The 69,309-nt window shown below is 36.3% G+C and overlaps 1 protein-coding gene and 1 long non-coding RNA gene across 3 annotated transcripts in view; both read left to right on the top strand.

Annotated features, from left to right (window-relative positions):
* The first annotated feature begins 27,271 nt into the window (after positions 1-27,271).
* LOC118484775 lies at positions 27,272-43,684 on the top strand. Its single transcript, XR_004874418.1, has 3 exons — positions 27,272-27,349; positions 27,447-27,502; positions 43,636-43,684. It is a non-coding gene; the product is annotated as an uncharacterized LOC118484775 (long non-coding RNA).
* A 20,358-nt stretch (positions 43,685-64,042) lies between these two features.
* LOC110894002 (NADPH--cytochrome P450 reductase) overlaps positions 64,043-69,309 on the top strand; it is a 12,930-nt gene continuing 7,663 nt past the window's right edge. The window contains exons 1-2 of one of the 2 annotated variants that reach the window (XM_022141165.2): positions 64,043-64,373; positions 67,190-67,389. In XM_022141165.2, coding sequence (XP_021996857.1) covers positions 64,226-64,373; positions 67,190-67,389 — 348 coding nt within the window. In that variant the 5' untranslated portion in view covers positions 64,043-64,225. Of the gene's footprint in view, positions 64,508-67,189; positions 67,390-69,309 lie in introns of both variants that reach the window. The other variant, XM_022141164.2, reaches the window with a different exon arrangement.

The following is a 69,309-nucleotide window of genomic DNA, read 5'->3' as shown; positions in this document are numbered from 1 at the left end:
GCATTTTTAGTTTTAGATATGTGATTAAATTAAAGAAAAAATGAAAACTATTTTAGTTTAATTATTCTTATTGATTCTTCCTATTTAAGGATTCCTTTTATTTGGATAATTATACGAGTTTTGCTTTGGTGATAAAATTGAAAAGGAAAGATAATTGACAGGGGTATGATTTTTTTTTTTTTTGATTACTCATAACATTGTTTTGTTTATTTAAAACATAGAATGATGTGTTCGAATTCATCATAGCGGTTTATTAAAAATATGTATACCCCTAATCGTTATTATAATAAATAAGAAAAAAACTTATATTAAATGTGATTAAAACATTATGCACTATGATGGAGATATTCGTTTATGTTTTCAATTAAGTGATAAATATTTGTATGTATCACATTTATAATTGGATATACCGTAATATGTTGATATATGAATTATATATATATTAGCTCATAGTGAAGAAAATTTCTTATTTCATAAAGTTTTATAATTAACTAACTTGTATCGTATGATAATATGCATAAGGTCATATATTGTATTATTTGACCTTAGTATACCTTATATTCTATATATTACTATTTGTTATATATAGTGTTGAATAGAATAGTTAAACCAGAGTTGTGATTTATAATCTCTCATGATGAGAGAGCATATATATTTGGTATATATAGTGTTCAATAGAATAATTAAATCAAAGTTGTGGTTTATTGTCACTCTCAAGAAAGAGTATACATATGGTTAGATATGCCACTCAAATTGTCAAACTCCCTAAATCTCATTATCTGTTTGTAGAATGTTATATGATTTTAGACCAGGAAATCGCATATGGCTCGGTCATGTAAATATATATATCTCAGTTTATATTATATGGAAAGAGGGTTGTTTATAATGAAAAACTAGACAAAAGATTTCCGTTTGTCATACCTAAGATATGCTACTAAAGTAGGAATATTATTAAGAGAGTATGATAGTTTGAAATGATTTCATACTCATGGGACTGAGTAAAGGATGAAAATTCATGAAAGTTTTTATATTCTATCTCATTTCCTGAAGTGAATGTGATTACATATTAATCATTGTAAAGGTAGTGATCATGGACATAATTGAGAAAGTTGTAATAACGAGATGACCATTTAGAATTGTAAATGGTCATGTTAATGATGAGATGGACCACTAAAAGTGGCAAACTAAGGAGTGACAATATAACATGATAGTTGAATTATAAAGTTACAAGACACTCTCTCGTATCTAAAGTTTTGTATTACATACGTGTAAGTAATACATATATGTTCATAAACCAGAAGTTTATAGATCATGATTATTTACTTTATTGGCATGACCGGTTAGACCACACCGAGTCAATGATGATGTGAAACATAATGAAGAACTTGAAGATTCTTCTAGCTGATAGCATATTATGTTTGCTCTTAAGGGAAATTGTTTATTTGCCAATTAAGGGTGTGTATCCCTAAATATTCTGGAAATGATTAAGAGATATGCATATTTCAACATGATACCATTTAGTGTTTTAAATCGATGCATCGTCTAAATGGTTATCAACTTCACAACTTGATGTTTGTGTAATTTATGGCTTAGCTAATAAGATAGCAAGCATAATATTCCAGATTGCATGTATTTATTAATAGTGGCGATAAGTTTATTTCCCTAGCTATTAATGATCGACGGAATAAGTGTTGAACTTCGTGTAGATTATGTTCATACACGAATTACTTTTGTTAAGACGATCACTGAACATCTACGATTGATAGCAAAGCTAATAATTATGAGAGCAAGTTCATGTTTATATATGAGTACATGTAATTTTACATGAAATAAAATTAATTCACATCAAGCCAATATGTTGTTATAGTTTCTCTCCAATTATAGTTGGTTTTTGGTCAGGAACCAAAGATGTCCTTTCTAAGATTTTGGTTGTGCGGTATATATTGAAATTGATCCACCACTACGCACAAAAAAAGGGACCTTAAAAGGTGGTTGGGAATGTATGATAACGAATAGAGCCTTTCACGAGATATTTATTTATGGCTCAATTTATTGATATCCATCTAAATGGATTAACACTCCCAACATCAGGGGGAGATAAAAAGCAGTTGGAAAAGAAATGAGTTGGTATGAATTATCATTGATCCTCAAAAAAAATGAAAGTGTGAACCAGAAGTTCAAAGAATAACTCATTTACAAATATTAGCGAATATATTACCAGGCGCATTCACTGACCTTAAAAAGGTGACTATGTCACATATATCAACTGCTAATGCTCCAATTAAGATGAGTGTCCCAGAAGGACAATCACCACATTTTTGTAATGAATCTATTGCATGTCTGAAGCGTGGTAGACCAGTCGATTCCAATAGTAAAATTCCTCAAAAGTTGGAGCAACTAATTAAGATGGTCAAGTTGAGGTTATATTAAAAAGGTCTCCGAAAGAGACAATATACATGATGGTTCAAGAAGAACCTCAGGTACCTGAAAATAAAGAGATCTCGATAAGCTGTATCATGTCTAAGATATGTATGGAATCGAAACAAAATCGACATCGTTATACTTTGTATATAATATAGCGCTTGAAATGATGTAATGACGAGGATCAAGATTTAAGATCTGCCTATGAATGAAAATACATAAATGATTGGCCAAAATGGAAATACGCAAAGTATGGCAGATTTAAATTCTCTAATGAAATGGAAAGTTTTCGGACCAACAGTCCATACAACTGAATTTGTAAAGTATGTTGGAAATTAATGGGGCTTTTATGCGAATCATGTGAAAATCAAATCAAACGAGATAAGGCAAATATGGTACACAAGGATTTTCGCAAAAACCCATGATTGATTATAATGAGACACATTCTCTAGTGGTGGATGTAATGACTTTCCAATATTTTATTAGTCTGGTAATATAAAGAGAGAATTGATATGCGTCTTATGAATGTTATGATCACTTGATACTAAAAGTTTACATGAAAGTCCCTCAAGGATTTGAATTATCAAAATCATTTAAAATGAGTTCTCGAGAAGAATATGATCGTTGTATACAATTTCATATTTGAATACGTTGAATATAATTGGAACTCCTGATGAGTATCGTAAAGCATTTAAGTGCTTATAAGGTTAGTTGAAACATCTTAATGATGTATTTCTTGTGCACCAATAACTATACATAGAAAACTTATGCCTGGTTATTATGGAATCTTAATGTACAATGTATAAGCATGGTACAATATGGATTAAATATTCAAGACATCCTTGCATATGATATAGAAATCAATGAGGAGGTATATGTAATAGAACTCCTAAAGAGTGATTTCAAAGTTGAAAGACGTATGTATATAATTGCAAATGCTTGAAGCATTGATTTCAAGCCCTCAAGAATGTATCTTTATAAAGTTAAAGATAGTATGAACTAAAATAGTCAAGTTGAGTGTTGTACAACTTATGATATATTCTGATAAAGAGCAATATAAGTTTTGATAATATTATCCATCTTTATCAAATGTTCTTTCTTAAAAGTTCACTATAATCGCAATTTACAGTGATGATGTCTGAGCATCATAAAGAGAAACTGGCGAGCTTTTAGAAGGAGAATTTTTTTAATGACCCTAGCACAGTCTAATTATTACTCGACTTGCAGTTCGAGTATATTTGTAATCATACTTTTATTCATCTATCAAACTACATCTAGAAGATATTGGTCTGACATTTTAGTATGTAGAGAGCTCAACCTTATAGTATGTTAAAGGTTGTTCAGACACTTTTTATAAGAAATGATTATTATCATCTCCTACCAAAGTTGAGATTCTCATTTCAAAAGTACCATGGCTAAAGTGCAATTGTGCAATAACTTAACTTTCTAGCTATGCATGATAATATATATTTTTTATTTGAATTTATCAACATGATATAGGACATGTCCATTGAGGAGACATTTGAATGGTAAAGCAGATATGTCGATACTCTAAAGATAAGAATGATATGTGTCTATATTTTACTAACCCATGAAAGCTAGTTTTGTTAGTCTTGTAGATATAAAGAATGTGTGACAACCCGAACATTTGAGGTCAGTGCCTTTAGTCACGTAACCCCTGTTTTCTCATTGTTTCTCTTTTACGCCCTTACGACAATAATAATTGTTACAAAACGTGTGACTTTAATAATCTTGCTAAACGAAAAAAATCCGGTTTAATAGGTTAATGTGATAGTGAGTTAGTTTAGTAAACTACATCAAATGTGAGCCGAGATCGTGGTTATCTGACAATTCAAGAAACTGAGCCTACACCATCTACAACATCGGCCCACTCCATTCCTTGTGCATATCATGACCGACCCACTTCATTAATTGATTGGCAGCCCACTTCATTAATTGATTGGCAATATAATAAGGAGGTTACGTTATCATATTATCACAACAATTAAGATACAACAAACCCTACACCCCTCTTTCCTGATCGCACGACTACGGCAACAGTAGATACCCCCCCCCCCTCGTGAAGATAGCATCCTGTTAGTCAAAAAGCTTGGTTAGTAAATTCCTCCTATGATAATTATTAATTGGATTGTTCTTTATGTTGTAGCGATTAGCAAAAGTGTGTTCATATGTGGAATTTGTTATGAGTATGTACTTGAAGAAGAACAATTGTATATTATGTGTTAATAAATAGGAGGTGATGCAAGTCCAACGTATATGTATGAACGAGTTGTGATGATGGTTACTTAATAATATATATTGCATGTTTGGGCCGATTAACATAATGATGAATCAATAAATTATACTCTATGTCATAGTCTTGTTAGCCTAGGGTTGTGGTTATTTAAATTGTTAGAATCATGATTATATACTTAAACACAAAAGCATGGTTGGAAAATTAATAATTTCGTATGATAGTATGGTTGTTAATTGTGTCGTTATGTGTATTTTCATTTTGTATGTGCTCATTTAACAGTAACCAATGCTCTTTGGGTTAAGGATGCTTGGGTAAATGGAATGTGAAAAATTATGATCCTAAATTGAGTATGATAAATGGTGTAAACCAAATTGAAGTTTTAGGATAAATCATAATAGATCTGTTGCACGTGACTTAGGTTATGAAATTGTTAGACATATATTAAGTTACTGTTAATGGTAAAAAGATACATGGGCTCGCATGATTAATCAGATTTACACTTAATTGGTTGGGTTAAACAAAAGGGCATTGGGCCTCTTGGGTATACGTATAACTTGGGTCGCGAATGGGGATTTATAACTCAATCCAAACAAACTGTTTTAGAACATACATTGGGCCCAGCCGCATACTAACTGGGCCGGTAACGCATGGATCATGAGCTGAGTAGGAGGGTCAGGCTAGAAGCATAGGACGTGCCGGATTGGGCCGCACTCCCTCAGGATTGGTTAAACATCTTGTTGGGTCGCACGGGTTAAGTAGGCTAGTGATGTTGGATCACACACTCACCATTTGTTGTGCACTCGGATGTGGGTCTCGAACTAACATAGATATATGATGCCTGATAGGTGTGAAGGATTGTCAATTGTACTTAAAACAATATAGTGTGTTGATGTAAGTTATAGTTATTGGGTTGAATGATTTCATGTTATAATCTGAATGTTATCATATGGAACTACTTATGCAAAATGTGTGTGAGAAATGTATGATTAAGTGCTATAAAACTGACTGTTACTGGAACTGATGTTAGGATTGAGTGACCAAGTGTGAATACATAACTAATCCTATCGAGCAAATCTAAGGTGAGTTCATCTCTTGAGCATGCGTCCCGGTGGTTGGGACAGTCAGTGGGTATCCCGGGGCGGGATAAGTCTTTTGGGTAAAAACAGGAATGTTGGATAATATACTCTTCCTATCACCTTTAAAGTCCCTCCGTGTTGTTTGGTTACCGGAAAGGTAACATGGTATTAGTTAGTAGCGCTACTTAGGTTTGGCAACCTCACCCCGTACCTGGGAGGACGGGTGTTGAACTAATGACCTAGTCATGACCAATGCTTTGATAGGAGCATTGGAGAAAGGGCAAAATAATCAGAAGCCGTCTTGTATTGGGGTATTATCAACATTGTTTTCAACATTACTTTCGGAATTAAATTCAATGGATTAACTAAACACTTGGTAACCAATGTTTTTGTAAAACTATGAACTCACCAGCGTTGTCTGATACACTTGTTGCATGCTCGCAGGTCGTTAGATTATATGGATTTGGAACTTGCTGTCTGAAGTAGCTGGAGTGGTCATGGGTTGTGCTGATTGGATACGAATGATGGGTTTATTGATTACATACATTTAATTGAAATAGTTAAACTATAATTTCTTTTATTTGCTTTCGCTGAACATGTTGGTTTTCATTTGAACTTATTGACGATACTTTTCAGTAATAATTGATGATTTTATTTAACAACTTGTGATTGGTTCAATATGATTAGTGGCTCGTTATTGGTTTGTCACATGCCTAGTGGGGTTTCCCATGGGTGGTATTTTGGGGGTGTGACAGTTTGGTATCAGAGCCACTGGTTATAGTGAACTTGGTTTTAAAACGTTTTTATAAAACCAGACTATAACCGAACAGATCCTAAATCGACCATGACACTCAGCTCCAGGCTGCAAGGTTTGTTTCTCGTTTACTATTGCATAGTATGTCTAGTGTACACCTATGTATAACATCACACATGAATACACACTTGGCACTACAGTATGAGTTTCTATGTTACCAACCCACGTTATGTGTGACGTTTCTTGAACTTTCATGATCTATGTGTGGTGTCTATTGTCCTAATACTCGAATTTGAGGAACCATTTGACATAAGTTAAGAGGAACTGAGATGAGCCTGCAAATCGCAGTATTATTATGGGTGCACACATAATAATAATGTGGAGTGCATGTCAGTCCCAGTGAGGCTTAACAAGTAAAAAAGGGGTTCCGTCCTGTTAATTGATCAATGTGAAACACAACCATCTATAGGAGTCATAGCAGTGATTGTCTCCTACTTGAACGTGATCTTTTCACTCCTTTCTGAATCCTTACGAATCTCAATGCTATCGAGTATTACCTGAACACACATTTGAACGCCTAGCGAACCGTGTAAAATGTTAGGTGCTTGCACGAACGTCCTCGAGTCGGATGTCGCAGCGTCAAATGATTGGTCTATACTTTTCTTGCTTTTCTTTGAACTTAACATATTGACGCTTAGATCCCGAAGTGCGATCACTTCTGTAACACTCTAGCAACATACCATGTCTTACTCCATCAACCTGCAAGATCGATGGACAAGAGGATGAGCGTAGTACCTTACCGACCTCAGTACTGGGACGACCCTGATTACCGGCAGCGAACACTAGCAAATTGACTTCGATCGAATCCTTAACCCTAGTCCGCAATTTATGGGAGTCAGCTCCTACGGATCAATTGGGACATAAACAACGACAATTGACCATGGTGTAGAATGTGTAACTGTCAGCACAATGAGTAGTGCCTTAGGACGTGGCGCGGAATGTGAAAAGATGTACCCTGCTGGTGAAATGTCACAGGACCCCGTTACAAGCAGCGACATTAAGGGCAACAATCACGGCGACATTGAGGCGCTCGTAATCGTAGATTACAGTATGAGAACGAAAGTGCCTACGACATGGATTGGCCGTTGTTAAATCAAGACGACACACAACCAAGGGAACGACGACAGTACTGGAAATTCTCGTAACGAAAACAACAAACACTGGGAACGATGCTAGTGGAAGGGCATTTAGGATTGGCGTGGGCAACATCAGGATAATAGCAACATGGAAACTAGGATGGGTAGCAAATCGTTTCGTCTCTGTTCTGTTTGACCCTGACGCTTCTTGAAGCCGAACCTGTTATGGAATTGACTGAGGGCAAGACAATCGAAACCTCACATAGGTTTGTTGGGATGCAAACTCAACCTTGTGGGACAAGTGTTCAACATCGGCCTTCCTTCTACTACCCATGATGGTTACAATGCAGTAGTTAGTGTGGATTGATTATTCAGAAATCGCGCAGACATACTTTGTGAGGAGAAAATTTTGTGTGGGGAATCGTTATTTGTTCTAAAGCATCAGAGTAGTGCAAAAGTTAGCGCCATTTCAGCTGTGAAGGCCAGAAGTGTCTACGGAGGGACTACTCCGCGGTGTTAGCAACCATTACTGGTGATAGGGCTGAAGGAAAATAGGATCGAGGATCCACAAATTGTTTGTGATCCCTCTCGGTTTGTTACCCGAGGAACTTTCGGGCTTACTTCCACAACTGTTAGGCAGAATCTCAGTTTAATCTCACGCCAGAAGCAGCCTTGATCACTTGTACATCATACCGCCTTGCACCAGGAGGGTTGCAAGAACTGTCTAGTCAACTTCAGGAACTACCGGGTGGGAGTTTTAGCGATCTAGCTCCTTGTTCTGGTGAGCCCGAGCTCTATTGTGGAAACAAAGGACAAGTCCTTTCATACGCATACAGACTACCCCAAGGTGGCCATCATAGACCGTCGCCCTCTATCACGCGTCGACAACCTGCTTGACCCGCTGCAATGATCAAGCTTCTGTTTGGAAGCCGACTTAAGATCAAACTGTCACTTGATGGAAGACCCAGAGGAGGATGACTTCTAACACGGCGTTACAGGCACAGTACGGCCACTACGATTTTCTGTGCTCGTTGTTTAAAGTTACCCAACACCCCAGCAGCCTTAGGGATCATATGTGTAGTATGTGCCAACCCCATCTTGCCAGATTCGCCAACCGTGTTAACCTATGACGTTTTGAATCACTTCCAAGAGAAAGGAGCACCATGAACTAGGGGTGAGCAAGTTTAGGTCCGGACCGAAAATAACCGAGAATCGAACCGAAAAATACCCAACCCGACCCGAACCTAAGTACCTAGGTATTTAAATCGGTTCCAATTTTTCATATAAAATAGGGTCGGGTTGGGTCGGTTCTCGATTCTTTTCATGGTGAAACCCGATTTGGACCTATGACCGGAACCGACCCTATATTTAGGGTAGTGAATCGGTTCTGTATTTTATGTTTGATCGGTTCTCGGGTCGGGTCGGGTAATGGTCGGGTCGGGTCGGGTTTTCCCTTTTGCTCACCCCTACCATGAACGACGCTTGTATTTCATCGTATAGCTTCTAGGGGAGGAGCATCTACGTGCGAAGTCTACCTAAGCGTGACTTCAGGACTCGAGAAGTACACATTTTTAGTCATATAAACGACGAAGTGGGAACATACGTGGATCTTGCTAAGATCCATTTTGTTAGAAACTGATCAACATCAAAGATCCCTTCGAGGATACAGGAATTTCTTGGTCTCACTAGATACTTTCGCAGCTTAACCACAGGATTTTCGAAGGTTGCGCAGCTTAAATCTCTTTAGCACAGCATGGTGCTGTGTTCGTGAAAGACAAAACAGGAGGACGTCTTTTCAGCTTTCGAAACCCAACCCTGCAACGCATTGAGCATCACTTCTATCCGAGGGTACTGATGATCTGGCGGTATACCATGATGGTTCGAATCAGAGTCCCAGTTACACATCAATGCAGCACGAGAAGGAGATGGCCCATGTGGTGGACTTACAGGAAGAACTGCACGAGTCACGACCTGCGGTGGAAGCCATGGTCTTTGGATTTAAGTTGGAGGCATTACTTGGACGGTACCAAATGCACTACCTAGACCGATCGCAAGGGCCTCCCGTATACCCTTGTTTCGAAGGAGCTAAACATGTAACGACATCGCTGGATGGAGCTATGGGATGAATACGACCATGAAACCTGGACGTGCACGAACTTTGCAGCCTCTATCGACTCTAACATACCTGATCCGACCCGCCTTGCCCAAACTGAAGAACTGAAGGAAGAGAGCTCTCGAGATTAACTCATGCGGGGCATGGGGAAACAACCTTTGGCAGATCGAACGATATTTGCTACTTCATGGGACGAATATGAACCTCACTATACAGCAACCCTACGGAACTGGTGCAGGCGAAGCACACGGGCCTCGATATCCTATCCATCTGAGTTTTGATGCGCAGCTTAAATCTCTTTAGCACAGCATGGTGCTGTGTTCGTGAAAGACAAAACAGGAGGACGTCTTTTCAGCTTTCGAAACCCAACCCTGCAACGCATTGAGCATCACTTCTATCCGAGGGTACTGATGATCTGGCGGTATACCATGATGGTTCGAATCAGAGTCCCAGTTATACATCAATGCAGCACGAGAAGGAGATGGCCCATGTGGTGGACTTACAGGAAGAACTGCACGAGTCACGACCTGCGGTGGAAGCCATGGTCTTTGGATTTAAGTTGGAGGCATTACTTGGACGGTACCAAATGCACTACCTAGACCGATCGCAAGGGCCTCCCATATACCCTTGTTTCGAAGGAGCTAAACATGTAACGACATCGCTGGATGGAGCTATGGGATGAATACGACCATGAAACCTGGACGTGCACGAACTTTGCAGCCTCTATAGACTCTAACATACCTGATCCGACCCGCCTTGCCCAAACTGAAGAACTGAAGGAAGAGAGCTCTCGAGATTAACTCATGCGGGGCATGGGGAAACAACCTTTGGCAGATCGAACGATATTTGCTACTTCATGGGACGAATATGAACCTCACTATACAGCAACCCTACGGAACTGGTGCAGGCGAAGCACACGGGCCTCGATATCCTATCCATCTGAGTTTTGATAGGATGTATTAAAACTTGAAGACGATGTTCGGGTGACCGGGTCTGAAGGTCCACATAACCACGCATGGGGATGAAGTTTGACATGTGAGAAAGTCAAGGTGGGATATGAGCAACCAGAAACACACGTATGGAAATGAGAACAGACCGCCATGGGTTTTTACAACTCGAAACGAAAACATTATCACCTGGGTGATCATTGATGGACTCAAGATTACCAGCACACTTTCTGGCAATCAAGAAAACTGACGAGTCTTCACAGTTGTGAATGTTCCTCTGAGAGAGACGGCTTTTAGGCACGAGGTGCCAACTACTGATGTCTCTGAATTTGATCTATGCATAATCTATGCCAGACAGTGCACAACACCCTTGGCTCACGTCAGGACCAGAGCATTGCTTATCGTCGTTGGGCAAACGATCAGACAAAACGAACTCTCCTGGCACTTGAAGACATGTTGCGTCCATGTGTGATTGATTTCGGGAAAGGCTGGGAGAAACATCTGCCGTTGATCGAGTCCTCATACAATAACAGTTACCACACTAGCATTCAGGCAGCTCCGTTTGAAGCGTTGTCCGGACGGAAATGCCATTCTCCTCTTTGTTGGGCTGAGGTGGGTGACAGCCAGATCACAGGTCCTGAGCTTGTTCTAGAAACTTCAGAAAAGATTGTTGTGATCGTCAGAAAAGCTACGCTGGCAAGCGTAGAAAACCTTTGGAATTCGAAGTTAATGATCGTGTCATGTTGAAGGTCTCACCCTGGAAGGGTGTGGTGCGTTTTGGGAAACACGACAAGCTTAATCCACGTTACGTGGGGCCATTCAAAATCTTGGAGCGGATCAATAAGGTGGCTTACAAGCTTGAGTTACCTGCTGAGTTGGGTAATGTTCATGATGTCTTTCACGTTTCGCAGTTGAAGAAGTGTTTGTCTGATGAAACACTGGTTGTGCCGTTTCAAGAACTCAAGATTGACGACAAGTTACAGTTTGTTGAAGAACCTATCGCGGTTATGGATCGGGAGGTCAAGGTGCGTAAACATAGTCGTATTCCGATTGTTAGAGTTCGTTGGAACTCAAGACGTGGAACGGAGTTCACGTGTGAGCGTGAAGATCAGATGAAGCTTAAGTATCCTCAACTTTTTCCTGAAGACAAATCAAAAATTGATAAAGCAGGTGAATTTCGGGACGAAATTCCTCTTCAAGTTGGGGATGATGTGGCACTTGAGGAAAATCCGCAACAACCTTGATTTCTCATTACACTCTTTCATGCTTACTTGTCAAATTTCGGGACGAAATTTCTTTCAAGTTGGGGATGATGTGACAACCCGAACATTTGAGGTCAGTGCCTTTAGTCACGTAACCCCTGTTTTCTCATTGTTTCTCTTTTACGCCCTTACGACAATAATAATTGTTACAAAACGTGTGACTTTAATAATCTTGCTAAACGAAAAAAATCCGGTTTAATAGGTTAATGTGATAGTGAGTTAGTTTAGTAAACTACATCAAATGTGAGCCGAGATCGTGGTTATCTGACAATTCAAGAAACTGAGCCTACACCATCTACAACATCGGCCCACTCCATTCCTTGTGCATATCATGACCGACCCACTTCATTAATTGATTGGCAACCCACTTCATTAATTGATTGGCAATATAATAAGGAGGTTACGTTATCATATTATCACAACAATTAAGATACAACAAACCCTACACCCCTCTTTCCTGATCGCACGACTACGGCAACAGTAGATACCCCCCCCCTCGTGAAGATAGCATCCTGTTAGTCAAAAAGCTTGGTTAGTAAATTCCTCCTATGATAATTATTAATTGGATTGTTCTTTATGTTGTAGCGATTAGCAAAAGTGTGTTCATATGTGGAATTTGTTATGAGTATGTACTTGAAGAAGAACAATTGTATATTATGTGTTAATAAATAGGAGGTGATGCAAGTCCAACTGATGCGTGTCAGTGTATTATATTTTTAGATATATATTTAAGCCCTTTTTACACTTTTAGCCAAGTTTTAAATTTATAAAACACGATATTTACTAACACTAAACACACATATGGGCAAGTGCACCCATCGTGGACGTAGTATAGTGTTGGTAAGATACCGAGGTCGTCCAAGGACACAAGAGCTTTTAATACCGGTTTATCCTCAACGTCTAATCAAATCAAAAAGTTAGAAAAATGTTTTAAACTAAGAAAAATAAAAACTAACTAAATGCTGAAAAATAAAATAAAATAAAAACAGATAGACAAGATGAATCACTTGGATCCGACACGTGTATTAGTATAACCTTTGATTATTTTCGCACTTTTGCACTTGTTTAAGAGATTATCTTAGTTATTGTAGTAGGCCCCTTTTTCGGAGGTGACGTTACCCTCAACCCAGTAGTTTGAGTCAGCAAGGATACAATCCTAAAGGGTTGGATTATTGAAAGATAATGAATTAAGTTATTAATGCAAATTATGGTAGGCCCCGCTTTTGGCGGTGACGTTACCCTCGGCTAAGTAGTCTGAGTCAGCAGGGATACAGTCCTAAATAGCCGGGTTATAGTATTAATAGTAGTTAGCTTATGAGGGGGTCAAAGAGTTTGGATCCCCGCCATCCAATACCTATGGGCATTGAAGGAGATCCTACTAAATTTGACCCAGGTCCCAAGCAGGACCTCTAAACGCTGAACAAGGGCAAGACCTTTACCAAACCGTTCCCTTAACCCCCGACCAGGTAGCCAACATACCTCCATATAGACCGTGGAGATATGAATGGTGAAAATCTTTTATTTTACATAGACAGTAAAATAACGCCAAGACACCACGGACAAACGATAAGGAAAGATCACCTTCAACATAAGTAACTAGTTATTAAAGTCATTAATACAAAACCAAATAAAAAGTGCAAAAGATTAAAAATAAAAAGTATTATACTAAACACTTGTCTTCACCAAGTGATGTAAGAGACTTAGGCAAACATGGCCTTGATTGTCAAGAACTCTTACGATCAATCTTGGATCCCGAGACGACTCACACACTCTATGATGGACAATGGATGATGGTGGTGGATGATGGTGTTATGGTGGTGGTGGGTGGTGGATGAAGTGTGAGAGAGATGGTGTGCCAAGGGATGAGAGAGAATGAAACCAAGCTCCTCTATTTATAGGCTGAACAGAACGCTGGACACGGCCCCGTGTTCGCTGAACACGGCCCCGTGCCCGTCTGACATTCTCTCTCTTCATTAATTGTAATTGCGAATTACAATTAATGCGCCTGCTGTACTTTCAACACGCCCCCGTGTCCGCTGGGCACGGCCCCGTGGTGAGCAATGGAAGCTTCTACTGGTTTGTCTTTTCTGCTGCTTCCTGGGCACGCCCCCGTGTTCACTGGACACGGGGCGTGTTCAGGCTCTGTTTCTCTTCTCTTTGTCTTGGGAGGTGCCGTTGAGGGTCCGGGCAGTTCACTTTTGTTCCTTTTCTTGTATTTATGGTAGATTTAGTAGTCTTTTTGCTTCTTTTGTGATTTTGAGCTCATTTCATCCTGAAAATACAAAAGGAAGACAAAAACACTCTTTTTCCAACATTAGTACTTAAAAAGGGTTAGTTTTATGCCTTAATTGATGTGTTTTATATGTTGCATTTTACACACATCAAATACCCCCACACTTGAACTTTTGCTTGTCCTCAAGCAAAACTCTTTTAATGTGGCTTACACTCCCAAATGGAATAGGTAGAAGAGAAGTTTTTTTTTAACTTGTCCTAGAGTGTCGGGAATCCAAGGTTTGTATAGGTTCTATTTTTATTTTATTTACAATCTTATTCGTCATGGTTTATTTTGAACTTTACATAAGATAAATTACTAAATTTGGCATAGCATGCCTTATTAAAATTCCATTTATATACAAGTTCACATACCTCACGGGAGATCACTCAATCACTCGGCCGAAGGTGTATATTTAAGTGAATCGCTCGAGAGCGGCACGGATTTACATTTTCCATATGCTTGCCAAGCGATCAATCCTCCTCCTTTTTAACTTTTTACCTTTGTAAATATCAAGAGGTCTTTTGGGGTGAAGGCTTGGGTTTAAAGGTGGGTGGTTGGTTAGTGGTTAGTAAAAAGGGCGAAAATCGTAACAAGTGTCGGTTTTCGTAAAATACCTTATTTTTGGTGACATTTATTTTTGAAGTATTTCTCCAAACAAGCTTTTTGTAGCTTATGTTTGTTTTTGACTTCATCATTTTTTTTTTTTTTTTTTGATCGTCACGTAAAGGGTATGTTTATGAAAAACCGAGTTTGTCACTAAAATAAAGGTGAAAAAATGAAAAAGGTTTTTTTTTGTGGGTAGAAAATTGTTTTGGGGGTAATGAAATGAAAGGTTTAGGCTCAAAGGGGTTTTCTAGGGGGATTTTGGGTAGGTAAAAAAAAATGAAAAATAATGGTTTTGAAAGAAAAATAGTTAGTCCTAATGCCTCCATCATTTACTTACTTGGGTTTAAGTTGGTAAGGACCGGGAATGTATCGTCGTGGCAAGTTCTAGATTTGTAAAGACCGAGCGGCTATTCACACAAGAAACGAAAAATGAGCATTTAATCTAAGTATGTGTATTTTTATGCTCAATAAAGGCTCAAAACTCACTTTTTGTGGGAATGGGTTTTTAATGTGACCAAGCATATATAATCGAATTTTAGCTTAGACTTGTTATACCGTTTCATAATTTTCTTATGTTAGTTCTTTTTATCACGACGCTATCGGTTGTAAGTTTGTAAAAATATAACCCTTTTATGACTTGTTATTCCCAACTTAAACTAAGACAAGTAAATAAATAAAAAAAATTGAAAAAGTTTTTGAAAAAATTTGGGGTGTTTAGCGGTTCCAATAGAGTTTTGTGTAAGGCTTGTTTTAGGATTTTGCAAAATTCCAAGGTTTTAGCATCCCCCCCACACTTAAATTACACATTGTCCTCAATGTGTCCAAAAATAGAGTTTTTGACTGATTAGAATATGTAAAAGTGTGTTTAAAAACAAAGATTTGTGTTACTGGCACTCTGGACACGGCCCCGTGTTGACCGGGCACGGCCCCGTGGTCAAGTGCCAGTAACAAAAATTATAGAATTGAAACAGAAGCATGGACACGGGGGCGTGTTCGCTGAACACGGCCCGTGTCCAGTTACCTGAACTGGGTGATTTCCTGCAGGGGGCTCAGCACGGGGCCGTGTTGGTTGGGCACGGCCCGTGTGGAGCCTTCTGTTATGGAGATTTTTTTATCGGTTTGTTCTGTTCTTCTGCATGGTTCCATTTTTTCTCGTTCCCTTTTTCATCCATTACCACCATGAGTGTGTTTTATTCTGCAAAAACTAAAAGATTAAACTTAAACTAAGGATAGGTCCGCGGAATGCCTCCGTGGTGCGCCACGTTTATAAGGGTCCTTGGCTAGACCCAATTCCCGGTCACACGTCATTTGATCGGGGTGCCTTGCCTCCCAAGTTACACCGTCGGAGAGCGGCATCCAAGCTTGAGTCGATAACCTTCATGTAGTGGACCGGGTCGTCATCCTCTATTCTTTTCCCAACTCCGAACTTTACCTCATCGTCCCCATACCTCAACGTTAGTGTCCCTTCATTCATGTCCACTACTGCTTGTGCGGTGGCAAGGAAAGGCCTCCCTAGAATAAGGGGGACCTCGTTGTCTTCCTCCATGTCGAGTATGACAAAGTCAACAGGATAAACAAACCTGCTTACCCTTACCAAGACATTCTCGATGACACCTTGCGGGAACTTGACCGATCGATCCGCGAGTTGTATGCTTATTTTTGTGGGGCTTGTGGTTCCCAAGCCAAGCCTTTTAAACATTGAAGAGGGCATGAGGTTAATGCTTGCCCCTAAGTCGGCCAAGGCATTGCGAACGGGAGATTCCCCTATTGAGCATGGAATCGTGAAGCTTCCGGGATCGATCTTCTTTTTGGGTAGTTTATTGAGTACGAGGGCAGAGCATTCTTCGCCTAAATTAACTAATTGCAAATTCTCAATTTTCTTTTTATGTGTAAGGAAGTCCCTCATAAATTTAGAGTATTTGGGCATTTGGGTTAGGACTTCGATAAAAGGAATATTGACATGCAATTGTTTTAGCAAACTTTCGAACTTTGCGAATTGCTCGTTGGTTTTTTGACGAATTAACCTACCGGGGTACGGAACTCGAGGAGCCCTGGTAGGCTCTGTTGATGGTGGAGGGTCCTTCTCCTGCAGATGTGTTGATTCTTCCGCGGTTGGAGGTACTTCTGCAGGCCCTACGGTTCGGTTTCGTAGCGTGATGAGGTGAACTTGTGCCTTCGGGTTGGTTTCGGTATTGCTAGGTAACGCGCCTTGTGGTCTTTCGGAAAAATTTTGAGCTAGTTGATTTATTTGTTTTTCTATATTTTGAATGCTAGCTTGTTGATTCCTAAAGTTTGATTCTAATTGTAGGAATCTTTCCGAATTTTTCTTGTCAGTGTCAGAGACGAGGCGAGATATAGTATCTTCGAGCCTTTCTCTCCCACTTTGTTGTTGAGTGAAATTTTGTGACTCATTTCTTGATTGCTGAAAGTTTGTTCGTTGTGGTTGTTGGTTACTACTATTGCCGGGCTCCCTCCAACCAAGGTTTGGGTGGTTTCGCCATCCTTGGTTGTAGGTCCCCGTTGGAGGACCCGACGGCCTAGGTCTATTATCAATGTAGTTTACCATTTCTTGTTGATCGTCCGTTTCTTTCATGCAACTCCAATTTTCATGTGACCCACCACACCCCTCACAAGCCATGACCGAGACTGTTTTTGTCATTTCTAATTTTTTTATTTTTGAAGAAAGGGCCTCGATTTGGGCTTGTAAAGAGGTGTTTTCGTCTACCTTATGGGCGCCCGGGGCAATAGTTTTATTTCCCCGGGGAGTGTGCCATTGAAAATTGGTTTGAGCAATTTCCTCAATTTGATTATATATTTCGTGTGGGCGTCGATTACCTAAAAGTCCCCCGGAGCTAGAATCAAGTGTCTGCCTAGTATGTGGCAACAACCCATTGTAGAAAGTGGATACTTGTTGCCATATTGCGAGGCCGTGATGGGGACACTTGCGTAATAGCTCCTTGAACCTTTCCCAAGTTTCATATAAGGATTCCCCGTCCTCTTGTGAGTATGTGTTAATTTCAGCCATTAATTTAGTAGTTTTAGAAGGAGGGAAATACTTATATAGAAATTTTTGGGCTAGTTCATCCCAGGTGTTTACTGATCCAGCTGGGAGGGTGTTGAGCCAAGCTTTCGCCCGGTCTTTTAGTGAGAATGGAAACATACGAAGGCGGATGGCGTCGTTTGATGCTCCATTGATCCGAAATGTATCACATATTTCTAAGAAATTAGTTATATGTAGATGGGGATCCTCGTCCGCGAGCCCGTGAAAGGTTGCGGAGTTTTGGAGCATTTGTATCAAGTGCGGTCGAAGTTCGAAGTTATTGGCTTCGACATTCGGGGCATTGATAGCGGCGCCGAGATTACCTACGGTGGGCCGTAAGTAATCCATGAGGGTACGTTGGTCCGCCATTGGGGTTGGGTCACCCGAAACTTTCTCTTGGTTTTTGGCTTTTAACCTTTTTCTGAGAAAGCGTTCGGGTTCTTCTAATGGTTCCTTTATGTCTTTATTGGAACTGGAGCTCATACACTACGCGAGGTTGGCGTCGGGTTCCAAGTCCTGCAATAAAAACAGAAAAGAATGTTGGTCAGAAGGTTCACCACGGCCCCGTGTCGAGCGAACACGGCCCCGTGGTCGGAGATACAGTGGTTGTTTTTCAGATCCCAGTTACTGGAAGTTGGACACGACCCCGTGTTGCACCGACACAGCCCCGTGGTCAGCCTCCTGTTAACTTGAAAAACAAAAACTGCCAGTGACGTTGCTGAGCACGGCCCGTGTCCGACCAGGCACGGCCCCGTGCTGAGCTCTGCAGAAGCTGAAAAATCTAAAAAAAATCCTAAAAATTAAAGAAAAATAAAAAGATGATTAGGCCGTTGATTCCTAACTTTCTTAAAATCCTTGTGTCCCCGGCAACGGCGCCAAAAACTTGATGCGTGTCAGTGTATTATATTTTTAGATATATATTTAAGCCCTTTTTACACTTTTAGCCAAGTTTTAAATTTATAAAACACGATATTTACTAACACTAAACACACATATGGGCAAGTGCACCCATCGTGGACGTAGTATAGTGTTGGTAAGATACCGAGGTCGTCCAAGGACACAAGAGCTTTTAATACCGGTTTATCCTCAACGTCTAATCAAATCAAAAAGTTAGAAAAATGTTTTAAACTAAGAAAAATAAAAACTAACTAAATGCTGAAAAATAAAATAAAATAAAAACAGATAGACAAGATGAATCACTTGGATCCGACACGTGTATTAGTATAACCTTTGATTATTTTCGCACTTTTGCACTTGTTTAAGAGATTATCTTAGTTATTGTAGTAGGCCCCTTTTTCGGAGGTGACGTTACCCTCAACCCAGTAGTTTGAGTCAGCAAGGATACAATCCTAAAGGGTTGGATTATTGAAAGATAATGAATTAAGTTATTAATGCAAATTATGGTAGGCCCCGCTTTTGGCGGTGACGTTACCCTCGGCTAAGTAGTCTGAGTCAGCAGGGATACAGTCCTAAATAGCCGGGTTATAGTATTAATAGTAGTTAGCTTATGAGGGGGTCAAAGAGTTTGGATCCCCGCCATCCAATACCTATGGGCATTGAAGGAGATCCTACTAAATTTGACCCAGGTCCCAAGCAGGACCTCTAAACGCTGAACAAGGGCAAGACCTTTACCAAACCGTTCCCTTAACCCCCGACCAGGTAGCCAACATACCTCCATATAGACCGTGGAGATATGAATGGTGAAAATCTTTTATTTTATATAGACAGTAAAATAACGCCAAGACACCACGGACAAACGATAAGGAAAGATCACCTTCAACATAAGTAACTAGTTATTAAAGTCATTAATACAAAACCAAATAAAAAGTGCAAAAGATTAAAAATAAAAAGTATTATACTAAACACTTGTCTTCACCAAGTGATGTAAGAGACTTAGGCAAACATGGCCTTGATTGTCAAGAACTCTTACGATCAATCTTGGATCCCGAGACGACTCACACACTCTATGATGGACAATGGATGATGGTGGTGGATGATGGTGTTATGGTGGTGGTGGGTGGTGGATGAAGTGTGAGAGAGGTGGTGTGCCAAGGGATGAGAGAGAATGAAACCAAGCTCCTCTATTTATAGGCTGAACAGAACGCTGGACACGGCCCCGTGTTCGCTGAACACGGCCCCGTGCCCGTCTGACATTCTCTCTCTTCATTAATTGTAATTGCGAATTACAATTAATGCGCCTGCTGTACTTTCAACACGCCCCCGTGTCCGCTGGGCACGGCCCCGTGGTGAGCAATGGAAGCTTCTACTGGTTTGTCTTTTCTGCTGCTTCCTGGGCACGCCCCCGTGTTCACTGGACACGGGGCGTGTTCAGGCTCTGTTTCTCTTCTCTTTGTCTTGGGAGGTGCCGTTGAGGGTCCGGGCAGTTCACTTTTGTTCCTTTTCTTGTATTTATGGTAGATTTAGTAGTCTTTTTGCTTCTTTTGTGATTTTGAGCTCATTTCATCCTGAAAATACAAAAGGAAGACAAAAACACTCTTTTTCCAACATTAGTACTTAAAAAGGGTTAGTTTTATGCCTTAATTGATGTGTTTTATATGTTGCATTTTACACACATCACCAACGTATATGTATGAACGAGTTGTGATGATGGTTACTTAATAATATATATTGCATGTTTGGGCCGATTAACATAATGATGAATCAATAAATTATACTCTATGTCATAGTCTTGTTAGCCTAGGGTTGTGGTTATTTAAATTGTTAGAATCATGATTATATACTTAAACACTAAAGCATGGTTGGAAAATTAATAATTTCGTATGATAGTATGGTTGTTAATTATGTCGTTATGTGTATTTTCATTTTGTATGTGCTCATTTAACAGTAACCAATGCTCTTTGGGTTAAGGATGCTTGGGTAAATGGAATGTGAAAAATTATGATCCTAAATTGAGTATGATAAATGGTGTAAACCAAATTGAAGTTTTAGGATAAATCATAATAGATCTGTTGCACGTGACTTAGGTTATGAAATTGTTAGACATATATTAAGTTACTGTTAATGGTAAAAAGATACATGGGCTCGCATGATTAATCAGATTTACACTTAATTGGTTGGGTTAAACAAAAGGGCATTGGGCCTCTTGGGTATACGTATAACTTGGGCCGCAAATGGGGATTTATAACTCAATCCAAACAAACTGTTTTAGAACATACATTGGGCCCAGCCGCATACTAACTGGGCCGGTAACGCATGGATCATGAGCTGAGTAGGAGGGTCAGGCTAGAAGCATAGGACGTGCCAGATTGGGCCGCACTCCCTCAGGATTGGTTAAACATCTTGTTGGGTCGCACGGGTTAAGTAGGCTAGTAATGTTGGATCACACACTCACCATTTGTTGTGCACTCGGATGTGGGTCTCGAACTAACATAGATATATGATGCCTGATAGGTGTGAAGGATTGTTAATTGTACTTAAAACAATATAGTGTGTTGATGTAAGTTATAGTTATTGGGTTGAATGATTTCATGTTATAATCTGAATGTTATCATACGGAACTACTTGTGCAAAATGTGTGTGAGAAATGTATGATTAAGTGCTATAAAACTGACTGTTACTGGAACTGATGTTAGGATTGAGTGACCAAGTGTGAATACATAACTAATCCTACCGAGCAAATCTAAGGTGAGTTCATCTCTTGAGCATGCGTCCCGGTGGTTGGGACAGTCAGTGGGTATCCCGGGGCGGGATAAGTCTTTTGGGTAAAAACAGGAATGTTGGATAATATACTCTTCCTATCACCTTTAAAGTCCCTCCGTGTTGTTTGGTTACCGGAAAGGTAACATGGTATTAGTTAGTAGCGCTACTTAGGTTTGGCAACCTCACCCCGTACCTGGGAGGACGGGTGTTGAACTAATGACCTAGTCATGACCAATGCTTTGATAGGAGCATTGGAGAAAGGGCAAAATAATCAGAAGCCGTCTTGTATTGGGGTATTATCAACATTGTTTTCAACATTACTTTCGGAATTAAATTCAATGGATTAACTAAACACTTGGTAACCAATGTTTTTGTAAAACTATGAACTCACCAGCGTTGTCTGATACACTTGTTGCATGCTCGCAGGTCGTTAGATTATATGGATTTGGAACTTGCTGTCTGAAGTAGCTGGAGTGGTCATGGGTTGTGCTGATTGGATACGAATGATGGGTTTATTGATTACATACATTTAATTGAAATAGTTAAACTATGATTTCTTTTATTTGCTTCCGCTGAACATGTTGGTTTTCATTTGAACTTATTGACGATACTTTTCAGTAATAATTGATGATTTTATTTAACAACTTGTGATTGGTTCAATATGATTAGTGGCTCGTTATTGGTTTGTCACATGCCTAGTGGGGTTTCCCATGGGTGGTATTTTGGGGGTGTGACAGAATGTAACACAAATAGTCTTGGATCTTGTGGTATTTGTTCGTAAGAGGAAGCACTAGAAGTCTCACAAGAAGATTTTACAACATTACTCAATATAAAGGATTGCACTTCAAGACATCAAACGACAAATCATTCTACAAAAGTTTTGAGCAACTTTAGAGGATGATAGACACACTTTACTTAAAGGATACATATTATAATGAGGGGGAGATTTATTTAAGTTGCACTCTTTTTCCCTTAGCTAAGGTTTTGTCCCACTGGGTTTTCCTGGCAAGGTTTTTAACGAGGCAGCATCTCCAAGCGTATCAAGTTGATAACCAATGGGGAGTGTTATAAATATATTATTAATATTATGGTAATCAATCCCAAAAATAGATTAACTTCTTCTCCAAGTTTTCTTCTCCTATATATATTTCCCATTGTATCTCTTGTATGATATCTCTATCAATGAAATATCTCTTTCTCTCTACATCTCTTTCTTCTATTGTTTGCTATTAGGCTAGTTTCACAAAACGAACTAAAATATATATTGAGTAAAATAAGTTAATAGGATGGGACTCACTGAACCCTAAACTAATAAAATATGCATATCGTTCTCCTCCTCCCCATATTCTTCTCATTACAAGAACTTAGGGTCTTTACCTACACATAATATGTGTGGGAAAAAGCCTATAATGTGTTGGAAGTTGTCTTTACCTACAGATTATTTAAGTGTCACGATGTGAAGACTTATGAATGAGAATATAGATCATTACCCACACATCAATCATGTGTAGGGAATATAGCAACTATAGCTACATATATATGTGAGGCTAAGACTAATTTATATGTGTGGTTAGAAGTATATTGATTTGTTTAGATGGCATCTGAGGCGACATCTGATGTGGCTGCTGACATGGACTATAGTGATGACATGTGTCATAAATATATGTGTGGTTAAAAGTAATATTAAGTGTAACTAAAAGTAGAAGATGTGTAGGTCTTGATTGTAATATGTGTAGAAAGAAATATTGATGTGCTGGTAAAAAAAATATTTTAATGTGTGGACATTAACCACGATTTATGCAGATAATAATATTAAAATACATACAAACAAATACAAATAGAGTATAACATTCTTAATCAAATATGTTGAAACATTATTGTTCAAATGACCAAAGAAAAATACTAGTTATAGAAATTGAAATACTTAAACAAACCAAACAAAAACTATTCATAAGTCACCAATGATGGAACCTTGAGATTATTCTGATGTGCTTGATGGAGGAGGCATAATATTATTCTCAATGAGCGTTTGTTCCGTAATTGAAAATTTAACTTTCACTATTTCTAGTGCATCCACTAGCTCGTCATAAGTAGAAAGCGTAAATTTCTGAGTAGCATTCATTGTGTTACTAGCAATAACTGGATCATGTCCTCAGCCATGCAAACGAACAAAGCTTCATCCAAGTACATTCTCAATAATCAACTTGTTGCTCATTGATTCTACAGGATGCCGGCTTCTCAGCTTCATCATTTTATCCTTTTAGCGAAAATATATGACAACATCAAAAAATTAACTATTTACCAAATAATGAATATTTAGCGGTATAAATGAAAATGTAAACTTACATATATTACAGCTACACCAATAGATAACCAACCTTTTTTGCATCCCAATGTGTAAGACGCCAAGTCGCAAGACCAAATGAAGAATCTAAATCCAGTCCACACTCAATGTGATAATGTATGGTACTCTTCGAACCAATTCCACTATCTAGTTTTATCTTGGCACGTGCTATAACTTTCTTTTTTTGCGGTTTCCTTCAAGGGGAGATACAACCAAATAAAACATAAAATATTAGGCTGAATGAGTAATGATTAATTATATAATAGTCAAAATATTGTTACGTTACCAAGTATTTTTTTCTCACACCACTTATTACAAGGATATTCGGAGTCCTCTTTGCAAATATTAGAAGTGGGTATGGTCTTTGCTTTTGTTGAATTTTGCATTCCTCCAATCTCTTTGAAGTAATCTTGAAACTTTGCTCGGTGACCTCTCCATGCCCTTCCATGTTGCCATCAACAACTTTGCAAACATTCAAGTTCTCCACATCAATATCAAAAAGTGTCTTCAAACAACAATATGACAAATATAATTAACTAGTTAGTAAATGTAAATATATACAGTCATACTAAATTTTAAAAGAAACTTACAGTACTAACTTGTCTCGTTTGAAAATTGAACTCTAGTTACTATCTCTTCTTAGATGTTTCCATTACCTTTCAAGCTCTTTTGCCACACTTAATGCCACGTTTTGTCCTTGTTATACCATCACCAATTTATTCCTCGGCCTCATGAGTTGTGTCTACTAACAAGTTATAGAACATTTACATTTACAACATTACTAACAAAAAGTACTAACATGTTTTTTTTGCTTGTCATACCCTTAACAATATCTTTCTCTAGCCCATGAGATTAATGTGCGCTAATAACGAAGTTTGTTAGAGATGGGACTGTTTACAACGAGTGAAACAGTAACTAAATAGTGTGTAATATATAGTTTGGAAGTAGGGAAGAGTAGATAACCAAAGCTATTGAAGACAAAAAAGATCAAATGAAAGCTAGTGAACTAAAAACCTGAGTTTGGATAGATTAGATCAGGGTCATGGCTTGTGAGTGAAGGGATTAGATCTGTTGCATATAACACATTGTCACACCTTACGGTGGGATACAAACGAGGTGTGACGAATCAGATAACATAATTATTATTTACGATAAACTTAAACAAACATTCAAATTCCATGCATGCCCAAAAATTATTTGTCTAGTTACTATTGCATATATTTGTTTAAATCAAGCTCGACAAAACAAAAACATGTAACAGCACATCCAAAAGTTGCATCCTAAGGCCCTGCTGTCAGATCCTTTGCACGATTACTTACTTGCAAAACGTGCTTAAAAGTGTCAACCAAAAGGGTTGGTGAGTTCGCAGGTTTATATATACAAGAAAACACATGTGAGTAAACATACATATTTGTTTATAGCCTACCAGGAGTTGTATAACCAAACCGCGCCATTTTGCTCTCAAACCAATGCTTACCACAAACACTGAACGTTATGGATATCATGCATTCACTTATCATATTAGACAGGTTAGCGCAACTAACCATGAAGGGATTGTCATCCCGAATAGATCTATTTCACAATATCCACAACTATACTTGTTAATTGTTATACTATGAATATGACTTGTGGTAACCTACGTCTCAGTGTAACTATGTATGTGTGTACAAGTATGAAAAATCATTCGTGATACAAAGCATGCCTTTCCCCCCAAATAAGTAATTTTACATAGACTTAACTTTAGTAACTTAACTCACATCAAGTCAGGGACCACTTACGTTATAAAAAGCAAAGGGCACCGTCGTTGCAATTTTTAGAAAGCAGAGGACCAAACATGCAATTTTTGCAAACCATAAGGACCATCTATGCAGTTAACTCTATACAGAGTTCGGGGGTGTTTAGTGTTGCGTTTTTAAAATAGATTATGCGTTTTCAAAATAGATTTTGCGTTTTCAAAACTGCGTTTTGAAAAACCATGTAGGTACATGCTTCTCCAAAACTGCGTTTTGGAGGCAGATAATCACTTTTTCATCCAAAAACCTTTTTAGATTATTTATGTTTTACAAACGCAATAATCAAATAATCATTTCAAAACGTAATCTCAAACACCCTCTTAACGTGTCAATACATACATAAAATAAGAATAAAAAAATCAAAAAATGATTTTAGCTTAGTGACAACTTCCATAAAACCGTAGGTAAAATTCATTATTCAATTAAACAAAGAATAAACAAAGTCACATTGTTTTCAAGCTTTGTATTTGAAACTCAAGAGTGAATTCATTTATTTTATGAGCTTAAATCCAGGATCAGGCTTGTATAAGCTCGGTCCGCCTTGATAATTTAGAGTGATGATCTCTGATTGATCACCAGCAACTCGACTTGTTTGGACCTGTTACTTGACTTATATAACATTCAATTTTAGTATAAAAATTTTGTTTAGTACGATGCATAATTGCATAAATACGACTTCCCATAGTAATTTTGGGCCTAGTTTAGAACCAATCTCAAATAGCTTGGTTCAGTAGGGCCTGGTTCTAAGCCCATATGATATAAATTGGTCCGGTTCTGCACCTAAGCCTATCAAAGCCAAGGTATAGACTGTTTTCAAAATCTGAAGTACATTTAGTTTGTATTGTTTGTGATATTCATGAACATTTATTGTATACAACTATCTGAGATTTTGTTAAATACTTCTTTTAACTAAAAGTTCTATTGGGATGTTGTTGAATCATATTGATGGTATAACATTGTAGAACTTAAAAGGAAAAAAAACTCATAATACAATTTATAGAAGTTATATTGTAACTTTTAGCAAAACCATTATGACTAAACATAGATTAAAAAATATTACAATCAAATTATGAAAACATGCTTAGTTAATAACATATATGTCGATGGTCTTTTGGCCTAAAAGCATAACATGTTTATCCTTATTAAAGTGGTGCGAGTGTACAAATTAGAAAATAACTGGATTAGGAGTGTCATGTATCTAACACTTTGAGCAACATATCTCACTTCAATGTGTGGTTTGTCAATCGATAAAGAATGTGTCACGTATTTAACACTTTGAGCAACATATTCATTTCATTATCCGCGTCATCATCATCTTTTGACATTTATTTATAATAAAGTTTGCTAAGTTTTTTTTTTAATTATAGAAATAATTAATAACTAAATATTAAGAGGGGGCACAAACTTGTCCAGTAGCTTTAGCTTGTAATCAAAAGCCACACCAATTTTTTGGGGGCAAACACCATACCATTAGACCACTAAGTTATGGATGAATCTGATATACATATGACTTCATGGAATATTATGTGGCATACCATATATAACCCTAAAACTAATTAAGCGAGGCGAGATAGTTCCCCATTGGAACCCGGATAATTGAAGTCTCGGCTGCATCATCAAGCTTCAACATTGTTGATTCATCATATAAATTGTAGATTTTTCAAGGTAATTCAATGATCGAGACTTAATTACCGTGCATTTACTCAATATTATAGAATGTGCGTGTCTATTTCTATTAAATTTTGAACATATGTGTGTGTAGATTGGCTCATTAAGTCACACGGTTTCATGCCTTGACGCATAGTATGAATCATTATGGTAAGTTTTGATCACATTCACATTCACATACATGGGCCCAAATGGCAAGGTTACTTCGTTGCCATTCACATACATGGGCCTATCATTAAGGACCAACATGAACCTCTCAAGAAATTGGAAGATGATAATTGAAAACTTTCAATCAAAACTTTCACTTAATAAGGGTGTTGCTAAACTATCTTTCCCCCTCCTTAAAACCTCCTTGGATGTTATTGAAGCACTTAAAAAGGAATTAGAAAAAATATTCCTATGAGGTAATAACATCATTGTCCCCTTCGCCTTCGACACCTTTGGCTCCCTAGCTCTAGAAGCTATCCGTTTGTTGACTAGGGTCCAAAAGGTTGTTCACAATAGTTGCTCATCAACCGGGGGCAGGGGTTTGTCTTTAATAGGCTAGGGTTTGCTATTTAGAAAGAGGTAGCGGCGCAACTTGTTGCTCGCTTACCTGCGATATTGATGTAAAGTGCACTTAGTTTAAATCAATGGGTTCATACTAAAAAAAATACCATACCAAATCAATACAGGCCGTACTAAATCATTAACGGTAAAAAAAAAAAAATTAACATCACAAATCAGAAAAATATGTTGGATTGTGTGGGACACAACTTTAGCACCAAAAAGCAAAATATAACAGGAGCTAAATAAATATATGAAAAATTGAATCTGAATTAGCAGGATTAAAATACCATGTATCGAGCCTCGTGTAGAGCAACATTGGTAGATGTGATAAAAACATATATTTAGCTAGGTCACTAGAGAAGTATGTTGATCAAAGATGGGGAACTATTTGAGCTTTAATATTGGGGTAAATTACACTTTTCGTCCTTTATGTTTATATCGGATTGCAATGGATGACCTTTAACTTCAATAATTACAGTCACAATCCTTTATTTGTAAAACTCGTTACATCTTAGGTCCTTTAACCCTAACCTGGTTAAATTTTCTGGTTAAATATGACATGTACCTCACACACGAGGGTATATTAGTAATTTTAACAATATATTTAAATTAAAAAGATAAACAAAACACCTCTATGTTTTTGTTTCAGATCTCTCTCCCCTCTCAATCTCTCCCCAGCCATTCCCCATCCCCACCATCACTATGAGAGCTATCCCCACCACCATTTCCGGCAAGGTTCACCACCACAACCACTACTGTGCACCACTGCCACCGAACCCCATCTAGCGGCGGAGCTAGATCGGCGACCTCACCACCTACAAGATCTTCAACGCCGTCGCCGTACCTCCACCGGAAAACCTCTCACTTACATTCCGAACAACAACACAGACTCGTCGTCGCAAAGATCTTCACAGTCGTCGCAGAAATCCATAACTTCCGCCGCTGCTCGAAGATGAAGAAGGCGTTAGGTCTCCGATCTAGCTCCGCCGCTAGTCCTAGCTCCGGCACAAGTTCTAATGGCGGATCTGGTGGGAAAGTGAAGAAGAAAGGGAGATGGGTTCGTTTTGGTGGTGGAACTTTATAAAAGACCAAAGTCTTTCTCATCCCAACCATATTCTACTTAGAGTGAGTTGCCTTCCAACCTTCCAAAATCCAGGTACACTGGTATAGTAGCTCTATTTGTGCGAGAACCCGTTGGATACTTCTTATCTTTGTGACTAAAGAAATACCAATCATTTTGCTCTTTGGTGCCTAGCCTGCAAAGCTCTGTTTAAGTTCACAAATTAGCATCATCGTTCACTAAAAACCGTTTGTGATATGGGTTTTAATTAATATATTAATTAAGTGGTTAACAAAATTTATTGTGTAGTTAGTATACCTTGAAGATCCCATGGCTCAATTTTGTAAAATCCACAACTCTGATGACATCTAGTTCAATTGCTATCCAGTTAATCTTTTTCCTAAGATGAAGAAGAAAGGGAGATGGGGTTTGGTGACGGTGGTGGTGCACGGTAGTGGTTGTGGTGGTGAACCTTGCCGGAAACGGTGGTGGCGGTAGCTCTCACAGCGATGGTGGGGATGGATACTGGTTGGGAAGAGATAGAAAGGGGAGAGATAGATCTTAACAAAGAGATATGTTTTTTTTATTTGTTAAATTAAAATATATTAGTAAAATTACTAGTCTACCCTCAGGTGCAAGACACATGTCATATTTAACTAAAAAAATTAACCAGGTTAGGGTCAAAGGACCTAAGGTGTAACAAGTTTTACAAATAAAGGATTGTGACTGTAATTATTGAAGTTAAAGGTTATCCATTGTAATCCGATACAAACATAAAGGACGAAAAGTGTAATTTACCCTTAATATTGTCTAAACCTTTATAAATGGTTATAAACTTACTGATGGGAAAGAAAGCATCGACGAAGTCGATTTGTAGGATTAGGTTATGCTTGATACCATGTAAACTTGGAAAATCTCAACACAATTTTGGTAGATGTGTATATCAATATATAAATTGTTACATCACAAAGATAACGATTAAATATAAAGTTTATTTTGCCTAGTAAGGATAGAAAACAATAGGATTATTATATGTGGCAAAATTTAAAATAAAGAGGAATCATATTTTAGTCAATTTTACCAAATCTTCTCTCTGTAACTTCAAAACCCACCATCTTAACCTTTCTTCACTTTCTATCTCAATAACCATCACATTATAGTGCAATTTTCGTTAAGGCTGACAAATCGTGTCTTAACAGGTTTCTGACGGCGCGCACAACATAAGTTTCAAACATGATTATGACTCGTTTAATTACTTTCTACCTCATGTTTATAAACCAGTTTTATGTTTTAAGTATAAAGAGAATAAATGATAGATCCTAACATTGTAATTTTAATTATTTCAAAATTTAAAAAAGTCAAAGGGTGTATTTTTCAGTCAAACAGGTCTAATCGTGTCTTAACAAGTACCCAATTGTCAGCCCTAATTTTCATCACCAATCAATGATTCAAACACTCAATCAACGTGTTCTTCAACTTTTCTGAAGAAACACAGTTTAATTTCATACAATATCTCATTTTTTCCCTGTGATTTTGAAGCGAATAATAACTCGATTCGACCGCTGATAAGTGTTTCTAACAATCAAATTTCGTCAATTGGTGAAGAAATCGGCTTCGATCTATGTAAGAAATTTTTTAATTTCATTTTTACGATCTGGGTTTTTGAATTGAGTTATTAGGTTTTACGATCTTTGCGTGGGTCAGGGGGCAGCGCCCCTAGGAGCAGGGTCCAAGGGGCGGCAGCCCCTAGCGGGGTCCAAGGGGCAGAGCCCCTGGCTGGGGTCGAGCTGGTTCAGAGAGAACACTTTCTTTTGTGTTTTTAGGCCATTGCATTTTATAAATATGATATTTTTATGTGTTTTCTGGCCATTGCGTTTTAGAAAAACACATTTTTGAAGTGTTTTTAGTCATTGCGTTTTAGGTAAAACACATTTTTATGTGTTTTCAGTCCATTGCGTTTTAGAGAAAACATTTTCTTTTCTATTTTTAGGCCATTGCATTTTACAAATAAGGCATTTTTATGTGTTTTCTGCCCATTGCGTTTTAGAAAAACACATTTTTAAAGTGTTTTTAGTCCATTGCGTTTTAGGTAACACACATTTTTATGTGTTTTCAGTCTATTGCGTTTTAGAAAAAAGACATTTTTAAGTGTTTTCTGGCCATTACGTTTTAGAAATAACACATTTCTTTGTATTTTTGGTGCATTGCGTTTTAGGTAAAACACATTTTTATGTGTTTTCAGTCCGCTGCGTTTTAGAAAGTATACTTTCTTTTGTGTTTTCTGGCCATTGCGTTTTAGAAATAAGACATTTATTTGTGTTTTTGGTGCATTGCGTTTTAGGTAAAACACATTTTAATGTGTTTTCAGTCTATTGCATTTTAGAAGGTACACTTTCTTTTGTGTTTTAGGCTATGGCGTTTTAGAAATAAGATATTTCTTTGTGTTTTCTGGTCATTGCGTTTTAGAAAATAAGACATTTCTTTGTGTTTTTTGGTGCATTGCGTTTTACAAAAAAAAGTCATTCTTTACGTTTTTTCCATTGCGTTTTACGCAACTGAGTTTTTTTTCCATTGCGTTTTACGTAACTGGGTTTTCGAATTTTTTTCGAAAATATAGCAATAGTATACTTGTTTTAAAGATAAAAAACGTTCGCTTTTTTGTGCAATTTTTATAAAAAAATAATGTCGTATGAAAAAATTAATAACATTTAAAAAATGTGGGGAATTGGAGGAAATGGAAACTATTGTCTTGGATTGACTATAATGTCCTTACACAAACTCACACGCCTCTTTTTTTTCTCTTCAATTTAACTCATTTAATCTTACCCTTTATTAAATTAATTGATGATCAAGATTACTTTCTAGGCTTCCTAGCTAAAAAAACTTCCTATTATATCCTAACCCTACATAACAATACATTAAATATATTATTATTAGATAACCATAACATAATTTTTGTATATATATTACTATTTTTTTGGTTACTAATTTTAGGAAAATGCAACAAATATATTCTATCAACTAGGTTAATATCTTAAACCCGATTATAGTTATGTTAAATTAAGTCACAACAATATTAAAATTTCGCATTTATATTTAATACAGTTTGGATCCGATTTCAAAACGGGTCAATTTTCTAAGATCCGTTTTTGGCGGATGTTATAACCGAGTCAACAAATTAAAACAAAACACTACTATAGTTTTGTCAAGAACAAATCTAAAATCATCGCATGACTGTAATTTTTATACTGGGGGCGAAATCGTAATTTAATCGGAAAAAGAAAACAAAAACGATGCAAAACCTTAAATTTGAACTGAGGGCAAAATGGTAATTTGGCTGTGAGAAAAAAATAAAACCCATGGCAAAGCTGTAAATTTAGCCCCGGTAAAATCGTAATTTTGTTGGACCAAAAATGAAGTGTCAAGGCAACAGTCTCACACTATTCCCCTCCATATAGTTTGTAGTATATATAAATAAAGTCGTCGTCCAAATTGACTAATTATTAATTACTAGTTTTTGGGACCCGCACGATGCAGCGGGACCGTTATACCAAACAAAAAGTAACATAAGAACGTTAATCCATGCACACGCGTTGCGACACGTTAAATCACAAAAAATAGACTGAAACGTAAAATATTGAAAACAATAACTAACTCGACTTAGGGCACGCGCGTTATGATTGAGCTTTTAAACCAGAAAAAAAGAAAGATATAAAATGTTTAACCTTATTTAGCCGCTATTTTTTCATTTTGTTTGATATATAAAACACATTTAAAAGTGTAATCATAAATTCATAACCGGCTTATAAAAATAGTAATTTTTTTTTCTTTTTTGGAGTCAGTTCTTACTTCACCAAAAAAGTAGAAACAAAAAAGAAATTTTTTTAAAAATAAGAGATAGAAGTGGGAGACAACATGGACCAATTAGCTAAGGATATAAGGAAGTGATGACCGATAAAAACAAACAAAAATTGAATAGTAGAGCTCGCGCGTTGCGATGGTATAAGTTCGTGTCAGTCAATTCAATTCGCCAACTTGAGATTCGTCATCTCTCTAATCAGACAACATTGACATCTTTGCATGACTTTGAAGAGTAATGAATTAATATCCACTTTTTATGACATCCGAACATAAGTTGTGTGTAAAAATCTCGAACATTAAATTGCCCCATACATTAGAATAGTATAAATATGATGAAGAAAGAATATAATATATAATAATAAGAATAAAACTAATAATATGATTATTAGTGATAGTAATTTAGTCTTAAAAGAAATTACTATGAAAGAATATATTATTTGAAATTTACGGGTGAAGTTTGAAAATTTGGGGTATACAATTTCAAGGCAGCATTGCTTTATAAATTCCTTTTCACATCATTGACTTTATGTAAGATACATTACCCATGCTTAGTCACTTGTATAAAGAGCAATAAACACTTGCACATAATTAAACAGTGTAAACAACTCACAAAAGAATTTTGCAAATTAATAGTGGGGAAATTATTATTATTATATATATTAAACTACATCTCCTTAGCTACAAGAGAGTTTTGTTTTTTCTATTTTTTTACCACAAAGTGTGTATATTTTCTTTTTTACAACAACTTTTTTAGTACCTTAGCTCTAAGGTAGTTATAATTTTTCTATTTTTCACCACAAAGTTTTTATATTTTCTTTTTTTACCATAGCTGTTTTAGGTTTTGATATTGACAAGAGTCCCTTATTTAGTTTTTATTCTTTTTCAAATTTAAAACTAAAACTTAACATATAATACTATATTATATTATAATATATATTTTTTACCACAAAGCTTTTATATTTTCATTTTTTTTATCATAACTCTTTTAGGTTTTGATCTTGGCAAGAGTCCCTTATTTAGTTTTTATTCTTTTTAAATTCAAAACTAAAATTTAAGATATAATACTATATTATATATAATATATATTAAATACATCATGTTAGCTACAATAAAGTTTTTTCTTTTATATTTTGGTCATCAAAATTTTTTGTTCTTGAACTTTAGCCACATGAAACCTAGGTGTGTTTTATCTTACTTACTTTTATAAACCAAATAGAAAATAAAAATAATTCAAATTTATACTCAAATACTTTTAAATCAATGTATTAAATGTTTTAAACAAATTGTATGTTATATTTTTCATGTAGATATTTTTTATGATTTTTAGAGTAATTATAGTTTTATCTTTTTTTATTAAATTTATTTATTAATTGTAATAAATCTGTATATGTCGTGGTTTTACTCAAGTTTAAATTAGGACTTAACTTTTCATTATTTGCAAATATACCATCATATTTGTTTTTAACTACATGTTGACACAAGGGTTTTTTATATACATTCGTATGGTTTTCTTCTATTTCTTATATTTATTTAGTGTTTGGTTGTTTTACAAATTTACATTTTATAGCTTTATACTGGTCTTTACCTATTTGGTTTGTACGTGGATTTCCTGCCGCAACACGCGATGTGAATTTTCTAGTTATTATTAAAGAACATCATAAAAACACTGTAGCTAGCATCATATCAGTGCTACAATGTTTTTTTTTCATTTTCTTTACTTCTTTGAGACGGTGTGTAGTGGGCCGGTATGCCCAAACATGGCGCCCGAAAGCGCCCCGTAACACCGCCACGAGGGGCGGTATGAATGTAGTTTGGAGGTGGGGCGCGAGATATATAGCGACGTTATTTTTTGGTTTTTTGAAAATTTGACCGTTAACAACGGTCATAATCTTAAAAAAAATTCAATTTTTTTATTTCACTCTATAAATAACTCCTAACTCTTCCATTTGTTTTTACAATTCATACTCAACTAGTCTCTCCTTCTCTATATATTTTTTAAAAAGTGTTGAAGCTACTCCCACCCTATTCAAAAAAAATGGGCTCCCTGTCGGAAGACTCCTTCACCGATATTTACCAAAGATTTTTTTCACCCGAAGAAGACGCGGAGGAGGAAGAAGCGGTTACGAGTGCATGTACTTTTGTGATACAAGCATTTGAGCACGTTCGGCCTACTCCCCCTCCACGACCCATCTTGCGGCACACCTATATCTTGCGAGATCGTGAAGCCGCGAACGAGCGTTTGATGAAAGACTATTTTGATGCGACGCCGGTTCACGGACCCAGTGTTTTTAGACGGCGTTTTCGGATGAGCCAAAGGTTATTTTTGCACATTAATAATGATTTGGAAAATAAGTATGATTTCTTTAAGCAAAGAATGGACGCGCGAGGATATTTAGGCTTCACCTCAATTCAAAAGGTCACATCCGCCTTACGCATATTAGCATACGGAAACACGTACGACATCAACGACGAGTACTTGAAGATGGCGGAGAAAACAACCCGAGATTGCTGGGAACATTTTTGCTATGGTATTTTTATTGACTTTTATTTATTTACTTTTATATATTTATTTTTTTAGTAGCTTACTAGTAAAACTTTTATATATTAAATTATATTTTAGGTATATGCCAGTTATATGGAAAACGTTATTTGAGAAATCCCATTTGGAACGACCTTCAGCAAATATATGAGGTGCATCTAGAAAAGCATAGAATACCCGGCATGATTGGTAGCTTGGATTGTCGTCAATGGCGTTGGTATAATTGTCCAACCGCATGGCGAGATCAACAAACACGGGGTGATCAAAAAGGGCCAACTTTGGTATTACAAGCTGTTGCGTCATACGACCTTTGGGTTTGGTCGGCCTTCTTTGGTGTAGCCGGGTGTTTTATCGATATTAATACGTTAGAGGCTTCACCGTTATTAGAGAGCTACATTTCTGGAACTATACCAAAGGCCGGTTTTCATGCGAACGGGAAGGACTACGGGCCAGTCGATCGGACGGGCCAGCCGATCGGCTGGGCCGCCCGATCGAACGGGCCAGCCGATCGGACAGGACAGCTAACCAGCTGGGCCACCCAATCGAACGGACCAGCCGATCGGTTGGGCCGCCTGATCGGACAGGCCAGCCGATCGGTTGGGCCGGCCGACCGAACGGGCCAACCGATCCGGCCCACCTTTCCTCCTTTTCCCTCCTTCCTTGCCTATAAATACCCCCCTTTCACCCCAAACACTTGTTGTTGCTGCTGCTACTCGACCAAGACGTCCCAGCCCCTTAATCTCCCGATTTCTCGCGATTCTCGTAAGTTTTTTAACTCAAATCTTGTACTTCCTTAATCTATATGCATTCCTTCATCATTCTACCTTTCAAATCTCAACTTTTAACCGTGAAATCAACGGATTTGGAGTGTTCTAGGGTGATGTCACCATGGAGTTCTTCAAAGGTGATGTCATCCCATGAAGCAACTCAAATCCGAATGGTTTCCATGCGATTTTACACAAATCTCGTCTAAATCTATGTTTTCCAATCAAGAAGTTATGGATTTGAGATGTTCTAGAGTGATGTCATCATGAAGTTCCTATGAACTTCAAGTGTTGGCCTCATTCCACCAAGAACAACTCAGATCTAAGAAATTCCGCAAGAATAATCAAGGTTTTCACATCAGATCTATACTTAAAAATGGTAGAACCAGAGCTTATACCGACCTTCTACTCATTCTTAGTGTCGTGTTGGTCAAAGATCTGAATCTTAACGATGAGACGACCAATTTCGGGTTAAACACGGAAAAACCTCCAAGAACGGCCGATTCTGATGGAACGGGGTGATTCTCGGCCGTTAGAACAAGTCGGAATTGATGGGATTTCAGTTGTTCAACACGTTACAGCAAAACGTCTCGACCAAAACCACCGAAAAACACGCAAAAATCGTTGAAAAACAGCTGGACAGGCTGGCCGATCGAGCGGCCCAGCCGACCGAGCGGTCCAGCCGATCGGCCAGGCTAGCCGATTGGACGGACTGGCCGATCGGGCAGCCCACTCGATCGAGCTGACCATTCAATCGAACATCCTATCCGAATGGTCCAACTTTCGATCTAACTTCGTCCAATTTCGTGTATTCCGATACCATTTAACGCCTACCTGATGCTTCTGATTGAAATTGCAAAAACTATGACTTTGTGTGAACCCCGCATACTACAACTTCACACGAAGAAGCCTTTCCTAAGGCTGGAATACCACTTAGCCTTTCTTAAGGCGGACATAATACACATGTTTTCGAAAATACTCGCATCTCACAACCGAGCGATCCAGTCGAGACCAGGTGTGAAAACCAGTAACTCTCGATAGGATTGCTCACTCAGCGCATTTTTCTTGCACGAGAATCTTTCGTTGAGTCAGGAGTGACATCCATACCTCGATGAAAGCCTCCCTTTCGAAATTCTAGTGGAGCTCTCGGATTCATTCGATGAGCGTAACCACAAATTGGGAACGAAACTGTTAAGTCAGGGGTGAAACCCGTACCTTAATGAACCGTTCCACTCCCTAAAATATTTTTCAAAAAGCTCTCACCAGGGACTCGACCATCACAATGTCTCGAGCCACGCGATAACGAGGAGGTCGAATGCCATGAGCTGCATCCCAGTGGAAGCATAAACCTCCAAAGACAACGCGCGTGCACGAACTTGTTGGGTGTGATTGGGTTACCTTGGGTAGTCGACGCCTAAACACCCGAGGCACTCCGAGTATTTTACTAAGCCTACAACTCGCCAGATTTTACGACTTGATGAACTCAGTTACGTTTTATGTGTTTAATTGCGATTATCAATTTTCGCTCCCTGTCTTACAAAACGTACAACTCGCACAGCCATCGCAATCCAAAACAAAGACCGAATGTTCGCAACAAAACTAATGTCTAATTGCCCGCTTTTCTCTCGCATTGTCTCTCTCAACGCGTCCTCGCGCATTCTAAACCATAATATATGTGTGTAAGTACGAACTACAACTATCTATGTCTAAGTACAATCAAAACATTGTGTGAGAATCTAGGAAGTTTTGTGTCTCCTATGTGGTTCCTATGTGAAGTCTATATATATATTGCACATTACAAGTTTCGATCGCGCTCAATCGCATCGTAAACCCAAAATCATTATGATCGAATCTCATTCCAAATCTCTCTCTCTGTCTAGATGCCTTCCAACAACTCTATCTCGAAACGAATAGCTAGGAGAAGAGCCAAACGAAGCGGCGATAAGAGGATTCCCTCGCTTGTGACCAAGGAAGTGGTCAAGCTCATTCCTCAAATTGTCGCTCAAGTGCACTCTCTCAGCAACGCTCGAGCCGCGAAGGACTCTACGACGGAAGCGCCGCAATCTACTTTTCTCTACAAACACTTCAAAGCCTGTGACCCGATGGAATTCACAGGTGAAGGAGGTGTTCCCCAACTACTCCAGTGGTTCGATTCTATCGAAGTCACCCTTTGACAAAATGGGTGTCCCGATAGTTTCCGTACTACTTGTGCTACCGGGGTATTTCAATCACGAGCACTCGACTGGTGGACCGCCGAATGCAACAAACGTGGGATCTCCGCAGCTTACGCCCTCTCTTGGGACGAGCTGAAGGAACTCATGAAGGAAGAATATTGTCCTCCTCGTGAAGTCCAGAAGCTAGAAAACGAATTTTGGGAAATCAAGCAAACCGAAGGTGACAATGCTGGCTATACAGCAAGGTTCAAGCAGCTTAGTGCAATCTGCCCAAGTCAAGTTGACACTCCAAGGAAAGCCATCGCGAAGTACCTCCGCGGCTTACCTGAGAGTGTGGGTGATTTCGTCGAAGCTGCAAGACCTGCTACCATCGAAGAAGCCTACTGTTTAGCCGCAGAGATCAACAGCAAATGAGTCTTGGACGGGTTCTTCTCCAAGAAGCCTGTCAAACAAGCTCATCAAGCAATCATCATCAACTCATCCGACGATTCCTCTGGAGAATCGGTCGATGGTTCATCTGACAGCTCCTCTGAAGGTTCTTCTAAGGATTGCTCCGACAATGTCTCCGTCAAATCATCAGGCGAATCCGACAACGACACTGCATCATCTTAGGAAGCCCAACCTAGCCGCAAACGAGAAACCGTGAGCCCAGACTCCTCAACAACTGGGCTGCCGCAACCCGAACCTCTCCGATCAGTTCCAGTTCAACCAAAACGTGCTTACAATGGGCCTCATCCCCTGTGTTTCACGTGCACGTATCATCACCCACCAGAAGCAAATTGTCGCTATTGGACAAATTGCAACTGGTATGGTCATTATACACAGCACTGCCGCGCAGGACCGCAACTCTGAAGGAAGTCAGCAACAACCGCAGTCTCCGCATGTGTCCTCCACAGCAATATTATTTTGCTTCTAATGTGTTTGTAATAATACGACTTATCGCTATCGTTTTTTTATGCGTGGAGCTTATTTCACCTATCGTCGCATGTGGATTCTATTTCTCTTATACTCGAGCACCATCTAAACGCTAGCACTATGTACTATATAACGTATTTTACCCTTACAACACTCTTAGAATGAGGTACGATAGACGTGCAAGGAACAACTAATCGCGGGTGCACACGGGATTACCTTGGTCAGTGCACGGAGATCGTAGTGAAATTCTAATGGTGCCATAACGTTAAAAGCCTGATCAAGCGTGGTGGTCGTGTCTTGATCATGTCAACAAAGCATGACACCGAATCACGGGACATAAGTAGTAGGGGTAACGCAAGGTGTGCTTTACCATACTACCGAAGCTTCGTGAAGAAGGTGCCATGTGGAGTTGGACGTTGTTAGACCTATTATATTATAATGATTATTTTCGACACAATGCAAATCGATCGCAAGGCGTAACAAAAACTAAATCGCATCACTGCGAGACTTCTCGTGAGTCTGCGTACGCAACACAATTGCCACATCGATGGACTTAGGTAAGTTCACCCCGAAGAGCAATTGGAGCAACGCAAGACTGGTCGTAAGTCTACATCGTAACTCAATCGCAGTTTTGCTAGATCTATCTCGCAAACAAAATCACTCGATATGTGGCTCGAAATCGCAATCGCATCATGTGTTTATCTCGCAATCTCTAACGCTGGTTATTGAACTATTGTGTGAACTTCTACCGCCTGGTGTGGATCGCTTATTGTGGATCGCTAGACGAGTATCGAAAATCACTCGCCGCTTTTCGCTTTAACGCCTTTCGCGCCTATTTCATCAACTCGATACTCTCATCGTGTGTTGCTACCACTCATCGATACTCGTGTTATCTGTGTTACGTTAGCACGCACGACCTCGCTTCACGAGACAAAACTAATAGGGTCGAAACATGATGGTGTTTTGGCCATATTAGCAGACTTTCGTGGAAAAAGGCCATGTGGGCTAGCATTAGTTACTGTTTGTGGTATAATCAACTCAATCGAATCGCATATCACTCGCAACGAACAATCGTCACATATCATTTATTTGGGGTCGAATTGCTTATCGCTATACAAATCATCGTTCGTCACTTGGGAGTCGTCGCAGTTGTGTAGTATTTGGGTACATGACATCGCTTCACGAGACAAAACTAATGTGGGAAACGTGGTGTTTGCCATATTAGCAACTCTTGTGGAAACATGCCATGTGGGGTTTCATGTGGAATCGAATAAAAAAAAATCGCGTCATTCAGCATCGCTTATCAATCGTCGTCTAACCCAGTGTGCCATATCAATGTTTCGTATGATCGAACTACTCGCACTCGCTATTTATGCTTTGTTTGCATCCGACTCGCTCCCATTCACGACTCGGTCTGGCATCCTATCGCTTGAACCGACGGAACGAAATTCTACATGTGTCTTGTCGACGCACGTGACACCGCCTCACGAAATAGAGGTAATATGGGCAAAACATGGTGGATACGCCGCTGGTACTTCCTATAAATAAGTGTTTTAATCATATTAACAAACTTTCGTGGGAAAGTGCCACGTGGGGCTCGATGTAAATTATTTTTCCGTACTGTTAAAGAAAACCAATTTTCATAAAATTTTGTTAAAACCATTGGACAAGTGAAATTTCCTTACAACATGGAGAAAACATCGAATCAGTTTAGCTCCGTGCCCAATGGAAGTTTCATAAGTCCAGTTTTTTTTTTCCTAAAACTTTTGCAATGACAAAAAGAAATCTTCCCGAAAACGATGGTTCGACAATCGAGTTTCAGCTCGAACTCACGTTGTAGGAAAATTTTCTTAAAACTTATTTTGCCACCAAATTCTTTTAAAATGTATAACTCAAAATCCGTTACCAAAATAACAAAAACCCTCCCCATAGCGCTGGTGTGGACATCGATGCAGTAGCGCCGCGCCATGAGGGGATTTTCCTAAATATCTTCGAAGATTAGTCGATTATCGGTAAGTTTAAAATGTTATGGAATCGCTTTTGTGTGTGTGTCATCGCTTTTGGTTATTCGAATCGCATCTTCTCGTCGAATCTTAATAAATCGCTCGCTTATCTAGACGCTTTTAATCGCTACTCTCATTCGCATCAACTCTTACGACCCTACTAATGAATTAGTTTCGGGACAAAATTTCCTAAAGCAGGGGAGACTGTAACAACCCGCACTTTTGTGCGTCGTTACTACTCGCTATACTCGTTACGCCTAGCACCAGAGATTCGGATCATAATGTAACTATATCAGATATATCGCTAAATCGAAGTATAATCGAATAATTACGCATATTCAATCGCTATTACAAAACTATTTTCATAAATTATAACACTCACGATGATGTTGAGTGAGGGCTTAATCTACCCTCCTCGATAACCATGAGGTGTCAAAACGTAAACAAGCAACGCTAACAAAGACTATCGGGTGAGTACCATGTCTCCAGCCATCGTGACGATGACGGCAACACGAGCAAGTAGTGCCCCGATAATCATTGTGGCACATCACATCGAAGAACGCACTCGAAGGCACGCGTAACTCGATCATCGCACCGAATACTGGTTATATAGATACGTATATACGACCCTTTTGTGAGTATTTATGATAAGTAATTAAATGGTAATATGAATATATGAAAATATGGCCCAAACAGTCGAAAACGCACCAAAAACGAGGACTAAAGGCTTCCGTACGGACGGGCCAGCCAAACGGCTGGGCCAGTCCATCGGACGGGCCAGCCGATCGGCTGGGCCGCCCGATCGAACGGGCCAGCCGATCGGCTGGGCCGCCCGATCGGACAGGACAGCCAACCGGCTGGGCCACCCAATCGAACGGACCAGCGATCGGCTGGGCCGCCCGATCGGACAGGCCAGCCGATCGGTTGGGCCGGCCGACCAAACGGGCCAACCGATCCGGCCCACCTTTCCTCCTTTTCCCTCCTTCCTTGCCTATAAATACCCCCTTTCACCCCAAACACTTGTTGTTGCTGCTGCTACTCGACCAAGACGTTCCAGCCCCTTAATCTCCCGATTTCTCGCGATTCTCGTAAGTTTTTTAACTCAAATCTTGTACTTCCTTAATCTATATGCATTCCTTCGTCATTCTACCTTTCAAATCTCAACTTTTAACCGTGAAATCAAAGGATTTGGAGTGTTCTAGGGTGATGTCACCATGGAGTTCTTCAAAGGTGATGTCATCCCATGAAGAACAACTCAGATCCGAATGGTTTCCATGCGATTTTACACAAATCTCGTCTAAATCTATGTTTTCCAATCAAGAAGTTATGGATTTGAGATGTTCTAGAGTGATGTCATCATGAAGTTCCTATGAACTTCAAGTGTTGGCCTCATTCCACCAAGAACAACTCAGATCTAAGAAATTCCGCAAGAATAATCAAGGTTTTCACATCAGATCTATACTTAAAAACGGTAGAACCAGAGCTTATATCGACCTTCTACTCATTCTTAGTGTCGTGTTGGTCAAAGATCTGAATCTTAATGATGAGACGACCAATTTCGGGTTAAACACGGAAAAACCGCCAAGAACGGCCGATTCTAATGGAACGGGGTGATTCCCGGCCGTTAGAACAAGTCGGAATTGATGGGATTTCAGTTGTTCAACACGTTACTGCAAAACGTCTCGACCAAAACCACCAAAAAACACGCGAAAATCATCGAAAAACAGCTGGACAGGCTTGCCAATCGAGCGGCCCAGTCGATCGAGCGGCCCAGCCGACCGAGCGGTCCAGCCGATCGGCCAGGCTAGCCGATCGGACGGACTGGCCGATCGGGCAGCCCACTCGATCGAGCTGACCATTCGATCGAACAGCCTATCCGAATGGGCCAACTTTCGATCTAACTTCGTCCAATTTCGTGTATTCCGATACCATTTAACGCGTAATCCAATACTCATGTAATCAGTCTGAAATCAGGGCATTCTCAGGCATCATCCCGTCAATCCAACCAAATACGCACTGTGAGTATACTTGAACCCTTTTTAACGAATTTTGGGTGTAACATACGTTCCTTATAAATCGAACTCATCAAACCAATGAATCAATTAGTCAAATTATCACTTGCGAATGACTGTTTGCATAGATATACGTGATGCTAGTTGCATGTATGCTAGGACTTATACTCGTGACGTCCCACCACGACTAGTATAGTACTATTGCACCCGACGGGGTCTAGTTATGCCATCGAAGAATCGAGCATCGAGGACTTAGCTGGTAGTATCAGTTTTGTGAGTATATATGTCATGTATTACGTTTATGCATGTGGAAATTTGCAGCACTTTAATCTATTATACTATTACATATCAATCCTGTATACTCGCCAATACTTTTGTACTGACAATATTTTAACGTATGTTGCAGGTTTAGTCGAAGTCTACATCAAATCAAGCTAGGAAGTCTAGAAACTCACCTAAAATCTAGGTTGTCGGATTTGAATTGTTCGAGAGGACAAGAAATCTGTGATAACTTATGTGATTGTATTGTTTGTTAGTATGGGATAACAAATGTAATGAATATTATCGCAATATAGTCGTTATGGATTCTCTTGAGCAATCTGATTCACCTAGTGCCGCGCCCCGATGATTCCGCCATCGGTTGGGGTGTGACACTACGCTTTTGATCATGTTTCCCACTAGAACTAGGCTTTTCTTTATGTTTGTATCGTAATTGCAAATCTACTAGTCTAGCTGAGCCTATCGTCACATCTTTAGTGAGACCATTTATCACTTTTAGACTTTAGATATCTTTAGCATGCTGTGATAGTCCACTGATTTTCTATCATTTCCTCTTGTCTCAACAGAACTCATTTTTTATTTTTCAATGTTTTTGATATTTTCAAATTTTCTAATTTTTTTAAAATTTTTCTCCTCCTAAAATCAAAATATGTTTCAATTTTGATTTTCTAGGAAAATTTGAAAACAAACTGTACAAGGAAAGTGACAAACTGATATCAAATCGCTTCAATTCGCCATTCACTTGGCGTAAACAATCAGAACTCCCCATGACAACAAACTATTTTCCCATTATGATTTCAAAACACTTAAGTTTGTTTTAATCAAAATGGTTTTTCCGGAAAATTAGTTTGTTTACCAAACATTTGTAGGTTCGGGGTCACTTCATCACATTGTTTTCTACACACACATGACAGATTTTACAATTTCAGTTTTACGTCTCAAATACCATTTGTAGAAAATCAAGTACAACTTAATGTCCCTGATTTACCACATGTAAAACGAAAAATCACCAGAGTGAAATTTCTCAAGAAATGTGCCGATTCATGTTCCACGCTTACCAACCTGGGAACTCCGGCAAGTCAGGTTTTCTATTTAAACAGATTCACCCAAGCCTGACGGTCCTTGGGTGATTTCGAATTCTTGTTCAACAATGGTGGAAAATGTGCATCATCCATTGTTAGACCAGAATTCTCATTTTTTTACCTCAACAACTGGCTCCTCTGGCTTTGATGAACCAGAATCATTGCCTACATGTGGCTCCTTTGTTTCCAAAGAAACAAATTCATCGCCTGAAGATGGCTTGTCTGACTTCGACATGTCAGATTCATCGCCAGTAACTTTCTTCTTCTTCTTTCTCTCTTCTGTCCTTAGATTTGTATCTAATGAATTCGTCTTGCTTGACTTTGCCATCGAGGGAGTCGATTCATCAGAACTCTTATTCTTACCAACGGATGAACCCGAGGACAAGATCTTCTCGAGATACTCTCTCGCCTTCTTCCTCTTCTTCCTCAGTCTGTCTTTCTGCCCCTGTGAAAGTTTAACTTTCTTTTCTTGAATTGTCTGTTCTTGAACTTTAGGTTTTAGAACCTTCTGTTCATGGGACTTGACATTGACTGGAATCTTTGCCAATTTTTGAGAATTAGCCCTGAATCTGTCATTCGATCTCCTTGGGCAATCTCTGGCAATGTGACCTCTGATGTTGCAGTTAAAGCATCTTCTCGTCTCAAAATTCCAACTCTGGCAGTTAACAGTAATGTGTCCTTGATAACCACAGTTGTAACACACCTTGTTATCGTACCAATCTCCACCATCAATCCAAACACTCAAATCATAACACTGATTTGATTTGTAGTACTCATGACTTCTCCTATAAGCTTGATTTGACGCTTGAGCACTGTGGTCAAACCTGCACCACTTATTACCAACAATTTTTGAATTATCATTTTTTACTTTTTGTAATTTTTGATTTTGATTGGATGATCGATCTGATGAGCTGTTATTTTCTTTTTGTACATTTTTCAAATTTTTATCTTTTTGTTTCTGTTCCACTTTCTTCTTCAAAGATTTTTGCTTAGAGCATTCTCCATTTTCAGTCGATTGTAGAATAGTTTTCTGAAATTTTTCTTTTAATTTCAAAAACAATTTATTTTTCTCATTTTTTTCATTTTCATCATCAGATTTCTCATCACAATCTTCAATTTTGACTTTGTCAAAATTTGTGACCTTGTCACTTATTGGAACTGAATTGATCGGTTGTGGACACACATATGGTGCAGAAGTCACAAAACCTTTCAACTTATTTTCTAACTCTGCAATTTTATTCCGATCACTTTCAGCTTCTTTTTCAAGCTGAATGATTTTAGCAAGATGAGAATTTATTGCAATTTGTTTTTCAAGATTATTTTTACCAAAAATATCTTTCTCATCTTCTAAAATCTTTATTTGACTTTGAAAATCTTTTTCAATTTTTACTTTTTCATTTTCTAAAATTTTTATTTGATTTTGAAATTCTGTTTCTTTTTCTTTCAAAACTTTGTTTTCCAGCTTTATCCAAGAAACATCTTTATTTTCACTTTTAATTTTTTCAAAATCTTTGTTTTCTAATGACAAACTCTCTATTCTTCAAAAGTTTGTCATTTTCAGATTTCAGTTTTTCACAGTTCAAGCGCAACTCCAGAATCTGTTCATCATCAGCTTTCTTCTCAATCTTCAAAGTTTTGTTTTCCAATGTCAAATTCTCCATATCCTTCAAGAGTTTGGCATTGTCTGATTCAGATTTATCACATTTTGAGCACACTGGTTCAGGACTTGAAGCTTCATTTTTCTCGAATTCTTCATTTTTCGACACTATCTCTGTCTCTGTCTTGTATGTGCCTGCACAAAAAATTTTAACAAAATCAAGAGGATTCATACTTTCATCTAGATAACAACCCCTCTTAATATCATATTTCATAACATTTTTTTGCTACAAGACAAATATTGACTCTTCCTCTCATTTCAATAATCACATCCAAACTTATTTTTTCCAATTCTTTTTCGATTCCATTCATCAACTCTTTCTTTTTCTTTTCATTTTCATACTTGTGTGTTTTGAGCTTATTGATAAATTCATTTGGATAAAAATTTGAGAACCTAGAATCCTTTTTCAATTCAATCAAAAATTCATCCCACTCTGAAGGTAAAGCGTCTGCAAATTTTGATATTTTTTCAGCATTTGACATTCTTATCTCGTACTTTCCTAAATTGTCAAGTAAACTTTCATATCGCTTTTCCAACTCATTAACTGTTTCATCTTTCTTACACAAAAAACATTCACGTCTTTTAACCCAAATATTTTTATTCTCATCTTCTCTTCTTTTAACCCAAAACCCATCAAACCAATCATTTAAACTTTCAAGTGTACAGTTTTCCTTTTCATCAAACATTTTAACCACACTTATATCAAACAACCCACTTTATCAAACACAAACCAATTTGAAACTCAAAATCCAACCAAACACTTATGATTGGGCCAAAATATCAACAAACAGTTATGATTGGGCCAAAATATCAACTAAATGTTATTGAATTCCGCTCAAATCTTTTTTTAATCTTGTTGACAACTTTGATAGGGCTGACAAAATGCAACTGATTGGGCCGTATACTATTTGTTATTAATGATCACATAAACTGACACTTTAATTAGGCCTCACATAAGTCCGACAAATCTTTCTTTTCACAATTCTATTCATTGGACCTAAATGTCAAACTTGTTTTAAACTATGAATCACATGATTGGGCCGTTTGAATTAATGTCCAAATGTCCAAATGTGGTTAGGCCAAAGACCCCACTAAACCAACACTTTGACTTAATCTTGTGAATCAATCAAGTGGCCGACAATGTATTAAATGCACTTCAATGATTGGGCCGTTCTGTTATAATGGGCTGTATACATTCATGTAGGCCGACAACTTTGATATTTGATTTATTCTCATTGGGCCTCCCAATTCACTTAAGTCAACAACAATAAGTGCCAAAAGACTATGATTGGACCGCTTGAATGTGGCTGACAAACAATTCTCACATGGGTTGATATACTCACTAAGCCGACAACAAATACAATGTGATTGGGCCGCTGTAATTACTCACATGTATTTAACCTTTTACTCAATTAACCGTCAAAAGAGTGGGCCTATTCAACCACTAAACCGACAACTAAAACACCAAACTGTTTCCGATTGGACCGTTAATTTGTTATTCAGTCGAAACAACCTAGAATCTACAATTTTAATTAATGTGTTCACGTGTATTCAACCAAATCAAATAGTCACTTGAGCGGAATCACTGATTGGTTCACATGAGCGGAATCAGACGTGATGTCTTATGAGCGGAATCACATTAAGTACATAAGAGCGAAACCACAGTGTTACACCTATGAGCGGAATCAACTATTGCACAATGAGCGAAACCCCTGCCACAAAAGCGAAACCCCTGATTTCGCTTATACCGTATGAGCGAAATCAGTGATTACACAGGACCTAAAACCTTCGATATCTCCTAAACGGCTAGGAATTTGGATCTGAAACTTGGTAGGGTTATAGATCAGGTGTTTTCGCACAACATATCAAAAAATCAGCCGATTCGGACCGTAAAATCCAGTTCAATTTGACGAAAAACAGTGAAAAACGTGATAAAAGTGAAAAAAATGAAGAAATAGATGAAATTCGGATCTGAAATCGCTGAAATCGCTGAAATCTGGTACGAATCAATGTGTTTGATCAGTGCAATCGAGCTCCTAGCTCTGATACCAATTGTAGGACCGGTTTTTACACCGTTCGATTGCATAACGAACGTTCGACGTGCGGAATCCGTGAACGTGCGTGACCAAACACACAATAACGTACTAGAATCGTGAATCTATTGAAAGATATGACGTGTACGATACAAGAATCACGAAGAGAGTACTTTCTCTCTCTAGACTTTCTCTCTCTAGACTTGAATCTCCTAAATCACCAAATGAGCAAAAAGTCTTTAACTTGCCACCTTGCCTTTACTGTCTAAATATTACAATAAAAGCTTGATTTCTTCGGTTTCTCGCTACAGCTCAGATTGACGAAGGCGATAGACATTAATACACTAACAAAAATTGCTTCCTTAAAAACCCGTATATTACACCTATTGAATAGATCTAAAAAAGAGTTATATTTTAAAAAACCATGTGTATTACACAGATTAAATAAATGTAATTTTGTATATTAAACACTAAAAACGTTGTATCTTTAAAAAACCCATGTATAGTCAGGTTGAAAAATCTACCAAATAATAAAAAAAATTATATCATTAAAAAACCACGTGTATTACACGTATTGAATAAATCTAATTTTACATAGCAAATGATAAAAAGTTATATCTTTAAAAACTTCGTGTATTACACGAGTTATATAAATGTAACTTTGAATAGTAAATAATAAAAAAATTATTTTTAAAACCCCCGCGTTTTACACGAGTTGAATAAATATAATTTTGTATACCAAATAATAAAAAAATTTATATTTTTAATAAATTAGGATAACATTTAAAATTAATTTATTATTTATATATTTAATATAAGATAAGTAGGAAAGAGGGGTATTAGTTTTAAAAATATATTAAATTAATAATTTAGATTTTAGGATAATATTTTATTAAAGTATGATAAGATTTAATATTAATTTATTATTTATTTATTTAATTAATATAAGATAAGTATAGATTTAAGGATGCCTTCAATGAATGACACGTGTCCAAAAGTTGGTTTCTTTTATTATAGTAGATAGATAAATAGATAGATAAATAAATAAATAAATAAATAACAAATTAATATTAAATCTTATCATACTTTAATAAAATATTATTCTCAAATCTAAATTGTTAATTTAATATATTTTTAAAACAAATACCTCTCTTTCCTACTTATCTTATATTAAATATATAAATATAAATAATAAATTAATATTAATAGTTATCCTAATTTATTAAAAATATAACTTTTTTATTATTTGATATACAAAATTATATTTATTCAACAAGTCTAAAATGCGGGGTTTTGAAAAACATAACTTTTTTATTATACACGAAGTTTTTAAATATATAACTTTTTATTATTTGCTATGTAAAATTAGATTTATTCAACACATATAATACAAGAGGTTTTTTTAGGAATATAATGTTTTTATTATTTGGTAGATTTTTCGACCCAACTATACACGAGTTTTTTAAAGATACGACGTTTTTAGTATTTAATATACAAATTTATATTTATTTAATATGTGATACACATGGTTTTTAAAAAGATATAACTCTTTTTTAGAACTATTTAACACGTGTAACATACGGGGTTTTTAAGGATGTAATTTTTTTATTATTTGGTAGATTTATTCAACCCGATTATATACGGTTTTTTTTAAAGATACAACGTTTTTAGTATTTAGTATACAAAATTACATTTATTTAATCTGTGTAATACACATGGTTTTTAAAGATATAACTTTTTTTATTATTTGATACATAAAATTACATTTAGTTAACCCGTATAATATACGGGGTTCATAAAAATATAACTTTTTATTGTTTAATATATAAAATTATATTTATTCAACCCGTATAATACACGGGGTTCTAACCTAGTTACATTATATATTAAAGCACATTATGGTTCTACGTTACATGCTTTAATCTTCATTTTACCTTTAATTACAATAATGTCATTGACACTCGTATATTTAACTTTTCTTTTTATGGCATTTATGTAATTACTCAACTTTTTGTGCCATTTGTAACCATCATAGAAGACTTTATTATTTCTTTTTTCTATGTTTTTAATCATAGAATTTTGATTCTTACGCTTTGAACCCTTCAAATTTTGTTCAGTTTTTTTAAACCAATTTTCATTCTTATCCCTAAGTTTTAATAAATTTATCACAAGTTCCATGAACTTTAATAAAGTTATTTTACTCTTTTAAAGCCGCGTTACACTACAACCCCTGAACTTTAAAAAAAGTTACCACTTTACGTTTTAAACGAATTTTTGTTATGGCGTCATGATTTTTTACATGTTTCATCTTTTTATATATAGTATCAAATAATTTTAATTTATGTTATTGTACTGGAAATTGTAACCGAAACCTAAATCATTATTAATAATTAGGCTTTTAATTACTATGATTATTTTTGCTTTCCAAAGAAAGGTTGGTTCCCCGCTGCAACGCACAGATAGAAACAACCTAGTTCTCATAAAATCATGACACATGCTACCTATTTTAAAATATTTATCTAGCTTATAATAAAATATTCTAAATAATGTCACATTGCATTCTTTCCCTCAAACTAATAAATTAGATATATTTGTTTAATATAATTCTTTTAATATGAATAACTAATATATAGGTATATTTATCTTTATTCTTATTTTTATATTATAATAAAGGATTTCAAAGAAAATTAAAAATATTACATTAAATAATTCTCCAAATACCAAAATATGAAAATACCGATAAAAAATTCTTCAAATAATTGGTAAATTAACAAACATAATATTGTTAAATACTTGAAAAAACCATGGAGGCATATTTATGAACTTATTTTCAACTAACATGCATTATGGACTTGTGAGAAAGTATGTTTCTAACTTACTACAAAATAAAATCTTTAAAACTTTTAATCTACGAATTTTTTTTATAATACGTTCATGACTTTTTTCGATGGAACATATTTACTAACAAATTTTTCTTGAGACAGTATGAATTTATTTAGAAAAACGCATATTATCAATGGTTACCCTCTTACTTACGAGTTACAAAATCTAATTACTAACTCTTTCTATCTCAAATTAGCAACCTTCTTTTTGATGTCAAAAAAGAAGGTTGTATGAATTGCTTCATACACCTGGGCGAAGATGAGGATAAAGAGTAAGGATTGAAGCCCCCTTAGCTCTGCCAGGTACTGGACAGGGGTTAGCTCTGTAAATGTGTAGAGCCAAGTGTAGTGTGGTGTAGTAGTAGGCACTTCTAGGCCCCTTCCCGGCTACTGGATCACTCCAGTGCTTCGAGTACTACGGACCCTCTGCCATCCATTGCAGCAGAGCCCTTTCATGAGCGGGGGAGGGCTAAGCACAGTTCTTTGAATCAAACGTTGAATGAAATTTGATCTGCAGACCCAGAAGAATCTGAAAAAGGCAATTATAAGTGTGATCATGATGGTGTTGTGGGCCATCTGGAGGTGTAGGAACCAAATGGTTTTCAATGGGATCTACATACAAACAGCAAAAATAATGGAGGAGGTAAAACTATAAAAGAGACCACTTATTTGTGGATGAAGCATAGAGCAAGATGGAGATTCATAACATTAAACAGTTGGCAAAAACTTGATGTAAACATGGTTAGTGATTAGCTGCTGTTATGTCCCAGGTCCTTTCTAGCTTCTTGCTAGTTGGGCTTGGTTGGTTGTTGGTTATTAATAAAAATTGCTCCATTATTTGTTAAAAAAAAACAGGGGAATTGGCCTGTAATAATATCACCTAGACCTTATTGGCAATTAATAATCCCATCTCAGAATATTCCCCCCACCAGTCCCACCTTTCACCTAATTTTCCTACAATGGTCCCCCGATAAAAAAAACTTAACGGAGTTAAGTTTTTTTCCAACTTACAAACAGATTTTTAGGGCTTTTGATAAGAACGATGATACGAGTCCATTGATGTAAAACTTACTTCGAAATGGTGCTCCAAGTGACTTGATTTTGGTTAATTGGAAATTTAAACACCCGAATTGAAGCACCGTTTTCATCGTTTGGAGCTTCGAGGCAAGTTTTACATCAATGGACTCGTTCGTCGTTCTAATCAAAAGCACTCAAAAATCTGTATAATTTGGAAAAAAGCTTAACTCCGTTAAGTTTTTTTTAACGGGGGACCATTGTAGGAAAAATAGGTGAAAGGTGGGACTGGTGGGGGGAATATTCTGAGATGGGATTATTAATGGCCAATAAGGTTTAGGTGGGATTATTACAGGCCAATTTCCCAAAAAAATATTAAGTAAATCTATGTAATGAAATATATTTACTTACTTAATATAACTTCTAAATAAATATAAACAATTGTAACTAACTCTTTCTATCTCAAATCAAAAAAAATATTAACTAAATCTATGTAATGAAATATATTTACTTACTTAATATAACTTCTAAATAAATATAAACAATTATAATATCCACTAAAATAGGGAGTGATAATTATTGTGAATGTTATTTGCTTATTGGATAAGTGATGAATATTGATTAGAGTTTTTTATAAGGGTGTGGCTAATCGCATCTTTATTTTTACTATCTATATCTTCTTTTCTAAAAATGTCATTTTTATAATTTTTTAAATTCCACTCTTTACCTTTTATATATTATTGTTTTGTTCAACTGTTTACGGTTTCTTTTTTTTTTTTTTTGCTCATTCACTGTTTTTTTTTTAATCAATTTTTGATTGTTTTGTTTAAGTTTTTTCTCTTTTCACCCGGATGATTTTGTTTTGTATTATTTGTTGAATGTTTAGTTTAAGGGTTTTTTTGACACAGATTATTTTCATACTTCTTAATAATTTAATTTGACGTGGAAGATTTTTCATATTACATGTTGTTGTGTATTATTTATATAAAAATAGGATGTGCTTGACAACTAAATTTCATTTACCTCACTATATATATCGAACTGTTGTTGTATAAACAATATACATCAAAACAAAAATATAATACATAATAAGTGAATACAATCATTATTTGAATTGAAATATAACATTTATGAATCAATACATCAAAAAAAAAAGATTAAGACTATGATGAGTTCATATTTGTTATTTATCACATGTATAAATTATTTTTGACATTTAGTTTCAAATAGGCGGCGTTATTTTTTATTTGGCGAGAACGATCTGTAGTTTTGTTTGGTTCGATAGATGCTTTTGAAATTATTTTCATAACTTATATCATTAGGTTTTATATCATTGTGACCGTTCAATTTTTTTTTTGTAACAAATATTTTATTCAATGACATTGGTATAATTTTTAACACGTGTCAAGAACGTTCAACTTGGTCCGTCCTAATACAAATTTTCAAAAAAATAGAAAATACAAGGGCTGATTGTATTTATTTTCAAACTTCAGGGGGAGTGCAACTAGTAAATTAAAAAAAAACTAGAATTAAGCACCCCCGCGTTGCGGCGGGGGCCTAAAACTTGCCAAATAACATCAATGTCACACCGCTGGTAGCGACCACCAACACTGAAGTTGCGACGTGTTAATGCGGAAATATAAGAACGAAACATATAACATGAAAAAAATAAATATGTCGATTTAGGACACACGCGTTGTGACGAACTTGTTACATGGAAAAAATAGACGCAAAAACGTTGAACCACACACGCACGTTGCGCCGTGTTAACTCGCAAAATAACGTAGAAAAGAATAACTAAGTCAATGTAGGATCCGCCCGTTGTAGCTAACTTGCCAAAGGGGGAAAGTAGACACATTGCGACATACCTGTCAAATGTGAAAAAATAGAAAAAAAAGTTGAACCACACACGCACGTTGGGACGTATTAGCTCGCAAAATTTAGAACGAAACGTAAAACGAAAAACTTGCGAAAGATAAAAAGTATGAGGACCAAAGTTGTAAATAAAAAAGTTTTGGGTTAAATTACAAAAGATAAAAAAGTTTTGGGTTAAAACTAAACAAATTAAAAGTGGTAAAATACAAAGATTAACACTTTTGGGTTGAAAATGAAAAATCACAATTTTTTTTTGAAAAACCCCCTAAGCATGGGGTACAACACCTAATGCAACAATTTGTTGCAAATTTATATTATGAAAATGGGAGTGCATTTAACAACACCCTATTTATAAATCAAAATTTGAAGGTTTACATAATCTTGCAAGATTTTTATGGATTTTATTTTAAATAATAATAATAACTAATAATAATATGTGAGTACACAAACATACGTTAAGGAAGTTGATTTTTGTATTGATGTTGGAGATTATTTAAAAGTATATATAGTTAAATAGTTTTAAAACAAATATATATAAAAAAGTACTCAAATGAAAAAAAAAAAGACTAGAAATAGTTTTCCAATTTCTTTTAGAAAAAAAAAACTTGTATCGTATATAGATGTATGTTTGGGGCAATGACTAGGGGTGTTCTTTTGCTTTTTTCCCCGGATATTAAGTTTTTTTTGGTTCGGGTTGTTCGGGTTTTTGATTTGGAAAAAGTGACCCGCTAATCGACTTATTTAAGGTTCGGTTTGGACGGATCCGTATTAGCTTGATTCGGGTTGTTTGGGTTTGAGGTTAAGATGTAAAATAGTAAAAAAAAATGTATTAACCAATGTAGGAAACGATTACATCAATTAATGGCTACAATTATTTAAAGAACAATTTAGTAAATACATAAAATTTAGTAAAGATCTAGAAAGGTGGAGGGGTAAATTGGTATATCATGGTTGATTTTTTAATATATAACAACACACTTATACACAAGGTGTGATTATACTTCTAAAAAATATAAAAAGTATATCAATATGGTACTTATATTAAAGAGAAAAAATTAAATTCATTTGTCAAAACTGCATAACTTACATTCTATTTCTAAAAACGCTTACAGTTTCAATATCATTCTTTCTTTGATTTTTTTAGAGTTATTGTTTTATAGCTTTTATATGATAAGATGGATTATAGTGACTTAAAAAAGAAGTAAAAAGTTAATAAAATATATTTGAATAGCTGAAAATGTAAATTCTTTTTGTTTCACAATTTGTGTAGTACATCATTTCACTGATGATGGTTATATACAAATTTATAACTTATATTTTTTCGAGTCATAAGAAGCATGTGTGAAGAATTTGTTAATCACCTCACATATGACACTGACGGAGCAACTTGTCATACGTTTCTACATGAGGGTGCAAGATGTAACTTTGAAATAATAGAAAATTGAAAACCGTAAGGCTTACATTGAAACACATATACCAATCGTCCTAACCACCAGAAATCGAACAAAAGTGGCATCCATGTGATGGTTTTGGATAGCAGAACAAAACCCAACCGACGCTCCACGATTTAGCGCAGCCACAAAATACACATCATGTCACTATTTTCAAGTTTGTTACACGTGGTAGAAACCACAAACTGATTAACGCTGAAGGGTGTGAGGTCATGGTTAGAACATTATTTGTTACGTAGAAACATAAATGGAATGCTACAGCACCTCTTTCTTCATTGATGGTGGTTGACATGGATTAAACAAGGATTACCACGGCTCTCCATTTGATGACTTTGAGACAAAAATATATTGAAATAATAAAGAGGATAATGGTTTAAGTAATGACCACACCCTTAAGATAGTGGTTTTGAAATGTGAATTAGAGGTAGATGACATGACATTTATGTGAAGCGTCATGATAGTTATGAGGGTCACCCTTTAGCCTAATATACAAATTATAAAATATTCCGATTTGTTTTGACTTTTCTTATGGATAGAAATGAAGAGAATGTTATACGGATATTAAAAAACTTGTGTTTAGATTTTAGAGTTTAGAATTAGAAGGCATGTGTCCTCAAAAGTTGATTTAATGGTTAATTAATTTTTTTCTCCTTTAAGGTCCTAAGTTTAACTTCTACTAGCATTACTTTAAAGGAAATTGGGGTGGCAATGAAGTTTAGAGCTGGGCCTCTCTATGGTCGCCAGTTCGAAATCGAGCCGAACCAGATTTTATCGCAGTGTGTCTTTGGGCGGGCAGGTTTTCCCTGAAACTGGAGGCTCGGTGGCTCGCGTATACATCCAACTCTAACCGTTATAGAGGAGGAAATGCATTTGTTTGGTTCAGAGTATCCCATAATACTTATCTTGTGATTTAGTTGATCGTTAAAAAAAAGAATTAAAAGGCATGTATGGCTATTACCGAGAGTCAAGAACGCGTCACACTCGACTTTTGGCTACCTTTCATCAGTATATTTAACATAATGGTGATGTAATCTTATAAATTAAGAGAGAAAAACTAAATTGAAAGGAAAATTATAAATATTTATAACTAAAATCATAGTAAGTGGCATAAAAAAACCAATTTTAACGTGACTTTTATTTAAAAGAAATTGGCCTGTAATAATTTCACCTAAATTTTATTGGCCATTACTAATCCCATCTTAGAATATTTCTCCCATCAGTCCCACCTTTCATCTATTTTTCATACAATGTTCCCCTGTTAAAAAAGCTTAACGGAGTTAAGCTTTTTTCCAAATTACAAACAGATTTTTAGGGCTTTTGATTAGAACGACGATACGAGTCCATTGATGTAAAAAAAAAAAGAAAAAAAAGAAAACTTGCCTCGAAACGGTGTTCCAAACGATAAAAACGGTGCTTTAATTCGGGTGTTTAAATTTCCAATTAACCAAAATCAAGTCACTTGGAGCACTGTTTCGAGACAAGTTTTACATCAATAGACTCGTATCGTCGTTCTGATCAAAAGCTCTAAAAAATCTGTTTGTAATTTGGAAAAAAGCTTAACTCCGTTAAGTTTTTTGAACGGGGGACCATTGTAGGAAAAATATGTGAAAGGTGGGACTGATGTGGGAAATATTCTAAGGTGAGATTATTAATGACCAATAAGGTCTATGTGAGATTATTACAGGGCAATTCCCCTTTATTTAAACTCTAAAATATATAATATAATGTAATAAAAAAAACCTTAGTAAACTACATAAGAAAAATGTTGGATCTCAAATATCATTAAGAGTTTTGGATGCATTAGTTATTGATAAAAGAAATTTCTACACCTAAATTTGCTAAAGTGAAAACAATCCATGATAAGTGATATCCTTGTAAGTTATCACCTCGAAAATAAAAAAGATCTACACACATGAGTTTCTTGCAGGTAAATCAAATAATATTGGTTATATGAGAGTATAGGTATTATTTCATATATAAATAAGAAAGTTTTTTTCCATAACCACTTGTATCTTGTGCTTTAAAAAAAAATTGATATTTTACTTTTAACCCAAAGGTTTTAGCTTTTGTAATTTTAATCCTATATAATTTATTTTTTTTAACTTTAACCCAAAACTAAACTTGATTTTTTACTTTTAACCTAAAGGTTTTTAGCTTTTTTCCAATTTTAACCTTATATAACAAAAAACTTTAACCCAAAACTTTTCATTATTTTCAATTTAACTTTACAAAATTTGTCACTTATACTTTTCCTCTTTAGCAATTTTTGTTTTACATATAGTTCTAAATTTTTCGACTTAATACAACGTAACGTACAAGTGTGGTTCAACTTTTTTTATGTTTTGTTTCAAATTTTGCAAGTTAACACGGCGCAACGTGCATGTGTAGTTCAACGTTTTTACCTTTATTTTTTCTTGTTCGACAGGTTCGTCGCAACACGCAGATCCTAGGTCGAGTTTGTGTTGGTGGTCGATGACGGTTGTGTGACATTAGTACTATTTGACACCGTTTTACACCCCGCCGCAACGCGGGGTGTGCTTTGGGGGTTTTCTAAAGAAAAAATGGTTATGCATATGGTTGTTGTGACCTTGGCTTTGGAGGTTTTTCCAAAAAAAAAATTGATTTTTTTACTTTTCACCAAAAAGTATTTCATAAATTACTTTTAACCCAAAACTATTTGTTTTTTACTTTTAACCCAAAACTTTTTATCTTTTGCAATCTATTCTCGCAACTTTTTTTTTTACTTTCAACTTTGGTCTTTTGTAGTTTTCATTTTCCGCAAATTTTTCGTTTTATGCTTGGTTCTAAATTTTGTGACTTAACACATCGCAACGTGCGTCTTTGGTTTGACGTTTTTATGTTTTGTTCTAAATTTTGCGAGTTAACACGACGCAACGTGCGTGTGTGGGTGAACGTGTTTACGTCGTCTCTTTTTTTTTCCTGTTTGACAGGTTTAACATAACATGCGGGTCCTAAATCGACTTAGTTATAACTAAAGAATTCCCGCCGCATTGCGGCAGGTCTCAATTCTTGTTATAAGATAATTTGTAAACTTAAGGGAACGTAAATATAAAAACCAGTACCACGTAACAACCAAATATGAAAAATTAAAAGTTAGTTTCTAGAAAATACTGAAATTTCAATGCCGAAAATATTAAGTCATTTTATTATTTTATAATTTTTTTGACATTTTGGTAAAAATATTGTTATTAAATGAAAATCATCCCAAGTGTGTTACTAGAATCGGGGGACCATTGTTAAGGATTTGATTGGTTGGATATATTAATGGAATGGTTTTAGTGTTTTAGTTATTAACAATAACAAATATATAATTTAAAGTTATAAATTGTGAAATCCTTCACACAATATGATTGGAATTCAGCTTTAATCAGTATTAGTATGATTGATTATGATACCAACACTCAATATAACAACCTAAAAAAAACCAATGAAATAAAATTCTTAAATCTTGGAGTATAAAAATCTTGAGATAACTTAAAAAAATAAATTTTATTATATATAATAACTGGAATCTTTTTGACACATATCACTCCCTTAAACAAGAATATTAGATAATAAAAATTTTCTTTATACAATTTAGAGTAAACTGAAATTTTACATCTTGAGCTTTAAGCCAATTGGCACTCTGACATCCTCCGTGAAAATAATTACAATTTACCCCCCAACATTGTTGTTATGTCGCAAGATTACCCCCTGTTAACAGTCTACGATTGTTTGACTGTTGTAGGTAAGGGTATTTTGGTCATTTGCACTTGGTTTTGTGTCAAAGATAAAATAAACACCCTATATATTATGTGAAGAAACAACCTTACCCCCTAAGCTTCCCCACCACTCCCCCACACCTTCCACCACACCACCGGCGATCCCCCACACCTTCCACCTTCAACCGCGCCAGCGATCAGAATGAGTCGAGACCTCAGTTCCACTGGCGATCAAACATTACTTCCACCTCCACCACCACAGGCGATCAGAATCAGCTCGCGACCTTCTGCCCACCACTAGCTCTCAGCTCACCTCAGTTCCAGCATGCGAGAAGTCTTATCGTACTTGTCAGGTAAAATCAAACAAGTATTGTGGTTATTGAACAACTAATGTCAGGTTATTGAACAAGTAATGTCAGGATATTGAAAAAAACAGGGGTTATTGAACATGGATAATTGAACAAGTAATGTTAGGTTATTGGACAAGGATCATTTTGATGTATGTGTTTCTTTCTGTGTTTGCAGTGGACATGAGGATTCGTGTTTCGCTACGATCGATTGTGGTCTCCTTGGTGTTGAAAATGCGAGGCCGCCCTTTCCTGCACTTCCAGTTTCCCCCTCAGCAGGAAATGGTTGCGTAGTTGAACTGTAATATATAATCTATTTACGTAGTCTGACTTTAGCATCTTTTGGTTTAATATGTATGATAATTGTATACATTAGTGTTTTGATACTGATAATGTTGAACAACATATTGTGATCTAATGCCTAGTTATAATGTGCATTTGCATAACATTTTGGCACTCAGTCCTTTTATATTGATTTTGATTTGATAGTTGTTAATTATATAAATCGGCTTTTGTTAAGCATAAACTTGATTAGTAACATAATTTACTTGTTTCAATAGAGGTAATATATAGCTAGTAAGCATGATGTCTGTCTTTTATCACATATGTGTTACATATTTTCATAAGATCTTATGGTGTGGAGGGACATGAGTGTAATTGTGTAAAGTTGGTAGTTTTCTAAGGATTGTGATTGTAGCACTGATGCACTCAGGATTGTTTAGCAGGAATTACACAAGTATATTGATTGGGTCATAGCATTTGACATGAAAAATGTTGGTCTTTCATTTGGGTTCAAGCTCTAGTTGTACAACCATTTGAGTTTGGGTGATTTCTGTTGGCAATTGTTTTTCACATAGCGTTATCTGGTTGCCCGGTTAAAGTGCACAAACTAGACGCTTGGGGTTTTATTTCACATAAGAGACATGTGTGGGTGTGTGTAGTTGTTTTCTAGTGAAGAAAATTGTTGCTTGCATATGATGTATTTGGAAGGAATAGTTTCGGCGTTGACTTATAGTTTTATTGTATCAAATATGGCATTTGCAGCAGGGTATTATATCATTTGTATATATTTGCATTTGCAGCAGGGTATTATATCAAATATGGCATTTAGTTTGTGCAGCAGGGGGTAAAATTGAGCAGGTTAGATTCTAATTTGTGCAGCAGATTCATTTTCAGCATGTTTGAGCAGGTTAAATGAGCATTGCAGCAGGTTAGGCATTTACCAAAGTCCATTTGCAGCAAGTTAGGCAATTAGTTAGTTTATGTGCATTATCAAATTCAAATACCAGGTTTTACATTTAGTTTCTGTATCATTTGACTTTGACTGGTCAAACCTTTTTGGCGGGAAGGGTTTTGGTTACTGCAGGTGGTAAGGAACCAATGAAATTCTTAAAACGGGGGGTAATATTGTTTCTTACAACAAAGTATAGGGGGTAATAAAAAAGGACAATTTTGTCATTTAACAGTGTGGGTAATACGTTTGCTTAGAACAAACCATAGGGGGTAATATGAAAGGGTAACATAGTCATTTCACATTCCATTTAAAAGATCTGTTAACTTATTTGACGGCATGGGGTAATATTGCGACATAACATCATAAGTTGGGGGGTAAATTGCAATTATTTCCAGGGAGGAGGTCAGAGTGTCAATTGGCTTAAACCCTAGAGGGTAAAATTGCAGTTTACTCTACAAATTATTAAATATATACTTTTTCTATCTCCTATTAAGTAATAATAATAAACAATGATTTAATTAAATCTAATTTAGATTATTACAATAACATATATAACACAAAAAAATACTATTAAATAATATTTTTTTTACATGTTCTTTAAATAGTCAAAAAACTAACCCAAGAAAAAAAAATGAGTATTTGACCCAAGCTTACAAGCTTAATAATATATAATATATTATTTAGATATAAACAATAATTACTAACAAAGTATTAAATAACATGTAGTACTTTAAATTTTATTGATAATATAATGTTCTAATACGGGAGGAAACAAAAATTTGAAAATTAACAAACCATATTTTTAATTTCTTATTAAGGACACATTATAAAAGTGTATAATTTTCATTATAAAACCTCATGTAATACACGAGTTTATAATTAAAACACCGCGTTTTGTATATAAATAATGTAAACGTTGTAGATATAAACGTTATCAAATTATTTAGATAATTATAAATTAGAAACTTTTTAACTAATTTTTAAACATTATAGAATTATACAATTTCGTGTAATACACGAGTCTATAATCTAGTATGTTATAAAAGAATTTTTATTTACTTTAGATTTAGAGCAAAGTGCAGTTTTGTTTCTGAGATTTGCTCTAAACATCAAGTTTTGTCCACCTTTAACACTCTTGTCCTTGGCGTTTCAAGTCTTAACACGTTTTGTCTCTAGTCCTATGCCCGCTAACTTCTCCGTTAATTACCCCCATATCCCCCTCATCTGACGAATAACTTCGTCATTTCAGCTAGATCAGAGAGTAAACGCCAGTTTTCGTCCTTGAGGTTTGCTCCAAACATTAGGTTCTGTCGGCCTTTAACACTCTTCGTCCCTTACATTTCAAATCTTAACAAGTTTCGAATCATGCCCACAAATTGAGATGTTTTGAGTGATTTAATAATATTTTGAACCGCATTCAAACCCTCGATGAGAGAATGTGGGTATATATGAATATATACAGATTGATTGAATGTTTAATCATACCTTAGTGCGTATGATGGCTCCTTAATGCGTATAACGGCGAATGAATGAGGGATAATAATAATGGACTAATAGCATATTGAATTGTGATATTAGTAGTAGTGGCGGTGAAGGGTTTCTGTGACGGAGGATTTAGTGGTGGTGAACCAACTTTTTTGTGGGGATGAAGATGACCTGTAACCTAGGGTTAAAACGATTTATTTAAAGGATAAGTTAAGGGGCATTAGGACCAGAGACCAAACATGTTAAAACTTGAAACGCAGGGACGAAAAGTATTAAAGATGAGTGGAACCCGATGTTTGGAACATACCCTAGGGTCAAAAGTTGCACTTAACCTCGTGATCTAGCTCAAATGACAAACTCATCTCTCGCGTAGGGGGCACATAGGGTTCTTTTTTTTCTTTTTTTTTTCTTAAAGAAGAACAGAATGATGTGGACTTGCCTAAAGAGTTATAAACACCCTCCCTTGAAACTCATCATCCTAAATGAGGTTTGTCCCACCATCATAAATATAATATAATATAAGACCCTTTGATATCACTTATATTATCAGGTATCTTATACCAACCAATATTGTCTGCTTTACCCACAATGTGCTCATAGATTTGTTTTTGGTTACTCGGGTGCAAACTTTCAGGACGTCACCCAGTTTAGTACTACCCCCACCCAAGTAAGCTTAATTGTGGAGTTCTTTCACCCCCAACTATTAAGCATAAAATGCATTGATGATAGAGTAGAAGGATATGAGATATGCCTAAGGTGGTAAACAAGTTGGAATCACCGGTGAATCCAAATAATACCAAGAGTTAGGTACATAAGTAGCCCGTGTAATCTCACCTTGGTCACACTTTTGTGGTCTAAGTTTATAAAAATTGTATGTATTATAAGTTTTAATTTTGTAGCAAGTTTGGTTCTAGCACTAACTTCCATTAATTATTTATGAAATGACTAATTTATACTTTAACTACTGTGACTAGTTATTTAATTTAATTAAAAAGAAAAACAAAAACCCGACCCCCTTTTTTCCATGTCTCGTCTCCATAACCCACAGACGCCCAAAGTTAGCTATACCCTTTTATCCATAAGAGTTGTCATCGTGGTTTACTTATGATCGTTTGTTCCCACCACAACTACGCCAAGGGCTATATATAGTGATCCCCACCCATCGTACCTTCCTTTGCATTTATAAATTACGATCATCCCTCTCGATGTTCGGCGTTTTGTGCGTACCTTACTCACTACTCTCATGGCTAATCAATTTATAGGGTCACGGTTATATCTTGCTTGCAACTCCACAATAACAATATATTTCTTATTATTCGAAATGGGTAATGCTCCATATCGTTTTATCGTTTGAATATATGTAGAAAGGGGTCGTCATGGGGCAAACGGTTCGCTTGATTATGAACACTCCGTGTGGAAGTAAAACCAAAGATAATAAAAATCACACGTACACTAACTAGTTCTTTTTTAAATTAAAATAATGAAAGAATACATCCATGTCAGATTGTAAGCAAAACAATCACTGGAGCTGGATACAAGCTTTTTATCTAATAATTTCATAGCTTCATTTAAAATTAACAAGTGAAAGGACTTCAATAATAATAAAAAAAAAAAACTACGTAGACAAACTTTTATAACAATTTTTTTTTAAACTAAGAAGTATATAGATTTTCCTTTTATGGCATGTGTCCTTTTGCATATTCATTCTTTTTTATGGCATGTGACCTTAGCTATAGTTGGGTGTGTGGCTACTGGCTTGTCCATTTATTCCATCTCTAAATTCCCCTATACAACCAAATCAATATATATATATCCCACCAGCATCTTCTTCCGGTTTAGATAGAGAATCTAGTGAGACAAAAACCTCTTCAAATTTAACTTTTCTCTCTCTAGTTCACACACCTCTATCAAAAAACCGGTTTCTTGCGGGTAATAATGCAATCAGAATACGTAAAAGTGTCTCCAATCGAATTGGTATCAGCAGTGTTGAATGAAAAGGTGACGGAGAAGTTGAACACATCAAAACTGCGAGAAAAAACGATGCTGGAGGAGAATCATAAGCTGCTGAGATTGTCCACCAAGAAACCGGTTAAGGAACCGGAGCCACAGAATGTTGTTGTGCCAAAGTCAGAGAAGGAAGCGGACGCGGATGATGGCAAGAAGAAGGTTTCGATTTTCTTTGGAACTCAAACTGGAAACGCTGAAAGTTTCGCCAAGGTAAAATATGACTAGTGAACAATGTTGTTAAAACCGGACCGGATTGATTGGTCTGAAATTTGGTGGTTCAGTTTGCATGGGTTGAACTGCCACTCGTATGACCGATCTAAATAGGTCGAGTGGCGATTGAACCGGTGACTTGGTTCAGTTGTTAGACTAGAAAAAGTTTGGTTAAAACCGCAGTGAATATAACCTACTCAAATAAGTCGAGTGGTGGTTAGAGATTGGTTAAGTTGTTCAACGGGTATTAAGACCATCCCAAATAAGACCATCCGTAGTGGAAAGGGTTTTGGGCGTTTTTTCTCTCAAAAATGCCCCATCGCGCTTGCGTCACCACCCCGGGGCGGTTTTGATGGTTTTTTTTGTTAGGCCTTTCCTTAAACACGCCGGATGGAAGAGAGAATAGCCAATAGAATTTTTGATGGGTTTTTATTTTTATTTTTTTAATTCTATTTCAATATTTAATTATTGCAAGAGGCATTATACCATTACACCCGTTTTTAACTTCAAGCCCCTTTACTAACTAGGAGCCATATGTCAGATAATGTCCAAGAGAGGGGCTTGAAGTTCAAGCCCCACTACAAATGGTCTAAGGCAGGGGCGGATTCAGTATATTGTCAGGGGTTGCCCGTGTTACCCCTCAACTTTGTCTCTGAAGTGCATTACGTAGTGTGTTTTTTGTCGTTTTATGTATAGGATACCCTTAAACAAATATTAGGATACCCTAAATAAATTATGGTAGAGAAACGACGGCTAGTAGTGGCGTTGCGATGTTCCTGCGAAGTTGTTCAGCTACTGGGAGAAAGAACATAGAAGAAGAAAATAGGGTTTTGTTAATAGGAAGAGAACATAGAGAACAAGAAGATAGGTTTTGTTAATATATTTAAAGAAAAGCTATATGGGCTTTCTTTGAAAACAAAACCCTTACTAAAAGCGCAGCATTAATTTTAATGAATTTTTTCACTACAACCTCAACTTTAATTTAATTATATTTTTCCACTTTATAAATGTGTAGTTTCCGCTTTATAAATGTGCAGTTAATATATCAATTTCAAGATTTGTGAATTTTGTTTTAACTTTATAAGTTTCGCTTTCAATGGTAACCATAATTATTATGTTTTAAGTTACGCAAAGTAAATATGTGTTCTTTTATGGTTTTATTTTACATTTTGAAATAAGTTATTATTATTATTATTATATTTGAAAAGATTCTTTATTATATTTCTAATTTCTGACCAGAGTCCTACAGGTTATCCATATCAATTGTTCAGCCTTAGGGGAGGTTGACTTTGATAGATTAGTATTTGCAATTTAGAAAGGGGTAGGTCATCTATCTTCTGTTTTAATGTAACTTTAGTATTTTTAAATGCCACCAAGTAAAGTATAATATTAAATTAAAATACCCAAAAAAAAAAAAACTAATCAAATCCATTAAATGCCAATGAAAGTAATAGTAGAAGATATCGATAAAAGCTGAATTATCAGAATATTTTTGTGACTCTGATAGTAATAAGATATGACGATTTGCCAGTTGTACTTAAAAATATTTTTGTCTATTAGGGTATATAGTAGTGGTTGGAGAACATGCAAAATAAAATTAAAATGAAATATCACACTACATATTCTATCCACTACTTGAGTTACCATTGGTCTTGTCTGCTGCAAGCTCCTATTGAAATATCTTTTTTTTTTCCACAATAAAGTTTATTAAAATTGATTTACACGACAACATAAGTTAATACCTTTAGTCATGTGACAACATCGTTAACTTTATTTATTATCATCTTTTCTTCATTATTATATGAATGTATGATAAAAAATGAGATACTCCTGAATTTGTAAATTAGTTCCGCCACTGATTAGTGGTTTTGTTCCAATTTTTCTGCTCATATTGCATTTTTTTGCCATTTTTATTATTGTGGCACATGTGTTTTGGTTTCTAAAAAATAATGAAAAAACAATTATTTGTGAGTCCCATTCTACTTTATGCATATAAATATAATAATAGGGAGATAGAATTAGTTGTGGGCCGTGTTAACTTTCATTGGCTTCCACTATTCTTAAATTCTAAATGTTATTTTCACATATTTTCACTCTATCTCTATATGTGTATGCATAGAGAGAGATTGAGGAAGGGATGCATAAATATTAACTTCTTCTATAAAATATATGAAGAGATTACTAAATAAATTGGCTAAAAAAAGATAATGATCTGGCAATATTTTTGGTTTTTTATTGGGTTAGTTTTTAGTGTTTTTGAAGAATAAGTGTTTTTATGATATGTCAGTTGACTAGATATGTTTTTATACGTTTTTTGTAATTCCTTTTTTCTGAAAGCTCTATGTAAAAAGTATTTATGTACAAAATTATATTTTCACTAGTTAAATTAATTAATTACATATTCTCTAAGAAAATCATTTATTTCTCATTTAAAATAATATTTATTTTCTGAATATTTTTTCGCTGTTAATGTGACTGGACCAATAAGCCAGTAGAGTGGCAGTAATGACCAGTGGTGTAAACGAGCTGAGAGTCGAGTCCGAGCTCAAGTTTAGTTCGTTTATTATTTATTGATTTTTTTGAACGACAACTTTCTTGTGTTTGGTCGCCGCACTTCCCAAATTGGAGAGCTATGTTGCCCCGCTCCGGCCAAACTATGTTGTCTTAAACGGGCCTATGTTGGCTTTAGAGTCTTGCTTGGCGTTTTTGAGAAAGCATACAGAAAGTTGCTGAGATCGTCCACGAAGAAACCGGTTAAGGAACCGGAGCCACAGAAAGTTGTTGCGACAAAGTTAGAGAAGGAAGGGGAGGTGGATGATGGCAAGAAGAAGGTTTCGATTTTCTTTGGAACTCAAACCGGAAACGCTGAAAGTTTCGCCAAGGTAAAATATAACTAGTGAACAATGTTGTTAAAACTGGACCGGATTGATTGGTCTGAAATTTGGTGGTTCAGTTCCCATGGGTTGAACTGCCACTGGTATGACCGATCTAAATAGGTCAAGTTGCGATTGAACCGGTGACTTGGTTCAGTTTTAGACTGGAAAAATTTTGGTTAAAACCGCCGTGAATATAACCTACTTAAATAATCAGAGATGCGACTTGGTTAAGTTGTTCAACGGGTCTTAAGACCATCCCCAATAAGACCTCTCGTAGTGGAAGGGGTTTTACGCCCCATCACGCATGTGATGTTTTTTTTTGTTGGGCGTTTTCTTAAACACGCCGGATAGAAGAGAGAATGGCCAATGGAACATTTTTTTATGGGTTTTTATTTTTATTTTTTTAATTCAACTAGGATTAAGACCCGCCCGCGTTGCGGCGCGTGTACATCGTAAATGTAAATATCGAATGAATTGGTCCAAACGTTATATGATGCATTAACCATATGAAAACACACATTTCGACGTATCCGGTTGAACTCAATGTAACCTGTATAAGCATTGTGATTTGATCAAACGTAAATTAAATCAAATTCATATCGAACAATCATAACGTATTATATGTGATCCAACTCATACATAGAAAACGTAACGGGCATGAAGGAAAATCTGCACATGTAATCGAAAGGGATTAATTAGAGCTTTCGACAAAAAGGGAGAAAAAGAAACCATAATTTGACTCCACTCGGTTCGAAACAAACTTTACGAAACATACATAATAAACACAAAAAATATTATATTTGACCTGTATCATTTCCCAAAAAAGTTTACGTCGAAACGTAGAACAACTTGAATTTATACCAAAACTTACATAAAAATATGCACATAAAAATGGTTTCTTTAAACGAAAACGTATTGTATTTGACCTGACTCGTCTATAAAAAAAGTTTACGTCAGAATGTAGAACAAATCATATTTATACCTACCCGTACATAAAATATGCACGTAAAAAATAGTTTTTAAGTAAAGGAAGTATAGGGGTAAACCGAAACAAAATATTAGTAAAAAATTTAATAGGTTAAAGATGTTCGTAAAACAGTGCCAAGTAACACCAAGGCCACAACGGCATCGACTCTCAACATCGTAAAAATAAAATATATAAAATGGGAAAAATTACACTGAACGAAAAGCAGATTTGAAATCGTTGAACCACGCACACACGTTACAGTGTGTTAATGCGAAGAAATTAACCAGAAACGGAAAACATAGAAAATAATAACTTAGTCGATCTAGGACCCGCCTGTTGCGGCAAACTTGTCAAAAAGGAAAAAATGGACACGTTGCGACGGGTCTGTCAAATATGAAAAATAGAGCAAAAAACGTTGAACCTCACATGCACGCTACGATGAAAAAATGGACACGTTGCGACGGGTCTGTCAAATATGAAAAATAGAGCAAAAAACGTTGAACCTCACATGCACGCTACGACGTGTTAACTTGCAAAATTTAGAACGAAACGTAAACTTGCGAAAGATAAAAAAAGTATGGGTGTCCAAAGTTGTAAACAATAAAGTGTTGTGTTAAATTATAAAAGATGGAAAAGTTCGGGTTAAAAGTAAAAAATTAAAAGGGGTTAAAATACAAAATATGAAAATGCTTGGGTTAAAAGTGAAAATCAAAGTTTTTTTTTTTGAAAAACTCCCTAAGCCTATTGTACAACAAAGATATGCACAAAGTTATTGCTTATTTATATATGGAATAATTTCAATATATAATCATTGCAATGGGTATAACACCATTACACCCATTTTTAATTTCAAGCCCCTTTGCTGACTAGGAGCCACATGTCGGATAATGCCCAAGGCTTGGGGTGTGGAGGAGTAGTCCTCAAAGGATGCTCCGCTACATAGGCGTCCACGTAAGCAG

This window comes from Helianthus annuus, chromosome 12 (genome assembly GCF_002127325.2).
Source record: "Helianthus annuus cultivar XRQ/B chromosome 12, HanXRQr2.0-SUNRISE, whole genome shotgun sequence".
Taxonomy (NCBI): domain Eukaryota; kingdom Viridiplantae; phylum Streptophyta; class Magnoliopsida; order Asterales; family Asteraceae; genus Helianthus; species Helianthus annuus.
The sequence above is the reverse complement of the archived record's forward strand: the minus strand, read 5'-3'. Positions and strand labels throughout refer to the sequence as shown.